This window comes from Channa argus, chromosome 1 (assembly GCF_033026475.1).
Source record: "Channa argus isolate prfri chromosome 1, Channa argus male v1.0, whole genome shotgun sequence".
In the NCBI taxonomy this organism is placed as follows: domain Eukaryota; kingdom Metazoa; phylum Chordata; class Actinopteri; order Anabantiformes; family Channidae; genus Channa; species Channa argus.
The window spans coordinates 9,915,091-9,969,785 of record NC_090197.1 but is presented as its reverse complement, the minus strand read 5'-3'; the positions used below and the strand labels follow the sequence as shown (position 1 = coordinate 9,969,785).

The window sequence follows — 54,695 nt, the reverse complement described above, 5'->3', positions numbered from 1 at the left end:
AAATGGGGGATTTTCAATATAAATCTAGTTAGAAACACATACCACTACTAAACATAAAATGTCCTCTTTATGCACATTTTTAAAATCTCTGGATCTCAAATGCTGCTAAAGTCCAACATTTTGTGCAAGCAGTGATTGGTTTCCTTTTGCTTCTGGGAAATCTTTCTTAAAACATTTGTTATATGTGCTCATATATGTGTTGCACACTTTTATCAGCTAACACTACTGTTCTAAATAGTCTAAAAAGTAACTAGCTCAGTAGACCTGTTATTGGAGTAAGAAAATTTGAAAAAGTATTTTTTCCCGTCTTTAAATAAAATCATATTAGCGTTAATAACTAGCGTTAACTCCAATGGTCAGATATATGTATTGGAGGAAGTATAGTATTTACCTATGAACTTAAAGGTATTTTGACTTTTAAATTGTATTTAAATACAGTACAGTACTTAGTTAAGTTCCACCCATGTAGACAGTACCATATTTCACTTTGAGTTTCCTCCATTGCTGTTCTTAGGTAACATTTTGATATACTGTATGTGTACTTGCATTTTCTTCATTTTACATTCACTCCAATGCGTTTATTTTACAGGTTTAGTCATCAAGATCCTTACTGTATATGCCACTAGAAAATTTAGTTTTACTTTTGTGATATTGTGCTAATGTAAGTAGATAATAATTTTCTCCACTTCTACAAGCTGTGCCATCTTTAGTTTTTAAACCAGACAAAAGTTGTGACCCACTGTTGAGTTTATTTAAATGTGAACATTAGTCACTGTGTAAAGAACCCCTTCTCTTGGGAAACGTTCTACACATGGTACTGGGTAGAACTTTACACTGATAATAATTAAAGTAAAGTACTCCACGTCTGTGGGATAATCTAAAAGGAAGCTGTACAAATTTAACAGGAATATTTTTGTAGCAACATTAAAATGTCCCTGAAGACGTTAGAACGTAAAACGTAAAGAAAAAAAAAATTAAAAACAAACTACTTTGCCCAGAATTCAACTGTGCACCGCGCAGGCGCAGTTTGAGTCACTTTCATGACGGCGCTTTAACCAAGTTACTGCGCTGTCTCCTCTGTGAGCTCCCGCTAATACATGTTGCAGTTATGTAGCCCGCAGAAAAGGACTTCTTGGTGACCAGCTGGCGTTAGTTCATGTTAAGTTCTTCGCCGTGTGTGAAGACTGTTTGTGAAACTACTGCGGCTTCTCTTGTCAACCAGCTAGCTAGCTATTCATCAAGCTAGCCACCCGCTAGCAAGCAGCTCGTTTGCGATGTGCTGCTGTTCGGGTTTCTCTTTCTCCTCTCGTCTGGCTATCTAAACTCAGCTGCCGGGCGGGGTGGGGGAAGAGAAACAACCTAGACAGCCTTTTTTTTTTTTTTTTTTTTTTTTTTGTGGTGCGAAGCAGACAAACAGACCGCCATTTCTGTCCTTAATGGTGTTGTTGCTGTCAGGAGCTGAGCTAAGATGTGGCAAAGTGTCGGGCTCACACTGCTGGTCATTGTGGCAACACTTGTCTGTGCGCTGCTCTTCATGCTGTTTGGTGAGTTTAAGGAAATTCCTCTTACAGCCGCACGCCTGCTTAATCTGTTTCGTAACTAATAATAATAATATTAGATTTTTGGTAACAATAAGGCTAAGGTCGCGACAAAGGGCCACAAAAAGCAGACAGACTGGCTAAACTTAGTGTTGACTCGTGAAGAGAGTCAGTTTTCCAGCAAAAGTTCGATCTGCTCCTTTAAAGTGGCCTTGTGTGCAGGTCACCGTGTGTGTGTGTGTCTTTGATTCACAAGTTTAGATCACAGTAATGAGATTCTATTTTTGTCATGTGCAGAGGGAGGAGTGTGGAACAGGCAGATTATAATCATGGCTGCTCCCTGTTACTTACATGAGGCTCAATTCGAAAACAATGTCATCAGCAGGAATCCATTCGACTAAAAATGTGTACTAGTGGGTTTGCTCTTATCTTGCCTGACCTTCCCCCCCCCCCAAAAAAAAATTTCTGACCTTTTCAAGAAAACCTGCAGAGTAAGTTTGACAGATACAGATGTTGAGTTAGTGAAGGTAGATTGTAATTTTTTTTTTTTTTGGTTTTAGAATATTCTCTATTTCTGAAGAAATGTAATATAAAATGTGTGTAGATTTTCAGGTTCTCATTCTAAAACTAAATAAAAGGAATATAAATAAGCAAGACCCAAAAGACAGATGTTCATTTGTTTCATGAAAAAATAAATTTGATCTTATTATTGTGGTAAACGTGTGTGAACACCCAGGTTTATCAATTTAATTGAAGGGGGAAATTGGAGTCAGATGCTTTCAGTGAGTGGGAGGACAATCACCTGGGGGGGGGGGTCCTTACTTATTTACAGGAGAAAAATCTGGGTCTTTGCTTACAAGGTTTGATCTTGACAACACAGGTTTGTGGTGTTTTATTCTCACCAGGATAGTCGGGGTTACAAAGTAATTTCTGAAAACTTTTGACCCCGCCAGTCGACAGTCAAATGCCTAGGAGAACGTTGACCACCATTATTACCCCTCCCAGGAGAGGTTGACCTACAAAGATTAAATGAAGACAAAGTGTGTAATTTGTCCAGAAGGTCCCAAGGAACCCCTTGCTACAGTAGGTGCTAGCATCTAGGAAACTAAAGGTCTCTCTTGCACTGCCTGATATCAGTGTTTATGAGACAACCATCAGGTGAGCATTAAATAACAATAGTGTACGTGGTAGAGTTGCTAGGAGGAAGGCACCCCTCTCCAAAAAGAAAAAGCCAGAGACCCTTTGAACGATGTTGTGGACACATGAGACCAAAGTAGAACATTGTGGGTTGAAGTAGTAATGTAAAATTCAAACAGCTCTTTTAAAAAAGATCTGTGACAAGGGTATGTTTACCCCTGTAATGCACCACCTCTTCTTTCAAAAACATTAAAACACGTTGCTGATATCAAATTCAAAATGACCAAATTTATTTAAAACTGATTTCTCAGCCTTATCGTTTCTTATTTTGGCTTTGCACCACTTTAAATAAAATGTGGTTTTTAAGTTATTTGCAAGTCATGGCGTTGTGTTATTTCCATTTCACAGAGCATGATAACATTTCTTTTTAGCAGTGTATAGATTATGGAACATTTTTAGTCACTGTCCATTAAATAGTATGTTGATAAAAAAACTTAGGGGTTGCAAAATTTGCACCCATCTGTATGCTTGTTTGGTGATTGTATTTTTGTCTAATAATTAAATTTACATACAGCTGGGTAGCTTTTCAGGGAAAACAAATTTGAAGACTTCACCTTGGGTTGTGAAGAATTAAATGGGCATCTATTCAGTATTTTGTGACTAGGAAGTTATCAGCAGATCAATTGATAGTGAAAAGATATATGCTCGAAGCCGTTGTGCCTCAGAAAGACTTGATCTCTGTTACTTGAGTATAAACCTAATATGTAGGAGTTACCGATGAGGGCTAGTGCACTTTAGAACCCCGAGTAAGCACCACTGGACCTCAGAGTACCTTTATTTTCCCAGACGTAACTGTTTCCCTTTCTTTACCTTTCAGGTTGGTATGTAGTGTGGCAGCTGTTCCTGTGCAAGTTCAAGTTCTTGCGTGAACTTCTCGGGGATGCTGGCACGCCACAGGCTGAAACGCAACCGTCCGAAACAAAGAGTGAACGTACAGCTAATGCCTCAACGAGAAATCGACCCAGGAGTGCACGGCAAAGAGCCTCTCCAGAAAGCACATCGTAGATCATTCAGCCAGCCACTGTGTGTCCCTCACGTAAAATCGGTCTTACCACCAACCCTCTGTGATCATTAGAGGTATTTCATACTGACCCTGTTCTATACACTACAGAAGAACCTTGCGTACACCGAGTAGTCAGCCCTCCTCCTCCTCCTCCTCCTCACCAGAACACTTTAAACTGACCAGGCAGGTTTTCTGGTTACAAAGGGAAAAGCCATTTCTGTACATTACAGTCCACGTCTTTGTCAATTGTTCGTACATAATGAGCAGTGAGTCTGGGGCCTTCATGCACGGTCAAGCTTGGTGACTGCCAAACTGCTTCCTGCCACATTATGGAGCGTAAAAACACTCTACTGCAAAGAGATGTGTTAATTCTCTTGTGTACGTGTTCTGTTACTGTATTGTTAGCAGAAGTAGATAACTTCTAAATGGGCACTCCTGTATCATTTCAACAAGAATTGAAACGGTGATCTGTACAACTGACAACTTCATTTTTCTTTAAGACAAAGTGCAATGAAAGGAATGCTCGTGCTGTCATTTAGATTTTTTCATGAACACTGTAAAACTCCTGTCCCACCCAGTAGGTATTGGCCCAAGTAAGCAAGATGATAAATGACAGAGCTTTATTGTAGTTGTGTAAAACTGTTTTCTTGCAACTTTTCTTTCACCCCTTTTTGTTTTTTTTTAAAGATTTATACTTGAAGAGTCAAGAGAAATTTTAAAAGAAAATCACTGCTAGTGCTCAGAGGGAGATATTACACACAGTTAACTGAGGTTTAAGATGAATGAGACTGTGCTGTGGAAAATCTGCCCGAGTGAACCCTAAAACCCTCTACCTGTGCCTCTGTCTGTACCAGTGTCTAGATGGCATCCAGTGTTTGTTACATGGCCGCTGTTTGTATCAATGACAGTAGCTTGGTGTCCATTTCAGGGCCATTTAAAGCTGACCATATTTAAGTCGATATTTCTGTAAAACAGTATCCCTCCAAGTACAATTCATGTAATCTTGCACTTTTTTAATAACCGTGTCCTTTTTTCCCTTCACTGGAGCAGTAGCTGCAAATAAATAATGCCATAAATATGTTCATTCCTGTCCTGTCTGTTGTTTCAGCAGAAATGTTTTGATTTTAAAGAAGTTATTGAGATGAAAAATAACTTTGAAATATGATTTTACACATTTATTTTACAATTTACTTTATTTACATTAGCTTTAATTTATTTCCAAAAACTTTATTACAGATGTGGACAAGATTGTTGGTACCCTGTCATGAAAATTTAAGCTATTACTTTCTCTAAAATAAGTTAAAAATAACAAAAGTGAAGGAAATGAAATCCAATCTGACTTGTTTTTTAATTCAAAAATATAGTTTATATTGATACCAATCATCAGAGAAAAATGTGATAAAATCCCCCTCATAACTGTTTTTACCAACTGTTGTCATTTTGGACAACAGTGCGAAACCCAAATTGAAATTCTGTATCTTGCTTTAAACATCCCTGTATTTCATAAGTTATTTTCAGCCGGAGGCGGCAGAAATACACAAAGTCACTTAATGTATAACACTGCAAGTACTTGCCTAAAGAAATTCTTGACTACCAATTCAAGTCTTTAGTCATTGCGAAGTACAGCAAATCCTCTGCAAGTTACTTAAAGTACAAGTGCTCCACCTATAAAATGAAGTATTTTAAGGGGTATTGAAGTATAACTGCAGTTGAAGACGTACATCAGTCCCTCCAGGAATTCACAATGTTGCATTTGCAAAAGTTAATTTAACCAAAACCAGGCATTTTAGGCTGCAACTATCTTGGAGGAACTGGTAAAAGTACAATTCAAGACCTGATTTGTTCAAAGAACCTTCAAATGTAAACAAATGTGGCAACGAACATTTTTAATAATTAATAAAAAGTAAAAAAAAAAAATATAGCACTGTTGAGCATGGGTGTAGAACAAACTGCCAACTAGTAAAGAAGGAGCTGAACAATTTTTTTTTCAGGATCCATGTCTGCAGAAATAACTGTAAATGTAGTGGTGGTGGTGTTAAACAGGACATTTTGCTCCAAATTGTAGTGGAGTGTGTGGAGGAACATAAAATGGAAGTACCGCAGTTGTATATACACACCTCAAACGTTCCTACGTGTACATGTACCCTCTCTGCTTTCAGCTTTCCCTACCGTTCAAACACAAGGTGGCACTATCACACTGGGCCACACTCAGCTCTGGCCCTAATAACAATTACTGACATTAGTGACAATTACACATTAATGCAAACGTACGGTGAGATCATATAATGTTTCATTTGTAACAAGAATGTTTCTACACTGTGGTAATGATACTTTTACTTGAGTAGATTGGGTCTGTAATGTGTTACAAGAGAAAACTGAAAGAAAAAAGGTTTGAGCAGAGAATTAATGAAATTCACAAATCTTTAGTATGTTACAGGAGTTTCAACTTGCTTTATTTAACCCACAATTTATCAGAATTTATTCTGAAACAAACACTAGCTATTTTAAGTGGAATTCAGAAAAAAAAACAAAAAAAAACAGTGGAGAAAAATAAAACTGTGTCCTGGCTCCACTGAGCTCCTCTTCAATTTTGTTCACTCTTCTGGCTGATTTCAAATTACTTCCATAAATCATTGTCCCGGACCTCAATGCAGTGAATCCATCTACTGTACGTGGGGTCTGTATTGAGTCTGTGTAAATTAAAAAAAAAAAAAAGCTTAATCTGTAACAGTCCCAGGGGTCATTAGCATATTCCTGCTTGTATTTAATGCAATGCAGCAGTGCATCGACTGTGACTGCAAACATGACTGGATTGCTACTATTAAACATTGTGTTCTTCAGATTTAAAGACAGGCTATTTTAAAATGTTTACTATCTGAAGCAGGTGGTTAAACATACTACTTATATGTTTTAAAGTTCTGAAGTATTGAAGTTCCCCATAGTTTGTGGTTTTAATTCCATTTCTGTACCTAAATTAAAATTTTAGTCATGAGTGCAACATAAATATCCTGCATCCGCAAGATAGAACTTTATATTTATTTGTAGTTTAAGAGCAAAAGAAAGCACAGAGAGCAAATGCACTTGACTGAGTACAGCCCTACTACACAATACTTTCCTTTTTACTCCACAGCACTGACAGCTTATCCAAATAAAATCTGTCTCTTTGTAGTTGTTTTGAGTTTCTTTGTGGTCATTTTGTGTCTCCATAGGTATATTTGGTAATTAATTCATATTTCTACTGCGTGGTGGTGCTACTTTTACTTACTCAACTTCTACTAGACCTAAATACTTTAATACAGTGTAAGAAATCCAGTGTAGAAGATATAGCTGTCCATTATTTTGAACGCAGTAGTAGACTCATTTTACTGTGGTATGACTCAAATGTTGAGAATCCACTCCCCAACATCATTTACTACATATTCAGAACATTAAAAAAACCCCATTACAGTAAATTAACTTTGAAACAAACCGTCGATCTTAGTTTTATTCATGTTACTGAAGCCACCTCTCCTTCAGATCTGGCTCCGTACATTTCTTGCTGCAGCTTGGGCCTTTTTCCGAAGAACCAGGCCGCGCTGAGCTACAAAGCTGTAATTTCAGAGACTGCAAATACTTTACAGGAAATGATTGTGGTAAGCCAAGGAAATGACATAGACTCTCCACTGCTCCTCTAACTCTGTGTATATATATATATTTATATATTTATATATATATATACATATACATACAGTATGTATACAGTATGTATACAGTTAAAGTCTAGCTTTGCTGTTTGCTTCTGTTGTCGCCCGTATTGCTCACTACCCCACTGTTGACCTTTTGTTCAGTAAATAAACAGGTGAGCCGCTGACTTTACGGCTGCATATTACTGCAAATTTCCACCTCAGCAGCCCAACACCTGTTTGCTGTTTCTCGGTTTGACTAGACAGTATCTCATCAGCGAGCGCGGAGGCCACTGCTCCAGGGGATTGAACGAAATGCAGCTTCAGCTCTCTTGTCTCTGCAGCACCTTGCGTAGTTGTGCAACTGTGGTAAACCAGAGACGGTCATTTATAAGATGTTTGGCTGTCTGCCCCTAGTGACAGACACACACACACACGCACACACGCTGAAGTGTCTGCTGCTGCTGCTGTTGGGTCCAGGACTGTGTGTTCTGGCCTGGGTGGATGTATTAGAGCTGCCAGGACTAAAATAACTCATTGATTCGCCAATCTCTCCCCAGGTCTCAAGCATTAACATCTGCCAAAAGCTATTTTTCTTACCAGTTTAGAGACTGCAAAGGCAAGACAACAAAGAGCTGGTAAAAAGGTACCTGGTAAGATATCCATGGCTCGCCTCAGGAAAAGCTGAATGTAAAATCACTTATTGATTGAAGTACAGCAAATGCTCTGCAAGTTACTTAAAGTACAAGTGCTCCATCAATAAAATAAAATATTCTAAGGGATATGGAAGTATAACAGCAGTTGAAGACATACATCAGTCCCTCCAGCAAATCACAATGTTGCTTTTCCAACATGTATGTTAAATCACTTATTGTTTTCCTTTTATAACAATAAATCATACATTTAAATGTAAATCAAAGTATACATGTATTTTGTCTCCATGGACAGATATGGTCCTTAAACATGGCCGATCCAGTAGGTTGTTCCTTTGAAAGCATGGTAATTAGAACGCAAGGTGAATGCCCGGGACACATACTGGTAAGTGCAGATCTGGCTTTAACTCATTATGTTTTTAAATTAATTATCTTGCTAAGTGTGCGGTGGCTTCTTGTTGTTGCTAAGGTTTGGGGAACCTCGAGAGTGTTGCTCAGGAGTTTATGAGTTGACGTTGACGCTCAGGCCGCATTCTGGTTAGCATAGCAGCTAGCTTAGCTGTGGATCAACAGTGAATGAACTAGCACACAGTTAGCATGCTAATTAGCTTAGCAGGATAGGTGCTGTACTTACTGAGCTGCGGTAGATGGATTGAGAAGCGGACTGTGTAGCGTGACATATTTAGCTAAATTAGGATTTTAAACGTTTGACACTTAGGAGTAATGAGGCGTTGTCTTAATGTTTTTTTTGTTTTGGATGTTTTGGTACTTCTTTCACTACTTACAAGGTCCAGTTTGGTAGGTCAAAAGATACTTAAAGATACTTACAGGACGGAATTAATGGTGTCACCTGTCATAGGCCTGAGGATACTGAGTATACACGAGATTATCCTCATTGCAGTTTGCTATTTTATATATATATATATATATGTGTGTGTGTGTGTGTGTGTGTGTGTGTATGTATGTATGTATGTATGTGTGTGTGTATGTATGTATATATATATATATATATATATATGCACGCACACACACACACACATACATATATATATCTGTAATAGTAAATACACCATGTATTGCTGTTGGTATTTTCCGTGTAAGCTTGTTAACTTTCGGCTCATAGTTATCAGTATGGCTCAAGACCTCTGTATTGTGTATAATGCATTTAGGGTAAAATATTTGCATAAAAATGCCCCAAAGCATTTCAATCAATCTCTTCCACAATTTCCCAGTCAGCCTAAAAACTTTTTGTTTTCTTCTCATCTTCACTGCTTACTGCTCTTTGACTTTGTAGGGCATATTAGCAGAGCGAAAGTCTCAGACAGGCTTGTAAAGGTGGATCGGACGTCTCTTTAACTGGGCCTGTCTGCAAAATGCAGGGTCCTTTTTTTTTTAAAAGTCATTCTATTGCAGATTCCTTTCTTTCCCATCTCCCCGGTGAGCACGGAGAACAAATGCAGTGAATAATAAAAACAGACCGCCTGCATGAGCCTGAAGGACCTTTTAATGAGATTTTGTGATTGGGATGTGAAGTGGGTGTGAAAGTCTCAATGTTGCTACAAGCATGGCGTCCTGGTGTAGCTCCTATCTGTCTATAGAGCAGAATATGTTTCAATCAGATTATTCTGAAACGGAGGTGAATGATGGTGAATAAAGAGAAGGGAAGAATGCAACACATTTCCACCTTTCTTTTTGTTTTATCCTACAGCTGGTTACCGTGGTTGCACCAATCTGTGTATTTTATCACTTTGCTACGCTGAACCAGAGAAAATGTGCAGCAGCTGATGGGGTCACTCAGGAAAAACATGTTTCTCACGGTCCATGGAACAAGTGTAGCAAGTGTCTTCTCCTTTTCTTGCCCCCCATTCTTCTCCATGTGTCATAACTAATGTTCTACAAGCAAACGTGAAGCGTTATTTGGCACATGCATCCTTGTCCGGCAGCTTCTTGCCACTTATTTCAAAATCCTTTCAGCCTCATCTTTAATAGGCTGCTTTGTAGGATCAGAAGATACAAATAGCTCGTATCAGATATGACTTCAAATCAAAAATATTCTTCAGCCACCCACAAGGATGTGATCGACTTAGACAAGATGTTGAATTATCAAAGCTCTTATCTCGAAACTCAAATCCGTAATGTTTTAGTAGAAAGTCATGCTTTGGGTAAATTAACTCTTAATTAAGTCTCAAATGTCTCTATTTCTCAGTCTTTCTCCGCTGCATAAAAGTTTCTTACTTACTAGCTTGTTTTTTTTCCCGGAGCATGATTAGATACGGAGGAAACCTCTTCCACTAATGAAGACCATGGGATGTGGTTGAAATCCCCAGAGAAATTAAACAAACAACATTTAAGTTTAGATTGTAAAAAGTTCTCAATGTTGGCTTGACGGGATGACTGCACTTTATCTAGTGATGAAAACCATGAGATTAAGAGCTACAGAAAAACATAATTCGGTGAGATTTAAGTCATAACTTGCCACTTGTTTATGCCACAAACTCACTGTGACAGTTTAGCAAACACCATAACATGTGGCTGAAAGCTCTGGAGAAATTAAGTTTACGGTTTTGACTTCTGCTTTAACTTTTACTAGAATTAGTAGTTCTTGCTCATAAAGGTTTCACTTACTACCCTTTTCATAAGCTCATATGACAGTTAAGTAAACTCGATCAGCTGATGAAGATTGTGAAATGTGGTTGAAAACTCACGAAAAACAAAAGTCACAGGCTTCACACTGATGAAAATCGTTCTTGATCTTGGAAATGGTAGCTCAACACAAAGTTATCTTAACTCAAGGCTTATTTCTTTAGTCTGAGTTTAAAACAGGCAAACTGCATTGATGAGGTCCATGAGATTTAGTTGAAAGCTCTGGAAAACAACATGTCATATTTATAATGACAGTTAATCAACTTCGAAGGAAAAAAATAACTGAACAATCACTATTTTTTATTTATTTATTTTTGCCAAAGCTTCATTTCATTTAACTAACTCAATCAGCTCATGAAACCCATCTGATGTAGTTAAAAGATCAGAGAAAACCACACTTAAGTTTATAACGGAGCATAACTGACTTGTTTAATAGTCTGTAGAGATTGCGAGGACAAGTGAGCAAATGTGTTGTCAGACAAATGAAAAGACACAGTCACTTAAGTTAAGAACAATTCTTTACTTTGTGGAAATCTCCACACACATTGACATTACGTGGATTTACAGAGATAATTACTGTCACACCCAGCAGTAAGACACATCGACCACATTCTACAGGTGAAAATCAAATGGGACATTTTATAAGGTGCTTCATAATAAGCAATAGGAATGTTATGAAACATGTCCAGATAACCTTAGAGAGACACAAATACTGCTTCTACATATGTATCCATACCATAATATTAAAACAATCTACACAAAAATAGTGCAAATATTTACAGAACGTACTATTTACAACGTCCAAATGGCTTAAGATGAAGATGTGTGTGTGTGTGTGTGTGTGTGTGTGTGTGTGTGTGTGTACTGTAAATATATATTTATGGTGGATTAATGTACACATAAAGGCTGTGGTGAAATGCACAGGAGAAACATGTTTTAAAATCACAAATTAGCCATTTGCAGTAACTGTTCTTTGAATTGCTGCGCGTGATGTGACAGATCAGTGACTCTGTCCACCATCTCCTGGATGGCAGCTGTGTTTGGGTAGTTAAGGGCAGCTGTTTTAGTCGCAGCTACCACCGTCTTTAACAAGTCACACAACACGTTACTGGAGTTCATCACCCTGTTTGCCACCTCGGGAGCTGAGGCCTGTCTGGACAGAGTGTCTCCGATGAAGACCAGTTTGTGGGCGCTGAGGATGACGAACTTGCTGTGTGCCACGAAAATGCGAGGAGGCTGTCCGCCCCCGACGCAGGCGAAGAAAGCGTCGACGGCACTGAGCAATGTGACGAAGTGCTGCTCGCACTGCTCGGAGTAGAAGCTGAGCAGCTGGCGGTCCCGGGCGCACACGTGTGTGGATGGAGACAGGGCGGAGGACGTGTCCGAAGAGGGGGCCGAGTGCTGGTGTGAAATCCACTGTGTCATGTCATTCTCCACGGGTTTGATCACTTCTTGCTCCAGCTTCTTAAACTGATTGATCTGTGAAGGATTTAAATTTAAACTTTTATTATTTATGACCTTGCTTGTGTATATGGACCATGTCTTTCTACTTCTACAAAGATGTCATTTAAGGTCATGCTGTGTATAATTGCATCTAAGATTGAAATTGTGCGCTTTGCAGCGAGATGGAACTAAACAGTAACTGGCGTTCAACTAGGGCCACAACACAATTACCCGATTGATTGATTGATTGTAAAAATGCTTTCAGCGTCTATTATGTTACAAATTTTGAGCAAAAATGCAAAACAGCATCTTGATAATTATTATGATTTGCGGCTTGGTTTTAAAAAATTAAGTAGTTTGTTAGTTTTGTACTCTTGGCACAATAAAACATCCAATTTAAGGAAATGACTTTGGGTTGTGGGACACAAAATGTTTTCCCCTCCCCATACGATTTTCTTAATGCTCCATTTCCAAATGGGAAAGACCTTTGGGCTAAACTAAAACTGATTACAAAACATCAGTACTTCTCAATGTTAGTGACTTTTCAACAATCAAAGTCCAACGATGAAGGTTTAAAGCCTTTAGATTGTTTGCACATTTGATTCGTTAGCAGATGCACTTAATATTAAATCTGTTCTTTGCAATAATAAAAAACAAAAATAAAGCTGCTTCCTAAGACTAAGACTGCAAATGGAATTAAAATAAAAACACAAACCAATCATTTCATGTAATTCTCAGATAAAAATACTAACTATATGCTGGTGCCAGGTCTCGAATTTGACTATTTGCTACTGGTTTTTGATTGCAATAGGTCCTATTTTTATTTTTTTGCGTATAGGTGACATCATTTTTGGCCTTGAGAGGTTTTGATGGGACTTTTTTCACAATTTTTCAATTATTTAAGAACATAATTAGCAGATTAAATAATAAATTAGCTGCAGCCCTAGTTTCAATAAGGCATAACGTTATCACCACCCGTGCAAGTGAATTTGATGTTTTTGACAAGTCATTCATTTAACATAGGTTGACTCTTCTTACAATGGACCCCACTTAAAAATGAAGACATTTTAACCTTTAACCTAAAAGTAGAATTAATGGCAAAGCAACTGCATTGGATTGCATTGTGCCTGATCAGTGTATATTGCATAGAACAACGTTCTATCAAATAAGCAATGTGTCACATGGCTAAGAAAAAAGATCTGAGTATTTCATTTCCTCTGACGCTGCACAGTGAAGAGTCTAAATGTCAGCAGCTGTGTGCATGTGATGGAATTGTATTCTTGTATTGACTAAATATTTATGCCCAATAATACAGGAGCACTGATGTTGGTGTGTGTGTAAAAACCCTCACCTGTTCCTGGCCCAGCTGGACTTGACTCTGCTTAATAATGTTTTCTTTTTCTAATAGCTCCTTCTGCTGACGTTCAAAGTCTTCTTTGCCCTGCAGACAAAGACAAGGAAGCGAGAAAATACAATCAGACCTCGCCTTGTAATATAAATAGACACTCTGTGGTATAAAATCACTTGATAATAAGAGCAGGTCATGCGCCTTACTGTGTAAGCCCAGAAAAGCTAGGTACAAATGTTATTTGTGCTACTGAGGCACTCAGATTGATAACATCTTAAAGCCCCTGTGAGTAATTTAAACGTTTCTGACTTTAAATACTACTTGCAGTATCTGAAAAGCAACATGATACATTTGCTTGATTTCTACAGTCAGAAACCAATGTCAAAAAACATTACAAATATAGAAATGGGCCATCTACAATTCCTACCTGCAGATGTACGTAATCATAGTCCTCCATCCAGCTTTTCACACACTTCTCACTGTTATTCAAGTTTTCTTTGCCTTGGCTGGACGGTACAGGGAAGGGCTTGGTCTGGACCCCATAGTTGTCGTTATCTGAGGAGGGGGAGGTGAGGGGGTGGATCAAGTTCTCGTCAGGTGTGCTCCCAACAGATAAACACCCATCCATATGTGACCGCCTGAACAGCAGCTCGGCGCTGCTGCCTATTGTAGAGGCCAGTTGCTTGGCGTCGTCGGGGACAGACCTGGAGACCATGACGAAGCGGTCCAGCTCATCTGTCTTATTGTGTTGCTTTCCAGAAAAGGCCAAGGCGTTCAGGGCCCAGCTGCAGTTCTCCAGGACTTGGTAGACCTGCAGGAGGATCTGCTGTGAGTCCTCCAGGCGTGCCAGCTGCCGTTTCATCTTACTGTGCAGGCTGGAGTCTGACAGAGATGTGGCATTTGCTGCAGCCCCTCTACCAAACACGATGAAGTCCCCCAGAGCAGCCCGAACCCTGTCCAGAACCGTGCGGATGTCATTAGCATGGCGCTCCATGAAGGGAAATGTCCTCCAGTGAGGGGATGATGCCATTGACTGCAAAGCCCCAACAGAGGCCTCCATTGCCTGCTGCAGACGATACAACCTCTGCACTGCAGCATCCACATCCAAAGTGAGGCGGCCTTCAGAGCTGGAGCCTGTGGAAGAAGACGATGTGGACATGCTGCTGCGTGTGCTACCAGTGCTGGAGATCGACAGGCGATTTACACAGTCCGTCGCGTCTGCTACTGCTCGAGCATCCTGAGCAGGGATGTCATAGATGCCTTTGCTTCCGTCTCTGTCAGCTGGTGAGGTTCTCTGCTCAGAGGGCTGCGCACCTCGGGGGATGTCGTAAATGTCCCTCTGAGACCCTGACCCTGATTGAAGGGTGGGTGGAGGCACATCGTAAATGCCTTCATTGCCGTTGGTAGTCGAGTGTTGGTGATTGGCAGGAGGCTCCACGCTGGGGGGGAAATCGTAGTTTGACTGGGGGCTCTGTGTGGGCTTGGTGAGGGCAGGAGGTGGTACATCATAGATGCCTTCTTGTTTGTGTTTAAGAGGCTGTGGGAAGTCATAGTTTCCTTCCTGGAGGGCAGGGATGGTCCTGCAGGGAGGCACCGAGTAGACCTGTGGGTAAGGACAGTTAGGTTTTAGTTCCAGTGCAAATTCACAACACAGAGATGTTTTTTTTTTTTTTTTTAATTCATTGTGTCAAAAGCATTCCAAGTGCATACTTGCAATTTTCTGAATATATAATCTGATACAACAAATTCCCTTCAAGTTTATATTTTTACAATAATTACTCATCCATCTTGCTAAAAGCTGGACTTACTAAATGAGGGAGACTGCGTTCTTCCTTATTTAAACATAAGGAGACCCTTTTTTACTACATGAGGAGTTTTAATATGTTGTATTAATCTGTGTACATGCAACAGCTCCCACTATCAGATCCCTCCTCTCTTGCGGTCTTAATTTTTAAGCAGGAATTTCACATGTATCTGTACTGGTGATAGAGGGCACAGAAAAATGAAGCAGAGCTTTTCAGTGCAGCAGAAATTAAAACTAAAATATTCAGTGGTGAAAACTGAGATTTCTAAACAGCTACTTTGTCTTAGTTTCAGCTGTAGTGAGATTTTGAAATATTTTCAGACAAGAACTAGCTTTTACACGTAATGACCACTTTCATCCAGTCTCTCTTCCCGCTACTTTCACTGTCTGCAGTGTTTAGCCTGCACATCTATCACGTTTATTTAAAAACTGGTTATTTATACATATATATTGCCAAGAAATCTCAATTGCCCCACAAGAAATCAAGCTAGGAACACGTTTCTCCAGTAGCCCGATTAGTTTTCACATTTACATGACATTTAATAAATTCATTTACAGGAAAGAGTCAACTGTAAACTGAAAAGCACATGTATAAATGTGATTTAAATGTCAGCAGGGTTTTAACTGATAGGGTTTTTGCAGCAGTAGTGCAGTTAGAAACTGAGGAACTGAAACAGCTTATGGCTGGTGGAGATACTATATTTGAAACCCCAAAGTTTCCTTCCTCTAATGCAGTGCTGAGCATAATAACGCTTCAAACTCCCACTTTCTTTACAGAGCACGGAGCCCTGACGTTCACAGGCCAGAGCATGATGGGAGCGCAGAGGGGTAAATAAAATGGTGGCCTTTAAGTGATTTCCATCAGCCTTGAAATGCACTCTTTACAGCTAGACAGGGCTGCCCAAACTGTAATTAGGAATGACGCAAATAACAGGTCCAGGCATATTTCAGGTTATTGCAAACAAACTGATGGCTCGTAGCCTGGTTGGGTCTGAAAGTCTGGTGAAATCTTAGAGGGTCTGGAAAGAAAAGCGTTATGTCCTTGACTGTTTTTTTTTTTTTTTTTTTTCCCTGCTGGAGACTTCAGACACAGAAACATACTCATGGTGTTTGGTTAAACTCTCCTGGCAGGCGAAGCTTTCATTTAGTGTCACCACAAGAATGTCATAAACATGACATTTGACGTATTATTCATTTATTACAGATAATTAAAGAGAAATAAGAGAAACTGTATGAATAAACATGGAATAACATACTCCGGACGTAAGCCGCTACCGCTTCCCTAATTCAACTTTATGTGACTGTGAATGATGTGTCCTTTCATTGTGGTGGAACATCAATGGGTTGTTTCTAAATCTTTCCCTACCCCTTGTGAAGAGGGAGGTATGTCGTAGACGCCTTGAGTCCTGAGGTCCATTTGCGATGGAGGAACATCGTAGACTCCCTGGTTTCTTGCACCGCCATGCGGCCCAGGGTACATCTGCCCAGGTGGAATATCGTATACCTAAAATATAAATGTGATGCAAAGTTAGGAGTAAGAACTTCAATGTCACCCATTCGATGTCAGGCCAGGTTTCACACGGTCTTTTTAGCTGCATTTGGTCTTCAGTAACCTCCTAATGTACATACACTTTCTGACTGTTTAGCAGCTAAATACTTCACCATGTTCACCAGTTACTCTGTGGTTACTGTAACTGCGGAGAAGGTTCAGATTTAAAAAAAAAGAAAAAGAAAAAGAAGAAGCTCCTTCCACATGTAATTATATAAAAAAATATATATAATGCAATACACCAAAAAGAAAGTGGTGACACTAACATTACTACAGTACTGCAGAGTTTATCAGTTCCTGTGATCTTGTCAATCGTAGCAAGATGACTGGATAAAACTGTCGAAGAACCTTTCTGAGAAAATAAGGTCACAGCGGCATATTAAATGTAAGGTTTTCAATTAACTGTGGTGACAACAAAAATAACGTATTTTGTATGTACTTTTTTCTAAGCTGGAGCAAATGTAACATTACTGATAGGAATTTGTAACTTTTTACACGGCTCATTACTGGGCAAAGGAATGTTATTACAGTACCTTGTTATTACAAAATTGTAAAATATGTAATATTTGTAATAAATAACCTGGAACTCACAAAAGCCATTAAAATAAATCTGAAATAGATTTTCTCTGCTTTTAGTTTGAAATTTTTATTTGGACATTTTATTTTGTCATTTTTTTTCCTGATTGCGGTTAAGTTCTTGTGAGTGATTTTAGATTATTTCTTAAGAGTAAATTTCATCCACCGTGTCATTTAACCCAACCTCAAAATGTCCACTTCTATTGTTATGCTGCACAGGCTGTGGGAACATGAGGTACCTACCCCTTGGGATCGAATAGGTGGGACATCATAGAGGTCCTGCTGGTTGTGCTGCCCTGGGCTATAGGTGTAGGACTGTCCCACTCTGGTCGGGGTCACCACCTGTCCAATCACAGCAGGGAGAAACAGACAAACGATCAGAGCTGCTGTCTGAAAACTGACACCTGGAGAACAGCAGTGCTTAACACAAAGGCTCCTCCTGCCACCCAGCTCTCATACTGCTCCCAGTCCTTGAATGACTTAGATACAGTAAGTGATCACAGTGGAGGCAGATGTGTCTTATCCTCCCTGTTTCAGGATATTTAAAAAGAACCCAGGAAACAAGCTGGAACCCAGAGCATAGGAAAAGAAGTGTGTTGGGCTGGTAGCCTTGAAGATTTACAAATATTAACGCCACGCCCTTTTTAGGTCAATGTTTATGGCTTGAGACAAACCTGAAACATTACCTGTTGGTTGCCACACTGTATAGCCATTATTTGCTAAAAATAAAAATAGAAAATGTAATAACGGACTTCCAAATAACAATTATCTTCTGGTTATGATCTCAATGGTTAAGTAGTAGTTCACCACGACCAGCACTTGAAGCCTTCTGTATTTGACTCCTCCCTAATTATTTAATTTCAAAAGTCCTCTAAAGGAGACATGAGACACTACTGCAGTACAAAAATCTAAATATAAAAGTTGTTTAGTTGAGCAATAAAATGAGCCAAAGTTAATGTTAAGTAGTGCTCTGTGAAAAGTAAGCTTTAAATCCAACGTTTTTAGCAGCACCGCATTCGTCTCACTGGAAAAATGTTTTAGAATTAAAGATAGAATTTAAGAGGCAGATTTATCATAGCGCTGGCGAAATTGTGTGTTTTTAAATCCAGAAATCTCAGACCCTGGTGAAGTAATCATTGGCCCATTGCTACTGATGAACCCAGTTAAACCAAGGAATTATGCGCTGTAGGATTTAATACACCTGTAAAATATTTTACACTGTGGTGCAGACAAGGGGAATAATGGTCCTGTGACTACTGGGGGAAAAAATAAATAAAAGCAAACTTCTGGCTTCACCTACACCTGTGACATTTTTTGCCCCTGTTCATTTTTTTTCACATTTTCTCTCCTCCTTTTCCCGTCAGTGCTAATCAGTCCCCCCAAACCCCCCTAATCCCAGCATTTCCATCCCTCCCCCCTCTCTCTCTCTCCCTGCTGTTGTCTCTTAAGCCCTAAAAACAGAGCTGCAGACCTCCTTGCTGCCTTAGACAGACATAGGAATGCTGAGAATGTCCTTCTCTGAGCCCTGCACTCCCCTGCTGGCCTCATGCACCACTATCGCCACACTGGAACGAGCAGGGTTCATTAACGGGGCTTGAAAATAGGAACCATACGCATGGCTTCCTGGCAGAGGGGAAGTCTCCAGGGACGTAAAAGACTTTAGTCCCAGTATCCAGTCATGAGCCGCTGTGTAGTAGTGTTAATATCCTAATTCCATCTAACGTGCTGTGGAGACATTTATCTGCGAGTAAGCAGTAGGAACCATACTCTCAGCCAACTCGGTGTGGGATTAATGTCTCTGAGGGAGAGGAGGAAGGGGTTTGTAAAAGAGATTTATGAAAAAAGGTAACAGCGATGGGAGAGGAAAAAAGTGAGAGGAATGGAAAATGAGTTGCCTAGTATGGAAAGGAATGTCATTCATCTGAGTTGAAGTCTGACTGATGATAGTTTCATAAAACCAATCTGAACAAGCCTGTGGTAAATTAAGGTGTTCATTGTTGGCATTCCTGTCCATGCATACATCCTCCCAACAGGGCCTGGGGGGGTCAGAGCTGAAACATACACTGTCATCCCCTACCTCAGAGATCCGAGATTCAAACTACTTTAGTGATCCCATAGGGAAATTGTGTTGCCTTGTTACAGCTGCTCGCCACGTGAAAAGTAGAAAGGGAAGGAAGAAATTTCCACCAAACCACGACAATAAACGAGTACAAACTACTGGTCTCTAAGGAAGAAAATGTCCAGCTAGGGGAGTAAACGTAAACGAAATAAAAAACATTAATGAAATTTATACCTTTTTTAGCCGAAGAATAACCAAGCTGGTTTTGGCTCTTCTCATGCACTTCAGTGTGCTCAAACTTAAAAGGAATATACATATTTTTTTTTAAGTATATCGTACAGTGATGGGAACACAACCACTGTCATTTGATTTCAATGTTGTGAAGGCTTTGGACGTGTTATGTTGGCACTATAATGTGACCTTTGAGCCAGTAAGTTACTGCAGCTAGGGACTACAACTTGAACGCAGTGAATGAAGCCTATATTTATTTACACTTTCGCACGTCGTCACCACTGAAAGTATGCCGAATTAGCATTTACGAGTTTCTTTTGTGAGAATCAAAAAGCTCTGAAGATTCTCAGGCAACTGCATTTGATTTGTTTTTGTTGTTTTTTTTAATCTCTGCACTGCTGCCACGGATGTTCTTCGACGGCTCCACTGCACAATAGGTTTCGGAGCATAGGTCTATTAAAAAATCTCATACTGAAGCTTTAAGTACCCTCAACCTCATTGCCTCCATGTTGGTACCCCACTCATTTGTGTTGCAATTAATTAGTCTTTATTGTAGTTTTATTAGAATGTCTTGGTGCTTCATTTCAAACTTTTAGACACTTTAATTCTCATAAAAACATGTTAGAATAAAAAAAAAAAAAAAGGCTGTTAAAACCATGTAACCAGACACAGCAGATGGAGACTTTAACATGATGCTCATTAAAAGGTCACTTCAGCCCGTCTGTTGTCCCTGTGGGTTGAGTCTGTGTGCTAGTGATAAATTCATGTCTGGACGCAAATGGCAACAAGGTATCTGTGAAAGACCTCAGTGACGGTTCCTACAGGTATATGTCATTGCTTTGAGAAGCACTTTTGCCGTCAGTGGCTCCTCTCAGCCCCTAACAGATGCACACTGCTCATTTATTTCCCATCTCCACCCTCTGTTTACCCAGCGGGCTGTTGCTTCGAGGTCGCTCGGCACTGCTATAATTGGTAAAGGGTAAATAATCTACTACGTCCAATGAGGTTGGCGTTTGCACAAACGCCGGTGGCGGCCCATGCAGAGAGTGATGACATCAGAACCGAGCAAACATTTGTTCACACTCTGATGAGAGACTCTTTAGGATTCTTTCATGGAGGAGGCAGAGCAAACGGTGACTAAAGAGGGATCGGGTTTAAAGTAGTGCCCTGAGGAGACAAATAGAGACCTTGTTAACACTCCTACGAATTGTGGTGAGTGACTCATGGCTCTTTCAGCAATACGGTGTTTACTTAGCATCCGAGCAGGTTCAGATTTTGGCAGGTACAACTTTTCAGCTTTACTTCGAGAGGCGTCGTCATAATTACCTCATCAGTTTATTATATCCTCGGTAAAATTTTATGTACTAATGGGCAGCTTTTTGTGTTGGAAGAATCTGGTCTTTGCTGTAGGTCCTTACGACAAATCAATCACCAGACTTGCATTAACACGACGTGACGTTATCGTGTTACCGTCCTGCTCATGTCTGCTGTCCAAATATGATTTTGAGAAAACTGTAATTATAATATAACTTGTTTTACACGTAGAATGAGTTCGATCTTGAATGAATCTGAAACTTTTTAGTCTATATTTTAGAATAAGCCAGTTGGCAAAAAGGTTAGTCACCAAGTTTTCAGTTTTACAGCAAATCCTTCCTCAAATTGTTATGATGTTCCTTTTTTTTTGTCAGTGCAGATGGTCATTAATGCTTACTTTAAAAATATAGTCTCATATTACGTTCTCAAATGTGACTCTTTTACTTACTCTTTGAATATTTAAATATGTGAATTTGGGCTCTTGGATTTAACAATATTTGCACATTAAATAAAGCAAATAGAGTAATTTTGCAGACATTATACGGTGGAAAAGCTCAAACAAGTGGAGAAACTCTGAAAATGGTGCATATGAAAATGTTTGTACAACATTTTTTTTGTTTCTTAACCCAAGTGAACACCTCTGGGAAACTTTAGAAAACAGTGTCCACCTTCACTATCAAACCACCAAATGAAAAAAATCCTCTGATTTAAAAAAAAAAAAAAAAAAAAACATCTTAAAAATATAAAATCCATGTCAGCAGAAGCTTCTATGGAGGATTAAGCTGACCTGTATCATCTCTGTTTCAGTATTGGATAATATTTCTCTAAAACCATTTGTATTTGGTCCATCTCCTCACAATCGTGTGTGTGTGTGTGTGGCAATAATAAACAGGAAATCATCATTTCACACCTTTTCATTGGTTACATACACATGCACACACTTCCCTCCACTAATGACCTGCTGACAAAAGTCAACATCTGTGTAATGAGGCTTTTCACCAAATGTCAGGTTATAAAACCTGGTGACACAGCCGGCGATGTGGCGACTATCGAATTTCATCCATCCATCTCTTTATTCACATCCCATCATCTTCTTTTCTCTCCCTGTTATCCATCCATCTGGAAGGTGACAGTCAATCTCTGCCCTTTTCCACCTTTTAGCTCTGTCAGCACTGTAGGTTCACCATCTAATGAGGGTCGCCCAAGAGTGCGGGGAAAATGAAATCCGAACAACCAGCTGAACCAAAGTAAGCATGCAATCACTCACACTGTATGGTAGGTAAAAGCAGTCTCCTAAATGTAGGGAGTGATTCTGCATTGTAATAACCTGCCCCTTTTTCTGCTTTGCTGAATCAAGAGTCCCACACACATCTCTTGCGGTGTTGTGAGCTTATTCCTTTGCTTCTCAGACTTGCTTGATAAGGTTTCCCTTCGCCACCAGCCTATTAAAGTGCCAAGCTAATTAATGCTGGTAATTAAGTCTTGAATCCTGCGAGGCCTTCTGCTGTCTCCGAAACACGTCCAAGTGGCTAAACCCAAACAGACAGCGGGCTTAATGAGGAGCTTTAAAGGGGAACACACTGATTTTGCCACTAATAAGGATCAACATTCATCCTCTGTGATCAAAAGCAGATTCTTAATCCAATGGCGTGATTACGGGAAGAGAAGTAGTGTTAAAAGATGTCTGACATTTGATGTTATATTCCACAAACGCAACGAGACAATCCTTTGACAAAAAAGGGGGAGGGGATAATGTGAAATAAGAAATGCTTTAATGAAGCATAAAGCTTAACAAAGAACAAGACCAAGGGTTGGATTATGGTCTGTCAGATATACTTTATTAGACGCAATAAAACCAAAGGTGTTTCTACCTGATGGAGGGAGTAGGCAGCCAACATAGACAGGGTGTGAGTCCTTACGTTGTTTGAAAACGTATGCCCTATTTTTTTTTTTTTTTTTTTTAGACGTTCATTGTGCTGCACTCAGTCTTCTAATGCAACAAATAGTTCTTAACAAATGAAAACGAAAAGCTGGACAATGAAATGTTTTCCCTTACACCTCCACATAGCTGATCCATCACAGTTTAAACTTGTGGATGTTTAGCGTATTAACATTGTAACATTCACTGACTGGCACTAAAAATTCATGTGAATGTGGATGGAAATTTAATTTGCTTTGTCTGATTATTTGCCAAAGTAAAAATCCACAGATATTGACCTCAGAGAAAAACAATGGAGCTAAGACTAAGTGAGACAGATGGCTAAATGAAAAGGCAATCTGAATATGCCAAGCCGTGCAGCTAGCATAACTTTCAGCGAAGCATTTCCCGTCTTCTCTCCCTTTTCCTCTGCTACTTTGTCACAATCTCTCAAGTTTAAAGGGGAGACATTCCTCTCAGTATGCAGACTGCACAGTTGATTACTTTTTGGTACAACTGATTTATGATCTCGCCTTCTCTGTCACATCTCATGGGTCAGCGATTCATCACAACTGTGACAACAGCGAGCAGACAAGCGTCTGAGGGAGCTGACCTGCTGCAGGAAGAAATAACTCACTTATCTGCTGCTCTGACGGTCATGAGCATGATTAGGCAGAGAAAATAAGGCCGAGGCAAACAAACAAGCCATTCATTACACTTAACATGGTTACTTCCAAGGGGAGTTTTATCAAGGTAGATTGCACACCCATGTAGCCCAGCACTTATCAGAGCACTTCCTTGAGTTTATTAATCCTTTTGTTGCAACCCTCGCTCTTTACAGCACCAATGAGCAGATTGGATCAGTGGGTATGACAAAGTGAATGGAGGAAATGCCCATACAAGGAACAGACTTCACCAAGGCAGGAAGTGAGGAATGAAATGGCAGTCTGGTAGGAGTAGATAAGAATTCTGGTAGAAGTCTTTGAACTCTGAACCCAACCCATCTGTGAACAGTGTGACCTCAGCGGCTGAGTCAGAGGGGGAAGCACATGGGAAACAGAACTACTGACAGACCGAAACAGACACACCTTTCAGAGCTGAAGAAGAAAGAGGAAATCAAGAGTAGCAAGCGGAGATGAAGAGCGGGGTGATAAAAGGGAGTGAAAAGCTTCTCCAAGCCCTCCATGTGAGGAGGCTCTTTGTGTGGCTGAGAGCTCCAGGCATCTTCCCCACATGGTCCCAGCTCAGAGGCCTTGAAGAGGTGGAGAAGGGGGAAGCTGTGGAGCTCCCATGAGGGTCACCCAAGGACAAGGCCACAAAAAGAAAGCGCCAAACCTCAGTGTGCCTTTATACACCAGAAAGCCCCACACCACATGAAGAGAAAATAATCTGGGTTTGCTCTGCAGGGTTAGCATGCAAACCCGAGGATGCATCCTAGAGAATATGTGCAGCACACAGGAGGGCCACATATAGTGGTGCACATACATACACACACAGTGAAGGAGTGACGGGAACCTTTCTCTGCAGGTGTGGGATGAGTGCTTCAGAGTAAAATATGAAGGCATAATAACTCTAGACAGACAGCATCGGTCTCCATAGTTACATGCACATTTTTGCACACAAGTGCAGAAATGGCTTTTCTCTCAGCATGTCACACTGCAAAAAGTATGAGTCAGTGCTTGCAGACTGTCATCAATACTGGTTCATAATAACTAGAAGGCGCTAAAAAAAGACTGATGTCAGAAAACATAGCAACATAGAAACATTTCCTGGATAATTGAAAATTGACTAGATTCACATTATGTGCTTCTGTCACTCAGACGTCACTGGAAAACAACAGGGCCTTTATGGACGTGCACACACAGATGTAAGTATAACACTCTGGGAAAATCTTTCCACTTAATAGACAGGAACAACCACTGAAACTTGCACCACCTTGATAACTACAGATTGGAGGGAAAGTCAACGTCCAAAACTTTATTTAATCTCTCCAATAACACCATGAAACACTAGAAGCACATTTAATTTTCCGTGTTATCACCAAAGCCTTTTTAATGCCACTCCTCACAGCTAAGCCTTGAAAGCCTGTTCGTGGAAAAGAGAGGTGCTGCTATATACCGCATGTGTGTATGTGCAGGCTGATTGACAGGTCTTTCCTTTGGCTCTGACTTTATCACAGCCTCTCCTGTGCAGTGAATCGCATAAAGTCCTCTAAGCTCCTGGCGCCTGCTGCCTATTTACCCAGCAAAATGTACACCTTAGCTCATTTTGTGATGGCTGGAGCTGATTTGTTAAAAAAAAAAAAAAAAAAAAATCACCCTTAAGATATCAGAAGCTCATCCACTATATAATTACTATCTGTCTCCTGCAGGGCTGATCTGGTCCTGGGTCCTGTATTTAATAGTTCCTCCCTGTTTCAGCACACACCTGCCAATGACTACGCAACACATAATAAAGTTTCATTCGGTAATGTGTTTAAATTGTCTTCCCCTGATTTCACCTACATGTTGATGAGGTCTGTTATTAAGACTAAATGCTGTGCATGGCATCATTGATGCTTGTTATTCCACCGGTTGTGTAAATGAATAAAAATAACAGACACATTTGTCCAAATGATTTCTTTGTCATGTCTCAGAGCAAATGTAATACTCAACAGCAAACTGGTCATCATTCTGTGCTATAGCGAGTTTTATTTCCCAGGGCTGTCTGAGATTTAATAAAACGAGCCATATACATAATGGACACGATGCTTGGCGGATTGTATATATAGCTATACGATAAATCTGTAAGCCAAGTGCAGAGGGTTTGTCGGCAAACCTGCATAAAGAATTTAAATGTAGAAAAAAAAAAATACTAGGCAGCTGGGCTCCACCAAAATCCAAAAACAGCTTTGTGCTGTTTGCTTTTCCACAAGTTATTCCCATATTCACTGCCGCTTTTGTGGCTTTGTCTTAGGCTATGCTACACACTGTGTGCCAATATACAAGTTGAGCCAAATGGGAGCTCGGCACAAAAACACTACCCTGCTCTGTGGTAAGGCACATGGCATGGCACACCCTGTCCACATTCACATTGCAGACCCACAATCTCTCTGCTTTCGAATCACACTCATGAGAATTGTGGCAGACTGGCAGGGTAACAGCTCAGGGTGTAACATTCACTGCTAAAGAAATTAACACTTTAATTGCAGCCCTAGAGAAATATAATCTAACATCTCACCTTGCTCTGTGTGTTGTCAGCTGCTAACGTACTCCTTGGTGGGACTTTGTAGATGTCCTGTCCTGTGGGAACCTGGTAGATGCTCTGCTGACTCTGTTGCTGTGGACTCTGGAGGGATGGAGGCACCTGGTAGAGACCCTGAACTCTAGAGCCAGCCTTGTGCTGAAAGCTCTGTGGAGATGACTGGGCTGCAGCAGCAGACGCGGTGGTGGCCGGTGACTGGGCCTCAAACATGGGCCCAATCAACAGCTTCAGGCGGTTGCCAGGGGCGATTCCTTGGCGGCCGTGCAGGGAGCAGAGCCACCAGCCCTCCAGGCCACCCGTGTTCTGCTCAATAACTGTCAGGATGTCCCCTTTACGGAAGGCCAGCTCCTCAGGAGACTCTGGCACGTTGTCATACAACGCTTTGGCCATCAGGTTCTGCAGAAAGACAAATCAATAGAGTTAAGCACAAATTGCTTAACAGAAAAAGCAAAAATAAGCAACAAGGTTCACCTTTTTGTCATACACTGCTGGGCAGGTTTGAGTAAATATACTAGAGGAGTAGTTTATGTGGTTTCAAATTCAATAGGACCAGAAGAGATGTTTCCTATTTCATAAAACGTATTACATAAAACTAGTTCTTTAAGACACTATATTACTATAATTCTCCATTTTCGCATGGCTAAAATGTTTTGGTGAATAACATGCTGGTGAACCTCTTTCTACGCTTCGGATTACCATGCAGGATTCCTATTAGCCTGCAGCTCTGCACCAGATGTCTCTCAAACCAAATCTGAACTTGATGGGATTTTCTCAGCTTGCACCCTGCTCCGAGACACAGTTATCTAAAGGGCCAGTGAGGGTTGACGGATAATGACTGAAAACCACAGATTTTGGAGATGGGAAAAGCCCCAGAGTGTGCCACGTCTGTGTCTGAGAGCGGCATTTAAGTCTAATTGCCTCTGTAAATGCATCAATCTTTTTCCTTTAGCTCTTATTCACCCAGAGAAGGAGTTAACTGTGCATGAAAACTCCTTTTTAGTAGCTTGATTCTCACACAATTCTAACTCTGAGCCAACAATAGCCATTTAAGTGCCATATATTATATTATAATATGGATACATACATCATTAGAGATTAAGCCTCTTGCACAAAGGACCCTTAAGAGCAGAGTGTTTATTCATTTTCTCAGCTTGTCTTTGGTCCATGCAAACAACGTCACTTTGATTCATGTTTTAACACCACTAAAAAGCGATGCACCCCTTGTTTGTTCACTTGTTGCCTGTTTCCAAGTAATGTAGTAAAATATATTAGAAGAAACTATATTGCATTAAAGCAATGACTTGCAAATTCAGCTTTCAAGTAAATAAAAGTTAGTTTCAGTTTGTAGTACCTACTTTGTGGTCTGTTATTAATGCCTTGACCTTCTCACTTTGTAGTTGCTGCAGGTTTGAAGCTTTTTTATGAACCTTTTGATGACCTTCCTCTGTCCTACTCTGTGCTACTGATTCACACAGTTCCAGTGTGAAACTCTCACTTGTCACATCATCTCTCACTGCAGGCCTGGCCCTCCTGGCTATTGTCTGAGTACAATGTCAAAGCAACAGCCGTCACACCCCTAATGCCACCACCAGCTAGCTGCAGCAAGTTTGATTGTGACCCCAGAGGTCATCGGCGCCCCAGTGGGAGCACACATGGACATGTGCTCATTTCAATGATTTGATCAGAGCTGGCAGAAGCATCCATGAGGAAACAAGATGCGGATTACTGTGATCACTACTGCAGCTCTAATGAGATATTGAATATATTCGTTTAAGTACAAGTTTGAAACAGAAACTGTGCATCTCATGCAGGAACATTTCTATATTCTTATCACCAACTTAACTTTTCTTGTAAAAAATATCAGATTCATCAACCTCTATTAACTGCGAAATGTTTATAAATTGCTGATTTACCATGTTTTTATTTGCCATATAACACTGCAATTTTATGCTACCATGTCACACTCCATGTCACTTGTTTTGACCTAAAATATCTAGAAATATTATTCGTTTACAAATATATGACAAAGGTAAAACAAGACGTCCCTGTCATACGAGAGCTCAGAATAATAGAAAAGCTTTTAAGGGTTTTTCGATTCAAAAATTTAAATGAGCAATTCAATTTAAAAAAGTTGCTGATTATTTGTAGATGGTATAAGTAATAAGCAAATTCTTTCAGCTACAGGTTCTGAAAATTGATTAAAACGAAACAAGATTTCTTTTTCATGTGGACGTATTGTCTGAACACAACAGGAATATCAAATGAAAAACAAATATGTACCCACAATTTTGATCAAACCTCCTGTGCTTGGATTTCTGTTCCGTGCGCAGAGACAAAGTTAAATCAGCCACAAACACACGTCCAGCATTCATCACGCTCCTCTTCCTCTGCTGATTCCTGTAACCAGCTGCAAACTGTATTGTGCCCTTTCACCAATCGCATGTGAACACGGCCACACATGCTGTCAAATACACAGGAAACGGGTAATGAAAACCAACTACGCTTGATTGGTGATATTAGCTGGGCTGAGAAAAAGGTGCTAGGGAAACTGTGACCATACATCCGTTCTCTAAACCACATTGTGATCAATTCTGCTAAACACCTGACACAGAGCCACATTCAGGCAACACACAAAAACACACTCAACATTGGTTTAACACCTTTACACTTTATGACTCGTCCTAATTTTATGAGAACTACTTATAAACCTGACCTAGTGACTTAAAATCTTTGAAGTGATGCTGAATTCTAATGAATTACTTTATCTACCGTAGCAGCTAAATCTTGCACAACACATCTCTACATGTTTTTAATGAATAGTCACTGACTGATATAACTGTATAAATGTCATAAAGTCAACTCAACATCTGTCTGGGGCCCTCGCAGACCCCTCAGATACAGCAGCAAAATGTCAAAATGTCCTATAGCAATTAGAATACTGAAAAAACAAACAAAAAAACTTCCTTTCTGCTCTTTCTCGCACTTGCATCTGGTGAACTGTGAACACTTTTCTGATAGGACTTTGCTTTGGTGTCTTCTCCTTGACTTAGATCTTTGCTGCCTTGTACCTCACTTGTAAGTCGCTTTGGATAAAAGCGTCTGCTAAATGAATAAAAGTAAATGTACATGTAAATACTGAGGTGGACTACTACTATCTTTGTAAGAGGCACAAACAGAGATTAACTGCACATCGCTGTCGTTTGAATTTCTGCAGAAGTCTGACTTCAGTTTGAGTTTGTGGGGGGGGGAAAAAGCAGCACAGTTTGCCACAGCGAGAGTGACGGCTTCACAGTGAATTCAGCACTTCGACACATTTTCATGCGCTAGATCTTGTTCATATTGTGGTTTAGTTGTCATTAATGCTGTGCTTGGGGTCAGATAAATGTACAGACAATATAAATGGAAATTACTTTTACAGCCCTTCGACCTGTGAAGAGTGAATCACAGATGAACGACTTGAGTGCATTTTAAACCTAATGAGTGATATAAATCTGAGGGGTCACCTGTAATCACACTGAACAAATAGGTTGTTAGCTATAATGGCTAACAGCTACATGCAGCTCCATTTGAAGTGATGCAGAGGGGGAAGACTCAGCTCCTCTTTTTGTTTGTTTCAGTCCGCTGCACCACTGTAATCGGAGCAGGTGAAACTGACTATTAAACCGGGCGTCAGATCTCTGCCGTAAACATTGGTTAGTCACAACACGGCGACTCCATCACTTGCCATTGATCCTCCTATAAACACATGTGTTTGTCATTAGTCAGTGGGCCGCCAGGGAGAGAGGGAGGGCCCCTTCTGCCTCACCCGCAGATGAGTGCGAGTTTCCAGGAAGTTATCTGTTGTAAGTTGGCAAGGCGAGAGGCGTTCTGCTTCTACCTAATATAAATACAAAGCGTTTCTTCTCCTAACCTCAAATCGTGATGAAAAACCCATGGTGGCAGATGTGTCTTTACACTGACAACAAGATGTTATTCGCAAGAAAATGTCTAATTCCGATAATAGACTACATGAAAACACACAGTAAACCGATTTTTTGCCCAATTACTTCCCTAAGAAACTCGGTTTGTATTTTTGACATACAATTAGCATAAAAATCTCAAACACGCATATTGTTCCACAGAGGTCTTCCAAGTCTCGTTCTCCCCTCCAACATCTGGCTCATGAGATGTTTTTGTCATTAAAAAAAGCAAAGAATCGTATAAAAGCTGAACTGTCTGGATTTGCACCTGGAGCACAATATCCAGCCTGAAGTCAGCCAGTTGCTTTTTCTGCACCCCTCCAGTCTGGACCCCTCTCCGTGACTCACACAATTCTGTATCAACACGGCATCATTTTTCCACCGTCTCGCCTGAACACAAACAGTACAAACATCCCCTGCTCTGACCAGTCAAAAAATAAAATAACGCCCTTATGTAACTTCACCACCGGGTGATTTGGGCCCTACCTCTGCTTTCAGTAACAGCTCCCTGGGTGGTTTTGGCTCTGCCTCTCTGGGGTACACATCAATCTACTAATAATAATAGTGAAGGCGGCTTTGACTAAACAAGCTCACAAATACTCAAATTCCCCTGCTACTGCATCCAAAAACACAACCACACCACATGACAGAAACACATGTCCCCATAGCAATGGGAGTGGTGCTGCTTTCAAACAGACTAGGAAGTTTTCAACCCAAACAAACAACCTGCTCCCAAAAAAGTGGTACGCTCCGGCTGTAAGAACATCGCGACAGCGGAGCCGGTGAGAAAATTAGGGCTGTACCACTGTAACACATGTCCCGGGGTGGTTCACGCACACTCATCTGGCCTCATTTCACATGGTTAAATATAGAAAATAATTATAGTAATGACGATAATGAGGACCTAATGACTTTTACAAGCCGTTCCTCAGAGTGCGGCCTGCTGTGGGTGAGAGCCAGTTCAAATAAATGGGCCGTGTGAAGGGTTCTGGGTAGAAAGGGCTCATGGGAAGTGGTCCGGAGCTCCAAGTACATGGTAATTTCTTCATTTGGACACTTTTCAGGAAGGGGTGACCCTCTCATTACAGCCTCTTTATAAGTCCTGCCAGTGGCCCTGTATTAACATAATTATACAGCAGGCTCTGTGACATGCCACCTCCTCTATTTCTACAAATGTGTCTAGTGGAAAAGGGTTTGGAGCTGTCATTTTTAAGCCTCAGCATGCAGAGAAACATGATCCAACACATGCCCTGCTGCTTCACAGTGACTGATTGACATCTTATGCAAGCAGCTTTAAATCAATACTTAAGATACAGAAGCGTTACAGTGGCCTGGAGTGTAATCAATGAATGGCGTATTTTAGCCACGCGAGCGATGTTACACAGAAAAATCCATTGTTTGTGTCACGGGTGGCTTGTGCCTAATTGTTTAGTTATCCATATTTCTGTGTCGTGATGCAGCCACAAATAGCAAGACGCCGCTCATCCAGCACCTCCAAGCTATTAGAAAAGGCGTCATTCTTTGTGTAGAGCTGCACATAAGATCATTGTGCTGCCAATGTAAATACGACACCCACTACCTTCCACTCTCTCATGTGTGATTTATGCCTGCGAAGACAAATCTCCACACCCCGACACAGCGACAGCCTGGCAACTGTCTCTCCAAACAGGATATGATGCGCCATGTTGCGTCTAACCACACTGCAAGCAGTGACAAACCACTATGCTCACATCTGAGTTTGACATGTATTTGTTTAGTCAGTGCATCTGCATAACTAAAACTGTGTCACAGTTATGGGGTTCCCATGAAGACAAAACTTATAAATAGATTTAAAAACACTTATAAAAACAGTTCTAAATACTATATATAAAAACAGTCCTCTGTAAAAGGTGCGATTTAAACCTCAACCTCACTCTTCACAGAATGAATATGAAATTGATTCTAATCTAAGAGTATGAGAATTTGCTGTGTTGAATTAAATGTTTGGGCATTTTGCACTGATGCTCAGGCAAATTTAGGGAAGAGCTGGCATCACGTAGGGCTCTAGGACACTTTTCTATCCTCCTTCTGATGGTTCTTTTTGATGTTTTATTGATCAAATATTAGAAATTATAACCAACTGAATGACCAATAATACAAAAAAGTAATTGCAGCCCTTTTTTTATTGTCACATAACAAAATATGGTGCTATAGACAATAGTGCGGTGGGAATTTGCAGGCAATGTTGCCAGATTAGATGGCTTACCACCCACTTAGACCATTTCCTCTTCAATCGGGAAGGTGGAAATTGATTTGGGCAGAAAATTATAATTTGCACTACACCATTAGGGCTGTTTAGACTTACAGCGTAGACTCTACTGTCTGTAGTCTGAACTGTATTGGAAGCTCAGGAAGGCAAGGAAGAAGATATTGCCTGAAGTGAAAGGGGCCGAGGCCTACGATCATAAATCTGCAGGGAGTTATCCCTCTATCAACAAGATGGAACAGTAGGGCACAGTTCATAACCACTACAATATCCACCAGCCATAATGTGGAGGAGGTCCTGAAAAACAATCAGAATCCAAATGACACAATCTGGGTCAAACATTCCGTCAGTCTCACAGCCGTTAGTCAGTGATATCTGAACACACAGACATTAAACAAATATGTTTGGACAAAAGGGATTTACACTCCCCACAAAAATGCCCATAAACCTGCTTACAAGACTTAAAAAACTATAAATCCAGAATTTGCCTGAGGATAATCAGATAATCTTCTGTATTCCGGCAAACACGTGCACCCAATGGTGCATAACAGTGAGTTTGAAATCTATTTTCAGTGTTTCTTCCTTTCTGACTTTGCTTTTGTTGAATCGCACACTAAAGATTAACCCACAGGAAGTGACTTGGGTAACTCCTTAAGTAAAATGAGTGTTCTCATCCAGCTCCTCCTAGCTCTGCCCCTTCATCCCAGTCAGTTTAACTTCTTGATTGTCCCATAAACTACTAGGTAATTTGACATCCTTCGTTTCTGTCTAATTCCTCCTTAGCCTGCAGCATTTCCTGCCTCCCGCCGAACCCATAAGAGATCCATGGTACAACCGAGCCGGTCTTATCATTCTTCAGCTTGGAGTCCCTCGCTCTGGCGCTGACACCAAGTACAACCTATAATTAGACATGAAAGCCACACTGGAAGTATTCTCCTAAAGGTGCAATGGATCCTGAGAACTGGAAGGCCTGTTGGGGAAGCATGTTGTGAAATGTTGCCTCTCATATTGTGCCACGTCATTCTTTGTATAGTATAAAGCAGCAGGTTGTGACTTCCTGCAAGCTCTAGGGCTTTTGTTTAGTTTCTGACATTGACCTCTGACCTAAAAAGACAATTTACCGCAACTACAGAGCTAAAAAAAAAGAAAAACCTGAAAAATAAAATAAACAATCAAAACACAACAGTATGGCTGGTATTCATGGGGCACCAGCCAAAAGAACTTCTCAGGTTTTTGGTCAAGCAGAGATGATGAGGATTATTTTCCAAGCTTGGCATCGACGCCAAACAAGCACACATGAGTGCATCATAGTAAGCCCCCAAGAGATGAACGATAATCCTTCCAGGGGGCATTAGCTGAGATGAGAAATATGTTTCATGGTATCTCTGCAGGGCCACATTGAATGGTTTTACATTTAGGAATAGCCAATGAGATGGAGATTCATTGCAGTGTCCCCCCGATTTCACGGTACGCAAAGATGTCACAAGCACAAAAAGACGAACAAGCGAGGCTGCCATCTTCTCCCCGTGAAACATGAAGGCTCTGACATAAAAGGAGGTTTTTGTTTATTGGAGGGAAAGATTCTTCCTTTTTAACACTTCAGTGCTTTTAAAAACAGCAACTGATGAGTTGCTTCGCTTTTAACTTTGCTTTTAACGATTATTTACATTAGCAACTCACTAAATGAGCAGTTCTGATTAACTGATTTATTAAAGTACACTATATAAAAGACAAATGTGAAAACATTCAGAGTTCCCTCATCAAATGTCTTGTTTTGTCCGACAAATAATCAAAGAACTCAAATACTTTATTGGTATAAAACAGAGGGAAAACAGCTGATCTAAACATTTTAGAAACTGGAACCAAACAACATAAAAGATGGACTGATTATGCAAATAGATGTTTTTCTCCTGCAGCTACATTGAGGTTTAAAGGCAGTAAATGTCTCTACTCCTTTAAAATGCTAACAGTAGAATTTATTCTTGTTTCTATTCTTATTATTATTGTTCTTTCAAAAGTAATACTGCGAAATCTTTCATAGAAAAAGACCAAATTATACATTTTGTTTTCCTATTGAAGCCTCAATAAAGCATAGGAAACTCACTATCACTTTTTGCACCTGTACAAATACCAGACAGGTGAATGCACCACGTTCACACCTGTTCTCAGAGAGCTGCTGGAACAATGTTAGAAATCACAAAACTACAGCAGAAACTTGAATGTGCCTACACTAAAAACACAGATTACATAGCTGAGGACTGATCAGACCCAGCTGGTCCTTGTCGGTGGCAGTCTGGCTCAGTCTGGGATGACAGTCGGCAGTGACGATCCTTAAGTGTGTGCTGCGTAAAGATTCTAGTCTTTGGCCTTTAGACACAGTCTGTGTCAGTCGTTCTGAGACTTTTTCAAACAGGTTGAAGATTAACAACGGGTAAATCATAATGAGAATTATTAGCACCCCGGCTCAAGGACACTGAAAAGCAGCAAATTCTCACATCTCTGAATATCAGCGTTTGAATTACCGAGGCAATGACTGCAGAGCTAATAAGTAAACTGCCTTTGCCAATTCATTACCGTGGACTGACTCTTTGTAGAGATGGACCAGACTGACAGCAGTTTACTGCACTTTGAGAGATGACCCTGCAAAATATTTGGCATTCCTCAGGGGAAGAAGTGGGGGTGGGAAGAATTATTTCCGCCAAAGGTCAAACATGGAAATGATAATATGCATTGTTGGTGACGTTGGTTAGTTGGGCTCTCTGTACCTCCCTTATCTTCTGTCTCTGGAAATGCACACACAATGTAGTCTGTCTCCCCGCTGACCGTTTTCAAATGCTAATGGCTGACTCACGGCGATAGAGCGCAGTGAGGGGGGGGGGTAAAGGGACCACTATTCATTCTCACTGGGGGAGAAGGTCTTCACAGCCACTGGAAATTCAGCACAGGAGCAAAATTGAGGAAAACCGACAAGAAATTCTGCACAAAAACGACCGGAAAACAGTGAAAAAACAAAAACAAATCAGCGTCGCAGCTTGACAACACCATGATGCCTTAGCAGGCATTGGAATGATAATTGGTCTGTGCTGAATTCAAACTGATAAAATGACAGGACAGGAACATTAGAAAAAGAAAAAGTGGAAAAGACATTTCTCTGCATGGATTTAAAAGTTGCAGAGGTTTCCTCAGGAGGTTGCATTTAAACAGTGCATTGAAAGAGAGAGAGTTCTTTGTTTTTGTCTAAACATAACATTTTATCGTCTTTCAGGAAAATACCGATGTCTCTTTCTACAAGTGCCCTCTCTATACAATGCCACCCTCTGCACCACCAAACGCGCACACAAGCACATAAAGAAAGAGATGCTGCTATGCCCCACCACTACCCTCATTAACTATGTAAAGGGGCACCTTGAAACAATCATGTGCATCTTCTGAACAACCTTCCCATGCACCATCGCTCGGACTGCTCTCATTCTCACGGGGTCAAAATGAGAGCCCCCCCCCCCAGGGTGAGAATGAGAGCCCCCCCCCCCCGACCCCACCCAACTCTGTTTGCCCTCTTGTTCCCCCCACAACTTCCTCTCTCTTTCATTTTCTGCTGGCTCTTTCAGCATCGCAAGCCCTCCTCCTCCTCCTCCTCCTTCCCCCCTCAGAACAATGTCTACTCCACTCTTGTCTAGCTCCCTTTGCTTTTGGACCAATTCCTGGAACCTGAACCCATAAAAAAAAAGAAACACTGAGGAAAACACACACATCTTGGCCAGAGTGTGGGTTCACCTAATCACTGTTCTCTGTGGCTGTGAAGCTATTCCTGCAACAGTTACATCAGCTACAAAGGAATGAGTTAACAGTCAGTGGAGCTTTTTTTAGCCATTTTCCCCTGAAAAGCTGAATCACAACACTTTATAGAAACAGTTTGACATTTTGGGAAATGCATTTTATAACTATAGTGACTGAAAAACCCGCAAATATTAGCTTGGTGCAGGTTTTTATGGTGACTAAAATAATCTGCCACTAGAGAGCACTGACAGTTGTCCTGTAGAATGTCTTGGTAAATATGACTCAAGATGCTTTTTCAGTTAAAAAGTTTATTCACACTATTATCAAAGTCAGTCCAAGTGTAAACCTACAAACCTCACTATTTAACACCCTATATCTTTGTAGGTTTATACACAGAATGGGTGTTAAATTCCTAAGATTAATGAATTTTTGCTACAGTAAATGAACTGACTGGAGAATTCACAACAATGGAAATAAAACAGAGTGATGCCAGCAGGTGGCTGCATTTGTATGAAGTAAACCATCATGATTTGAGGTACTGGAGCTGAGTTTTGCTGCTCTTCATGTCTGTAGAAATAGTTTAAGGGGAATCTAGTTTCAGCTGTTGCAGCTTTCAAACGTTAACACTTGACCAGGGTATTAATGAGCAAATATCCTAAATTGTTGAGATAAGATTTGACATATTAAGAACCTTCCTCACACAGTGGGGAAGTTTCCACATTATCGCTGCAAGGTGTGCTGTTCCTTTAAATCTCAGGAATTGTCGCCTATTTTTCTTTTATCTGAAACGCTCTTTCCCCTGAAATCCCTGAGGCCCTCTAATGTCGTGCAGACCTATCAGGGGGATTACGCGCATTAGGCGACCTATGGAAGACGAGCCTTCCCTTCACACCTGAACACCTGTTGGAAACTACTCCTGATGTGAGGGAGGAGGGTGGCAACATTGGGCCAGACTGTAGCGCCTCGCTTCAGGACGCGTGACGTGTGGAACCATCCACCAGGGTGACCTGGTTAAGCTTGTGTTGAAACATTACCGCTGTGTGTGGAAGCAAGCACTTAATATAGCTGTGAATAATTTATCACGGCTGACATGAAAACCAAATGCCAACATCTGATAGTGGACATAGTAAACCCTGGCACTATTTACCAAGGATCTGTGAGAGGTTGACCTGCATAAAAGCTGATAAACACATTGTCATCCAATGTGTCATATAACCAAGACAAGGCTGCTCTGGCTGCTTTAATACCTTCCTACTTCCCACCAGGCTGCTTTGTTATGGCAGTGTCTCTAAGCACAGAGCCCTGGTTTCTAAGCTCTTACTAGCTCACCTGAATGTGGCACAGTTTTACATCAGCGAGCTGGCTACACAGACCTCCTCCCTATAGACAACAGCTGGGAAACACTGGTTTTGGTCAAATCTATTAACCGATCACCTCGTTCAGGTTGAAAATAGAAAAATCTATTAAAAGTTCAACTATGAAAAGTCATCGTTGCTACGCTCACTGGATATGCCCAACCCATCACCGTCATCCGCGACTGTTCCAGCTCTGTGAACTCTGTACTTAGCAGGACAATGAGTCAGTCAGGACCATGACGCAGATACGCAAGGTGCACGCCCTCGAATCACAACCAAACCCTGCTGAAGAGTGACACTAGATTTAAAAACTTACAGCTTGGACTATTTCAAGCCTAAAGCTGTGCCAAACAGCAACTTCACACTTCAGAAAACAGCCAGTTAAAACTTGAAGTGACTGCCCTTGGACCCTTAAACCATCTTAACACCTTACACACCTGTGCATTACAGAGAGAGTACCTAGGTGATCGTGAGGCAGTGAATGAATGAGACAAGGAAAAAAGATAGTAGCATGTGTGGCACCAACTCTTTTGCTAAATAATAATACATGGGTTCACAAGCCATCAAAAGTTGAAGTTGAAGTATGATCTACAAGCTCTGGTACCAGCTGGAAAAATGGGGGGTCGCCACAGCAACTCATCTTCCTCCATCTAACCCTATCTTCTGCATCCTCTTCTCTCACACCGACTACCTCTCCTCCTTTGCCCAATTTCCACCGGCACCCTGTAGGTCAACAGCACCGGTGGCGGTCGTGGTTAACCTGGGCCCTAACTGATTCGTTATGGACGTCAGATGCGGTGTGAAAGTCATGATTTACATGTTTAATTTGGCATGCGTTTTACGTCAGATGCCCTTCCTGACACAACCCTCTGCATTTATCCAGACTTGGGATGCGCACAAGAAGACACTGGCTTTTGCCACCTTGTGGCTGCATTAAAGTTGCAACAAACTGTACATCATAAAAAAAATAAACCTTGTTGACACAATCCAAGGGGTTCACAAAGGCCACGAAGAACAGGAAGGCAGGCAGAGGGCATGATTCTTTTTAAGTGAAAGCCACATTACATTAAAATAGTTCATTAAAATGTATTCTCAGATTGGAATGCAAAACGTAAACTTTTTATTACATTTATGCTGTGGTAATTATTCCTTTATTACCTCAGTTTACCATTGTAATAAGATCATCCATAAACAGCCCTGATGACAGAAAAGTGGTTGTTTTTTTGCAGCATAAATGCTATAACTATGATATTTTCAAAAATATATTTATATTATAGTCAATAGAATTTTGGTGGATTTAGGTCGTTGATTAAAAAAATACATTTGCTGAAGACACCTGGTGCTCTCGAACAATACAATTACACAATTTACAAGTGTAAACTTCCTCATGTGGCCTTAGACCAGATCAAATGGAGAAAGTATTCGATACTTGGCAGAGTATTAAATAATGACATCATTCATCACCAAACAAAGCCTTTACAATAACTTCCCATTTTAGTGGCAGCAGGGACACTGGTATGTCAATCATAGCTCAAATTAACAATATATATGTCAAAGACAGCATTTCGTTTTGTTTTTCTGCTCCTATGTGTACTTTATAAAGGGGGGTGAGGGGTCCTCAAAGGCAGGGAAGCTGGTTGCCCTATTTACGCCCCTGCTATTGCAATAACTGCAGCCTTTAGATAGACCTTCAAATCAGACGCATGCAAAAAAAAAAAAGGAAATATGTAAGTAGAGACATGACAGGCTTCTGTTTTCATCACACCACAGTTGATAAGTGCAGTTTCCTCCTTTTTCATCCAGTGCTATATTTAAGTAATTCAGACGCATTCATTGAAAGAAGTTCATAACTGCCCAAAACCACAGCGGAAAAAGTTTCACATTCCCAGCACCCACGTCGACTTCTCTGACGAAAAAAAAAAAAAGTTTCGTTGTCATTTTTCCCAAAATTACAGGATCAGAAAGAGAAACCAGCGTTTGAACCTGTGGCGTTTCACTTACTTTGTATTTCATATCGTGCGTCTTCTCTGTGGCTCCGGTAAAAAGTAGGAAATATCCGCTTTATCGCACCAAAGACCGACACATCTGAGTAACCGGGGGTCTGGAGCGTTAACCAGCCATCCGCAGCTTCATACACGGAGAAACAAGCAGGGTGGAATCTCTCTGACTACGGACGGCTGCTCTCTCTCCTCTACACCACACTGAATCGCTCTGACAAGGGGGGCACAACGCGTCCGCTGATTGGCCCAGGGAAGCAGTCAATCCCCGCCCAACATGCAGAGGCCCCGCCCACTGATGTGTTACAAAAATTACGTCATTAAACCGCGGAGACGTTTATTTGCAGAGTTCTTATAAAATAATACAAATGTATCTGGATAGGGATTAATAAAAAAAAAAAAAGATTCTCTTCACATCTATAATTATATCTCCTGGGGGCATACATGCATGAAGGGGCCCAGGGGGTAAGACTGCAAAATGTCACTGACAGAGATGCAAACTGATTACAATCAAATGAAAGATGAATACACAAGCAAACACAGTGAAGCAAAACAACCACAAGCACACAGCATGACCACAAAGAGCCAAACAACGAGCACAAAAATATGCTAAACAAATACAAACGGACCCAAAGCAAACACAAAATAGACACAACAATCTAGACAAAACTAGACATCTCCTCTTTGGAAAAGTTAATTCAGTAAGCTGGGCAGCATGATAGTGGAGTGGTTAGCACTGCTGCCTCCCAGCTGGAGGTGGTTCAAATGCTCCTGCAGACTGCGGCCTTTCTTCGTGCAGTTTGCATGTTCTCCCCGTGTGTGTGTGTGGGTTTCCTCCCACAGTCCAAAGACATGCACATTCTGTACACATGCTGTTGATTGGTGACTCTAAATTGCCCTTAGGTGTGAATGTGAGTGTGAATGGTTGTCTGCCTGTGGATGCCCCTCTGTGTTGGCACTGAGATAGAGTAGAGACCTGTCCAGGGTGTATGGATGGATGGATGGATGGAAGGATGCTGTAGCAAAAACAGCTGGCAAGACTTCTAAGTTCTGGAACAGTGACTTCCTGGTCGTCTTCCTGACCTGAACAGCTAACTCTAGAAAGTGTTGTGTTGGTTTCAGTCTTTAACTACTGAGGTTACTGTGGTTCTTAAAACGGGAAGAAAGGTGAAATAAGTGAAATTGAATGTGACGTGGCTGTTGTTTTAACTATTTCAAAAAATGCTGATCTACTGGGATTTAAATGCACAACCATCTCTATGGTTTAGAGAGAACTGGCTGAAAAAGAGGAAATATCCAGTGAACAGCAGTTTATCTGGAAGAAAATGTTGATGCCAATGATCAGAGGAGAACGGTAAGACTGGTTCAAGCTGATATAAAGGCAACAGTAACTCAAACAACCACTCGTTACAACCGAGAGATGCAGAAGAGCATTCAACGCACAACATGTCGAACCTTACAGAAGATTACTTACTACAGCAGCAGAAGAGAAGAGCAGATGTCACTCTTGTCAGCTTAGAGCACGAAACTGAGGCTACGATTTACTCACTAGACCTGGACAGTGCAAGATTGGAAACACATTGTCTGGTCTGATGAGTCTTGATGTCTTCTGTAAGATTTGGATATTAGGGTCAGAATTTGGAGAAAACAACATGAAATTGTGGATCCATCTCATCTTGTAACACTGTGGATGGTATTTTACCAACTAAGAGCTGTTCAAATAGTACAGCCTTTTTGAGTATTGGTGCTGACCATGTCCATCTCTTTACAACCACAGTGTACCCATCTTCTCAAGGCTGCTTCCAGCAGGAATAACAATGCATTCACTGTACTCGTATGGCCTGCACAGTCCACAGAGCTCAATCCCATAGAGCACTTTTGGGATGTGGTGGCCACTGCATAATTACATCAATATGAACCAAAAGCTCTAAGGAAATTTTCCAGCACCTTGTTGAATCTATGCCATAAAGAATGAAAGGGCATCCAAGTCAGTACTAGTAAGGTGTACCTAATAAAATGGCGGATGACTGTATGTCCAATCAGTTCAGTTTGTAACAGGTAGACTCCAGTCACATCTAAATATATTTGTAACGCTGAGCGTTCGGTTATAGATTTTTAATACAATATCTTAAAAGACAGTAAAAACATGTTTTTACTTTGCGTCATGGGCTTTTTAGTGATGCAATTAAACTTTACTTCTTAAGAGTGTAAACAGTGGATTCTGAAAAGTGAGACTGTACAACTTCACGTCAGCCACAGAACACGATTTTGCTGGAAACACAACGGGACGCTCTTGTGGCTCTTTGTAATGGAGAATATGTTTGGTTGTTCTGCTGATAAATGGTGTAGCCCACAGTGCTAAAGGAAGTGTCATTATGTTGCATTTGTTTCTCAGCGGAAATGTTTCTGTCTCTTCAAAGGCAAGTGACAACTGTTTTTTTTTTTTACCTAACACTCAGCGTACCTCTTTCTCATGCTCTTATAGCTCTCATGCTCTTAAATAGTACATATATAAAATGGTTTTAAAAGATTATAAAAATGAGTTTTTTTCAGGGGTGTAGTTTGTCTTAGCATTTTTCTTTCCCCAGCACTTTTAAACTGCAAAGCGCAGGTGAACAAAATATGTATTTACACACCAATAAATACAGCTTTGGTTTGCATGAATACTACTCATTACGAAAACTTTTACTCAGCAGTATTTGCTTGCTAGTAAAATCTAGTTTAGGCAGGACTCAGTAAAAATTATATATCACTATTTCTTCCTGCATTGTTTCTCACGCCTCAAAGATTCAATTTATATTCAGGAAAGATCTAATGAGACTGAATTTTTACAACAAAGATATTGAATTCTGGGAGCGTAATCTGCTGCAAGTCATGTTTTAAAGGTTGGTTTAGCAAAGTTTGTGAGGGTTAAACATGTAAAGCTGCAAACTAGGTAGGAAATTTATTTGATTTTATTTAGAAATTGAATTAAATTTTCTTTAGAAATAAAGCACATTTCCTTAGCTGAACATCTAATAAATAGAATCTGTATCTAAACGTTGTCTGATTACAATTACATTTTTCTATAAAACACATGAAATCATTTGATCATATTATTATAAAACAAAACTGCATATTGTTACTTGCCAAAACTATATACATCAAGAAGGAAGTGTTTGTGTTTGCCAAACACAAAACCGCTGCATCATACAGTTTATGTATGCATTTTATGCTTAACCATGCAGGAGAAGCATAGTACATTTCTGTTTGAAATTCTCCCCACCAGATAAAAATGCAAACTAAAATTAATTCTTGACACTTAACAACACAACAAAGAGTAACTTATAGGCTACGATATTTTAAAAGGTTATTTTTAGAGCTTACCCGGACTCGAGCAAAGGCAGTGCAGTCAAAATTGAGATGTCACCTCCGTTGGCACAGCTCAGTATGTGATAGAGGTGACAAGAAACACCCAGGCTGCTTTCTGACAATCAAACAAACAAGCAGGCAAGCCTTCCTCTCTATCTACATTACTCTGCTAACACCTTTTGTAACGCACACAGCTTTTCTCTTCACTTGCATTTGTGCTTCTTTTGTACTTGCACAAACATTGTGTGCAGCATCCTAGCCTGCATTTATTTCTCGTGAGTTAGGAAGTACCCAGGCCTGATGTGGGTCTGCCTGGAAGTAAATGTTCTCCGCAGCTCAGCCATATTAAAAGGGCAGAAATCACTTGTAATTAGCCTGCCTCTCCTGTGTTTCCGAATGCTCCAATTTGTGTCAGCTCATTTATCACAATCAGAGGGACCCTATCAGCTCTTATTGTCCCCTGTGCACAGTCATATCCTCAGAAGAATGCCTCTTGTAAGGGCACTCAAAACCCTTGTTTGTTTATGTACACCATGCCCAGCTGGAGACCATTCTCTGGGCCACAAGTGAGCAGGGGGGCTATTCTTTTCTGTGTATGGCATGTGATTATGTGCATGCGAGCACCTGTTTCCTATGACAAACACAACTCATTTTCCCTTCTGTGTAAATCAGTGCTTTGGAAGAAAGCAGCTTGAAAAAAAAAAAAAAGCCAAAAAGGTTGTTTATCCCCATTTTACAACATTTGGCACGACTGAAGTCCATTAGTGTCAGGCTCCACTGGCGTGTCATCTCAGATGGTTTCAACTCGAGCCTGACATGCATTATCTGCTTGTTGTTGGGTAGGAATGAAAGATTTAGAGAGCCTCTTGGAAATGTTTCCTCACCAGCTTGAGTTGCAGCCCCGAATCCCTCCTTCTAAACCTCAGCGGAGAAGTCAAACAATCACTGGCCAGAGGAAGATTTGTATTGGCATCAGTACTAAGCGACAAGTCTTAGTCAACATGACATCTGCCACCGTAGCAGGATTAGCATGAGTAGTGAAGGCCTCCAGCATTTTAGCTGCAGAGGTCTCTCTGTGTTATTATGGTACATTTCAGCACGGAAATAAGAGCTAATAGTGGAAGTGAAAAATGAGCTGCCCACCTTTCATCTCAGCCAGGTGTCTGTGATGTTTAGGTTACATAGGTGTCACTGCTGATCTGACCTCAGGTTTTACAGAGGGCACGGCAGCCATACATCTTCCATAAGTGGGGATCACAGGACTCTGATGCCTGAAGCAGGGTTCATTGTTGCAGGTTTCAGTAGATGGACAGTAGCAGGAGGTGGCAGTGGGTGAAAGGTCTGACAACAGTTTCTCTGTGCAGAAGAGGGCGAAGGAGGCCCCTCACCACTCCCCGTGAAAGACCCTCCCTCAAACTCTCGCAAACCAGCACAGGCAGATTTATGGGACCATCTCCCCTCCAACCGCCCTACACCGCCACCCTTGTTGCCAGCACCACAGCCTGGCCCCCCACTCATGCTCAGTGTCTCTTTCTTTGTGCCCTGTGACCTGGTGCAGCCTTGTGGCCGGGCAGCAGCACAGAGGAATGTGCAAAACACACAGCACTGAAGAAGAGTGAGAAAATACATATGTGAATAGATCTGCCTTGAAGGGTAATTTCCCCTAATACATTTCCTATTTACTTGTAGTGATAACTAGAAAATAACATGTAAATAAAACACCGCTGGGTTTCTTTTGTTTTTACATTTAAATTTTTAGCTAATAATATAATAGAATTTCAACTTCTTAAAACATCCAAGTAATAATGTTTGTGTGCACATCCCTAAAGCAATACAACACAACTACTCAGACAAGTCCAAAATAAATGCAGCCCATGTCATTATTGCAAAATCAAAATTTCATATTTAAAAACTTTTGTTGGCGAGATCTTGTATACACATTTGAATTGTATATACAAAACCCGAACACAACGTTAAAACTCAACCTAAACACCTGCCTCCAATGCTCTGTTCACACATGACATGTGTAACATTGCTGGTTTTATCAGTCTGTTAAAGCTACGGCTTTCACGCGGAAATAGGTCACCCTTACATTTAAGGATGGTCATTCAAACGTGTTCAGATGTCAGATTATGTCACATCAGATTAAAAAATTGGTTTTAGCTATTTAAAGATAGTTTTGGCAGATTTATGTGGAAAAGTGGAAAAAATATACCCCTCATGTTGAATCTGCACAACACAAATACGCTGAACTGCAAAGAAAAGAGTCAGTCTGTGGAACAATAACGAACTGAGGCAGGACAATTTTATTCATACGATGGAACAAGCAGGGAAAATAAGGCTAATATTTGTCTCAAAAATGCTGTAACTTTGATAGATTCAGCTTCAGTTTGGATTATGGACTGCTGAAATTTCTTATGAGTCTCTGGTGGACTTTGAAGTAAATTTGAGAGCTGTACACCATGTTCTTATTGTTCTGAGGGGAAACACTGAAGGACACTATCGAAAGCTGGAAAACATTTTCCATTTATAAATATATAACAAATATATATATCCCAAATCCTTCCCTCCTGGAAAAGAGTCAAGTAGCATCACTTTTAAAAAAATCCTCTACACTAACAGATATGTAAATATGGTAATTACTGGTTTTAATAAATGTTATCTGGCTCCTTATTTGACCCTCCTTCCTGTCTTTATGCTAAACTCATTTAATCCGTTCATGGCTCCCTTGCCCCTTAATGCACGCGATCATCCAACTCTGTGAAACAACGTGAATAAGATCTGTAACTTTCCCAAATACAATACAGGGCTGTGACTACAACTCTTAGTTCTAAACTGGATGAACTGACTCAATTTAAACTAGAAGAAGCATTTTCAAAGAGTAAATGCACTGTGAGTGGTTCGGTGTTAAAAGGATTTTACAAGGAAAACAACAACAACAACAAAAAAAAAAACCTGAAATGTTTTTGCTGAAATAGCTGAGAGTTTAGCTTAACCAATAATAGCTGAAACGAAATGTCGCCTCCAAATATACTGGTTAGGCAAACTTTAAAGCCAGTTAACCTCAAAAAGTTCAAAGTCAGAAAGCTCAAAGGCAATTATGTGATTATGTTATTGATGATGTCATAATTTTACAGGGTATAAAAGTATAACAATTTTAAAAAGCATAAAAGTTATCTAAATTATATACAAACCATAATGTCCTTTATAAACTCAAGGTTTTGAAGTTTCAACTGTGTTTCTAGCTGAAAGTAAGCCGGAGTAGTTAGGTGCCAAATAACCTAGAGAATAATAACGATAATAATAAAGATAAGAATATCAGTAGATGATAAATGACTTCAGTCTCTTCGCTGAACACCGGTTGGACAGAGACGATCTAAAACCATCATCACTCTTTTCACGTCTTCCCAAATTCAAGTCACTCAATGGTGAAAAGTGTTCTCACACACATTAAAAGCTGGGCTTAATGATCTCAGTCACTCTGCTCCTACATTACAGTAGATTAAGTCCCTTCTGCATCATTAGCTGAATCCACTACAGATCAGAGGGAACAGTCGCAGCACTATAGCCCTGTAGCCTTTAGCAACCCCTCCGAGGCTCCGGTTTGACTAACCTCACTAACATGAAGGGTTTCATTTATGTCTGATTGTCACAGTTGTATTTCAATGACCTGAATAGCTCCTTGTATGCGGCTAAAGGATTTGCTTTATTTGGCCTTTAACTTGGCAGTGATATAAGTTGTCCACAGCCGCTGAAAAACAAGGCCATAAAAAGTCTGTATTGGACTTAGATTGGCCTGCACACGTAAATGCTCGCTGTGAGCGTGAATTACTCCTAACTGGATGCCAAGGCCATCTTTTAAAGCTCCGAGTTCAATGTTCACTCTGTTTTTTTAATCCCTCTCACTTGTTCATTCATTGTACATTGCCTGGGCACACCTTCCCCTGTGAGTAATTTGCCTCTGGATTGCTCCTGTATTCTGCTGCATTGGGAACTGTTCATCATTCTGTCACCAGCTACTGCAGTATCATGCTTCAGTGTCAGCAGCAGGTTTTAAAATTCAGAAGACATACAGTTACCCGCACACAGCAGAGTTGTTTTAATGGAGAACAAGAGAGGAATTCTTATTTTGCACTAAATGTGAGGACACTAAGGTCATGCATTGACATCATATCGACTCCGCTCTTGCTCCCAATCATCCACTCCAATGAACAATAAGCCTGTGTCATTCAACCCAGGGCAAGATCAGACTTTTTTCAGCTTATATATCTGATATGGCATCATCTTCACATGAGCATTAACATTAACGGTGGTATTCTGCAGTTTCGGAGAGACTTGTGCATTATGGAGCAGTGTTACTCAACTCATTTGAAATGGATAGAAATTGTTGTTTGTTGAAAAAATGAAACAATTATTAGAAAATGTATATTAGAAAATATAGTTTTACTTAAAAAAAAAGAAATAAGAAATAATCATTAAAACATACTAGATGGCTTAATAGTTCACTATTAAGGGGGGGGGCTTTATTTGCTGTCATAAATTACATGTTACCAAACAGACGTTAAGTTCAGTAACACAAAAATTAATTTCTATGCAAATGACAGACTGCTCTTATAATCCGTTCGTCCAGATGACTCCACTGTCTCATCACACATTTCTGCCTGTCTTTCCGGCATCTTTCTTAAATAAGACATGGGCATCCTCAACTCAACCTGTTCAACACAGAAGTAGTTATCTTCAGTCAGACCCTCCATACAACATGATGTGGCCGTCAACTTCAGCGATTGTCAGAATCAGAATCACAAAACTGTTTATTGCCAGGCACACTTAAGAACACTTAGCTGTACTAGGAGTTTGTCTTGGTGTCTCCATAATGTCAGAAATGTGTGAGTCATAAATAAACTGATCACATCTCCATCTCTGACTCTGATTGTTTGCTTTCTTTTGTATTTTACTTTTGAGTTGCTTTGGATAAAATCATCTGTCAAATGACTAAATGTAATTAGTTCACTTGTGAACTCTCCGTCTTTTGTTTGATCTTAGGCCACAAAGTTCAAGGGCTCGTGGAAAATATTGTTCCTTACACACTGGATTCCAAGGATTGACCGATTTTTAACATTCTTATTTCTGGACTGTAACCTGGAAGCTCTGGTTTCACTTCATCTCACTGCTCTCTCTATTTTAGCTCAGTTTAGCTCTCTCTTGAGGGAAATATCTGTCTCTTCAGCTGCTAAATACTCCACCATTCAACATCCACTCAATAACCTTTTTGTCATCGAGTGCTGAGCACTGTGGTTTTTGTTGGAAAAATCTGCCTGATGCTGCTGGAGGCAACCAAAAAAAGTAAAACTAAAACAATGAGCTAAAAGACAGTAAATTTCACTATAGAGCAGTTGGTGGTCGTTTTTGGTCTTGAAGTACTTCCAGAAGTACTGATTAGTTTAACTATAGTTTTACTTCAGTAAGAGTCTACGAGAGTCAATAACAAACCATCGAAAACCCATCGAAGTAAAATCAAAACGATCAAAGTTGGTTATACAAAAAAGCTCATTACAAGTACAGATCCGCTGTGAGACATAAAAAATGAATTATGAGAAAAGAAAATACAGACAAATATGAAATACAACTATGAAAATTGTGATATAATTCACAAAACCCAGACCATTATTATGGAATATATTTTTTTTTCTGCTTGACTGCACAATAACAGTTTATTGCAGATCAATTTCTTTCAGTATTTCAAAATATACTTTGTGCAAAGCCATGTTCCTGAAGTGTTCGTATCATAATACCACTTTTCATTGCAGTATTGTGGCCCGTCAGCCAAGTCAAACAGGACAGAGCCAGTTTTTGTGATGGGCTGATGCTTTGGTCTGAGTGAGCTGGCTATTTTGTTCTGTGTTAAATTGACGATTATTTTTTACATTATATCTTTATTAAATCATTTATTCTGTGAATGTTATTTTCCAAAGCCCAAAACTGACACATTCTGAGCAACACACTAACTCTCAGAAACTCCCAAATATTCAATTCAAACAACACAAAATAGACAAACGCTGTTAAATATGTTTCCTCGATTGTTTTCTTGAATAGTTGAGTAATTTTTAAAGTGATTTTTCAGATGATTTCCCCTTAACAACAAATAACTCGAGACACATTACATTTGTGTAATCTGATCATATTATGCATTGCTTATGGTTTTATTCTCCTCTATTTATCAAATTCGTGCTTTTACATTTTCCTCTAGTCAAACGTGACTCATCCGCCAGCACATTTGTACAGGAGCTGGTTCCCGGAGCAAGACGTCCACAGCTTTAAAACAAACCATGGAGAGAAAAACATAGTGGTTTTGGCTTTGCTCTGCTGGTTATTTATGGAGAGGATCCATCCATCCTTTTGTGCTCTGCGGGCAGGGGCGATGCAGGTGGGAATTCTGGGAAGTGAACAATCTAAACGAGGTAACCCCCCTCCCCACATACACACACACACACACACACACACATGAACATGTTGGTGGACAGCGAGGAACGCCAATGCCTCTGGCTTTTGAAATATGGTGCTCCAGAGTGCAACCCAAGCGCACACACGCTAGTAAAATATGCACGCACCGAAAACAAACACAGTTTTAAGAGGGATTCCTGACCTTTGCCTCCACCTCGGGTCTGGTTACTCACTATTTTCTTGCAAGAAAAATGCCTCTCTGCCAGCTGACCTACTTTAGCATCTTCTGAGTCTGCTGCACACTAACCTTTTCTCTCTCCTGCTTTACTTACCCAGCACTTCTCAAGTTCAACATGTACCTGCACGTAAATGCTTTCTTTACATGCTTCTGCTTAAACAGGACAAAACACAATCACACCCAAGAGTCTGAGCAAATATCTGAACAAGCAGGAAGGAAAGTCAATGATACAATGCAAGGCATCCGTGCTTGGTCTTGGTGTGTGTGCGTGCCTCTAGAATGGTTGGCGTTACACTGGAAATTGGGCTCTGGTTTCCTGCATACCCTGCTGACTGAGATGAATGGGTGTAGTGTGGGTAGTTTGTTACTGAACTCATAGCATGGTGTAGTGTGGGCTGGCCGATTGCTCAACACCAAGTCTGGAGCAAAAATGCTACAAATCTAATTGTGGCTCTTGAGAGCAGACTCTGATTGCTTTCTGGTTGCTGTTGTCAGGACGCGGATCTCTGCCCGGGATCTGCGGCTGAAAAGTAAAGCGAGCGCTTGGCTTACATCTGGATTTGGTGTTGGCTTTGGGTGGAGGAGACATGATGAGACAAGGTGAAATGTGGGACATTTCTGGTATTAACCAATGTTTCTTCAGTATGAAATGGAAACAGATTGCATCCACCCAGTCTGTAGGAGTATAGGATTTAGAACCACAAGTAGCACCACCCTGAGGTCACATGAATCAATTATTTGTTGAACAAAAGTGTAGAAAACAGCTACCTGAAAGCCATCGAAGATACAGGGAACATCCCCAGTGCCGAATATGCAAAGATGTCTCCCTCTCTTGTGCCATTTCCATGAGGAAATTAGTTTTTAGAAGAATGAGATGTCCGACTTTTGTGGTGACGTGTACTTTGCATTTGTCCATATGATAAAAATACTTCTGCACATTAGCTTTTTATTTCCAAGTTGCCTGAACGTTTATACATGTTTCAACCGATGAGCACCATGTTAGAATCCAGCTCTCATAATACGTCATCGGATACGACTCACAGGAGCCAAACCTTGTTGACTGACAGCCAATGAGGGCACTTTATTTGAGATTGGTTGTGTAGGTTGTAGACTTCATTATCAACATGACAACTATCTGTGTAAAAATATGTGGAGGCAGCAGTTGCCCTCACAATAACGTCTCCTCTATCTAGAAAACACATATAAACATACATACAACTGTGTTATTCATTTAAGCCTCTAAACAACTTTAAATAATAGTATTATAATCTGACAACAGCAAAATGTATATCTTGTGTTTGAGTTTTACTGAAGCAACATGTCCCATGCAGTTTTGTTTGGAGGTGACTGCAGTGAAAACACAACAACGGTCAGCCACTGGTGCATGAGCTAGCATGCAAAACAGATGTTTACAACAAGCCAGTGATTGTTAGCACACAATAATCAATCCGACGTTCCAGTGAGAGAAACCCGCAGAACCAACCGCAGAACCGACAACTACACAACTTTCCAAGTGTTTTTGAAGACACCTAACTTTTATATTTAGAAAGTCAATGTGCTGCTCTGAGTCAACATTGCCCCATGGCTTCGATCATGCCATCATGTAAATGCCCTGCACCTAAATAGCTTTTGTCTTTCGCTGAGACACACACACACACACACACACACACACACACATACACGCGCAAGCATAGCCAAACCTGTGGTCAACAGTTTGATCCAGTTTCTGCTCTCCATCCGGAGTGGTTTCTTCCCAGTGCCATGTCTCCCAATGCAGTCAGAGTCAATCTGAGTAAAGGCTGCCACACATGTGCAGTTAAACACAGGCCTTCAGATTTAATATGTATAGTTTTTGCAGAGTTGAGCAATGCTGCTCCTCTGCAGAATACTTATTTTTCACATTTTTCACATGTTGGACAAAACCAACAACATAGAGCAGATTCCTTTTGACTCCAGGTTCAACAAAAACATCCAGTGTGGAGCAAACTGAACATCACCATCACCAAGAATTAAGAGTTATTTCATATGATCCCTATGCTGTGAGGAACAATGAATATCCCAAGAGTTTCAACATTTCAGAGAGTCCAGACTTTTCTTTTTCTTTACATTTACAGCGGCAAGGGACACAATTGCAGCCAAGAAACATTCAGTCTCTCAGCTTATGCATCACTGTCATTAGGCAGCAACAGACATATGACAAAAAGTAAAAAACGGATATTTTGATCATATTATAATTTTCAGCACAACATACAAACTACGTGACTCTTGAGACTTACACGGCTAACCTGCAGAGGTCCGTTAATCTGCAGACAGTGTCTGGCATCAAGTCATCAGACCTGCTGTAGTCAAAGGATCTGTGAGAGTGTCTGAGTCTATTACAACATTAAGTGCATTGCTTTTCTCTTTTGATTGATTGTTTTTTAAGCAGCTTGTACTGTGAGTTTGAAGCAGCTTGGAGACAGAACGTTCTCTTTCTTTTTAAAAACAAACTTGGTGCTAAAAGTATTCACAGATTTATATATTCCTACATATTCCTACATAAATAAAACATTTGTTTCAGGTTATCACAACCCCATTGTCCCATTTTTCACTGTCCATATACAGAACTAACGCACGTCAGGTTTCTGCACCCTCACGTGACAGAAACGTTTCCACCTTGGGCTGATGCTCTCTTCAAATGCCCAAGAAACAGATGCTGAAGAAGAGACAAAATCTCCACTGCAGATGAAAAATCCATTGGTGAAGGAATGTGCAAAAGGCTCAGTGCCCGCCTTAACCAGTCTGTTTTTACGATTAACTTCATCTGGGTGAAGGAACTTTAAGTGATGTTTATATTTGTACTGTTCTGGCTCAGGGGAGCAGCTCAGAGTTTTAATGTGGGCGAAAAATGTGCCTCTTGTAAATCATTTTATATTTCATGTCGTGGTTGAAAAGACTGGAGCACGAGTCACAGATGTGATGTGTTTTGATCCTAGCAGGTGGTGTTTTGTTGTCTTATAGTTGCATGAAATACAGTGTTTGGGCATTAAATTATGAGCTCTATGGTGCACATATTATCTGACGTTCATTTCAGCTCTACCACAGTGAAATATTTATAGTTTGTGTGATAGAAAACCTGTATGAAGATGACACAAAAGGATCCATGCAAACAGCTCATCTCTTGTCTCTGGGCCATACTCATCTAGTGAGCTTATTGCACTGAACACAAGTGCAGATTTCCCATTTAGCTTTAAATATGGATTCCTTATCCACCACTACCTGCAGCTAGACCGATTCCACCAGAGTTTTGCCCCTGAGCGGACGTCTGGATTCAAAACAGTGCAGGATACCAAGTCTGCCGACCGCTGCGGGGTGCCCAGCACTGATGCTGACCTGATATAACCTGCGTGCATGAAGCTCCCCCGAGGCTTTACTGCTGCTGAACTGAGCCTGAGTCTCCCTTCACCGACTCGCCGAGACCACATTTCATCTCGTTATACGTTCAAGACTGTGAAGAGGCCATGTTACACTTTGACAGATGAGAAATGTTTGTTTGCGAGCGAGAAAAGTCCTCGGGGCGCACTAACAAAATCTCCAGAGGACTATTAGATGTTTAGATTTGAAGGCTACAATCTACATTTACTGTGTGGTTTGCATGGTAGGATCACTGCTGTACTAAACTAGGCAGGAGCTTTCCAGTGATGAACTGTTGTTTCAGGAAGCCAAAAGAAACTTGGAGCAATGCTAAACATTGAGCATGGTATTAATCAACATGCTTAAAAAAAACTTACATTCCAAAAGTAATGTACAAAACATATGATAATGAAAGATATAGATTATGTGTCTACTGGTAGATACAAAACCAGGAGAAGCATAATTCCAGCTTGACAAATACTATAGTTTATCCATAAAGCTTAGTACAAAAACTATAGATGGCCCTGCTGACTCACTACATCAATCCTGTTTGAGTAACATTAACTATAATGACCTAGTGTTTCTGTAACTGATTTTGCTTAATGAGTAGTCAAAGATTTATGTCTCCAGCAGAAGCCTCGAGGCTTTTTGGGAAGCCTCGAGGTTTCCCACAGACAGGGTACAGACGGGTTTTGTATTAGAAATATGCTTCAAAACCTTAATCTTCATGCGAAGAGGTGTTATTAAAGCCTCCAGTCATACAGAATCACTGAAGAAAGAGATTTTTGAATGAGGCCCACTGACCAATCAGGGAATTTCAGTTCTTTTCTGCTCGACTATTACTGTGCGTTTTGGAGTTTCTTATTGCTTTGTAATATTAATGGTGAAACAGGGGAGCATGAAGAGGGAGTGCTGGGTGGAGCAGAACAGATTAATTCAAGTCTCACGGTCAAGCTGATCATTGCACCTTTAGGTGCTTATTGTAGCTTTAATGTAAACCGTTAAAAAGCCAGTTAATTCAATTTAATGTTGTTAATCATTCATGTCTATAGATGACAGAGAGTTTTTACAGATTGTGAAGCCATTCGCACAATTTGAATTTTATTAATAAACTCGTCTGACACATACAAAAGTGGGTCCTACTACTTGTCATACTGCTCAGTTCCAGGAGGGAACTGAGCAGTCGTTCAAAAGGCTTCATTTGTGCCACCAAATCAGCAGCTCATTCTTCAGCTGCATGGCCTCCAACCGATTAATAACATCCAATCACACTCAGTTACATTCTGTAGAAAAGCCCCAAAGAGCAGAGTCTGTAAAAATGGCCAAATTTTCTGACAGTCATCTTCTATACAGCTGCATATCTTTGGCAATGCACTGCACCTCGCTACACTCCTCTCATGAAGCCAGCCTTGTTGTTTCGACTAGCCAGTGGACAAGCCCATGTTATGTTTATGGTGTTGGGCTGCTTGGCACTTTGGAACAATAGCAAGTTTATCAGCAGAATTTCCTATGCACGTATTATGCAATTGTGCAGCTGGGTGAGTGCGGAGCACGGCCACAAATGGCCACGTCCTGTTATAATAACAAGCCGTGAGAGCCATTCTGTTGCTGCCATCCTTCCCTGCCCTCGCCTGTTTTCAGCCTGCAGAGGCGTTTACTGTATATTACTGTCACACTGAGGTTGGATTTGTCTGTCATTTGGGATACAGCATTCCCATTATGAAATGACCCGATTTTTTTCAGAGCTACGAACATGAT

At 40.5% G+C, this 54,695-nt stretch overlaps 2 protein-coding genes across 4 annotated transcripts; one reads left to right on the top strand and one right to left on the bottom strand.

The window, feature by feature from the left end:
- Positions 1 to 1,024: 1,024 nt before the first annotated feature.
- On the top strand, positions 1,025 to 4,822 carry smim13 (small integral membrane protein 13). Its single transcript, XM_067495675.1, has 2 exons — positions 1,025 to 1,544; positions 3,553 to 4,822. Exons 1-2 carry the CDS (start codon positions 1,469 to 1,471, stop codon positions 3,738 to 3,740), a joined length of 264 nt encoding a protein of 87 aa, XP_067351776.1. The 5' UTR covers positions 1,025 to 1,468; the 3' UTR covers positions 3,741 to 4,822.
- Positions 4,823 to 11,506: 6,684 nt separating this feature from the next.
- On the bottom strand, positions 11,507 to 43,013 carry nedd9 (neural precursor cell expressed, developmentally down-regulated 9). 3 transcript variants are annotated; one of them, XM_067495653.1, is made up of 7 exons: positions 42,881 to 43,013; positions 26,158 to 26,577; positions 17,660 to 17,758; positions 16,658 to 16,795; positions 13,915 to 15,090; positions 13,491 to 13,580; positions 11,507 to 12,175 (listed from the first exon to the last, which is right to left on the bottom strand). In XM_067495653.1, the coding sequence occupies exons 2-7, from the start codon at positions 26,569 to 26,571 to the stop codon at positions 11,639 to 11,641; spliced, it is 2,454 nt and encodes an 817-aa protein (XP_067351754.1). In that variant the 5' UTR covers positions 26,572 to 26,577; positions 42,881 to 43,013; the 3' UTR covers positions 11,507 to 11,638. The 3 variants fall into 3 exon arrangements, with proteins under 3 accessions (XP_067351754.1, XP_067351744.1, XP_067351761.1); XM_067495643.1 differs by lacking the exon at positions 42,881 to 43,013 and adding an exon at positions 39,519 to 39,713; XM_067495660.1 differs by lacking the exon at positions 42,881 to 43,013 and adding an exon at positions 28,466 to 28,484.
- Positions 43,014 to 54,695: the final 11,682 nt, after the last annotated feature.

Bases quoted from the DNA above. Each gene is read 5' to 3' on its own strand.
- smim13 (XM_067495675.1), top strand. From the start codon at position 1,469: ATGTGGCAAAGTGTCGGGCTCACACTGCTGGTCATTGTGGCAACACTT. The intron at 1,545-3,552 runs GTGAGTTTAAGG...TTTACCTTTCAG, and splicing joins GCTGCTCTTCATGCTGTTTG to GTTGGTATGTAGTGTGGCAG.
- nedd9 (XM_067495643.1), bottom strand. The intron at 15,091-16,657 runs GTAGGGAAAGAT...CCTTACCCACAG, and splicing joins TACCTCCCTCTTCACAAGGG to GTCTACTCGGTGCCTCCCTG. The intron at 13,581-13,914 runs GTAGGAATTGTA...CTTTGTCTGCAG, and splicing joins ATGATTACGTACATCTGCAG to GGCAAAGAAGACTTTGAACG.